This window comes from Artemia sp. Qi Xiang Cuo, chromosome 19, assembly GCF_049724085.1.
Source record: "Artemia sp. Qi Xiang Cuo chromosome 19, ASM4972408v1, whole genome shotgun sequence".
In the NCBI taxonomy this organism is placed as follows: domain Eukaryota; kingdom Metazoa; phylum Arthropoda; class Branchiopoda; order Anostraca; family Artemiidae; genus Artemia; species Artemia sp. Qi Xiang Cuo.
The window spans coordinates 12,069,628-12,141,716 of record NC_142812.1 but is presented as its reverse complement, the minus strand read 5'-3'; the positions used below and the strand labels follow the sequence as shown (position 1 = coordinate 12,141,716).

General features: G+C 34.8%; 2 protein-coding genes across 2 annotated transcripts in view; one reads left to right on the top strand and one right to left on the bottom strand.

Moving 5' to 3' along the window:
* Positions 1-22,001: 22,001 nt before the first annotated feature.
* LOC148940508 (uncharacterized) lies at positions 22,002-55,197 on the bottom strand. The gene is made up of 3 exons (XM_089105237.1): positions 55,106-55,197; positions 44,210-44,318; positions 22,002-22,706 (listed from the first exon to the last, which is right to left on the bottom strand). Exons 1-3 carry the CDS (start codon positions 55,112-55,114, stop codon positions 22,093-22,095), a joined length of 732 nt encoding a protein of 243 aa, XP_088961363.1. The 5' UTR covers positions 55,115-55,197; the 3' UTR covers positions 22,002-22,092.
* A 14,022-nt stretch (positions 55,198-69,219) lies between these two features.
* The window catches only part of LOC148940506 (E3 ubiquitin-protein ligase NRDP1-like), a 79,629-nt gene continuing 76,759 nt past the window's right edge, over positions 69,220-72,089 (top strand). Inside the window, exon 1 of the mRNA XM_089105006.1 lies at positions 69,220-69,420. Coding sequence (XP_088961132.1) covers positions 69,331-69,420 — 90 coding nt within the window. The 5' untranslated portion in view covers positions 69,220-69,330. The remainder of the gene's footprint in view (positions 69,421-72,089) is intronic.

Genomic DNA, 72,089 nt, shown 5'->3' with positions numbered 1-72,089 from the left:
TTCAGGGGGAGTGGAGGGGGGCTAGAAGCTCCCAATTTTTTCGGTTACTCAAAAAGGGCACTTGAACTCCTAATTTCCATTAGAATGAGTCCTCTTCCGATCTTCTACGACTATCGGTTTGATATGATCACCCCTTAGGAAAACAAAAACAAACCAATAAACACGCATCCGTGATCCACAAAATACAAAATTCCACATTTTTATATATAGAAGCTTGAATACATTATAATAGAGTTGTCTGGTACGCTGAAATTTATTATGTAATTTTCGTTAAGTTCTTTTGACTTTTACGGGACGTCTCTCCCCTTTTTACAAATTAAGGCAAATTTTCTCTAGCTCGAATGTTTGGATGGGTAGCAGTAAACTTAATAATCTTATTAGGTATAACTTAATAAACTTTAAACCTAATTTGGAATAAGAATAACAAGCTGATTATTTTGGTGCATCTAGTGGTATCAAAATTCCGTTTTTAGAGCTTTGGTTACTATTGAGCCGAGTCGCTCCTTAATACAGTTCATTACCAAGAACTATTTGATTAATTAAAATCTATGGTGATGCTAACACCCATCTGAACTTTCTGGTATGGGCAAAGAGAAAAAAACGGGTTGGCTACCCTATGCTTCCACGTTGAAAGGTGTGCTTCAATTTAATTGGTTTCTTTTTATGGCGTTAGTAGAGGGGCGATCCGTACTTTAACCGCAGCCCACCCCCTTCGAATCTCGATCCGAACACTTTTTTTAACTTTTTGGGATGTAGGTGTTACACCATTCCCTGGGAGCCAGCAGGTGTTTACATTCTGATGCTATGTAATATGGATGACGGAATCTTGCTTCAGTATTAGAAAAGAGGAAAGTAAGAGATGTAGTTGTTACAGAATGTTTATATTCGGTTGCTATGTAATAGAGGATGACGCAATCGTGCGGGACTCAACATGTCTTATATCACAGGGGGTGTTTAATAATCGTAATTGGAACTCATTTGTGACTTAGTGGATTTATCGGAAATTACTTATTGGTGGCGCACATCTTACGTAATGACAGCGCACATGTTACATAATGACAGCAACAGACAGAGTAATTTTATTGAGACATTTCAAGACATTTCTTAAGACATTTTTCGTCGATACTTTCAATACATACTTTCAGGCTTTTGTTCCAAGGCGTTTTTTTCAAGGCATTTTCTCCTTATGTGTTGGAATGTTTTTGGATGATACATTCCCACGTGAGCCGTTTCTTCAAACTCTATGAGAGAATCCCCTGCCTTTAAATTAGGAGTACACATACGCGGGATGTTATATAATACTTTTTTTCTTTCAGTGCATTTTTTCTCGAAAGATAATTATATTCTAATGATTTTTTCCTCGTTTGGACTCGAAAGATCAATTTCCATCCAATAGAAAAACGTGCCCAGACGCCAGGACCAGCAGGCTATTTCCAGTATTCTGTTCTGGCTAATAATTTATAAGAATAGCCTATTGCAAGCAAGGAGAATTCCCATGCCTCGCTTGCTAGAATGACGATTTTGTGCTTCCTACACCTGCGATAATTGAGGTAAAGAGAGGAAATCTATTTCTAGAAATTATTGTTTCCAAGGCAAATGTGTAATTAGAAAAATTCTGAAAAGTTCTATGTATGCGAAGTAATCGTCAAACTATGTTTTTGCATTTTTTAGAAGCGTCTTAATTATTTTAAGTTACTGCTTGCAAGGCAAATGTGTAATTAGAGAAATTCTGAAAATACATCGTTTTTGAGATAAGACTATGCAAATGGGAAAAACAAAACCTGAAAAAACCTGACATAGGATAAAATATAAACAAAATATGCATAAATTAAACAAAGGTATGACTCCTAGCAGGCAATTCAAGAGGAGGAGGGGTATTATCAGGGGTAGATTTGTAGGCACTATTGAGGTATTTACGAGGGCCCTTAACGCAAATAGAGCGTTTTTGAGACAAGACTATGCAAACGTAGAATAAAAACATGAAAAAACGAAAATACGTTCTATGTATGCGAAGTAATCGGCAAACTGTGTATTTGCATTCTTTTTATTTCTTTTACATGCGTTAGTTATTTCAAGTTACTGCTTGCAAGGGGAATGTGTAAATAGAGAAATTCTGAAAATACAGCGTTTTTAGGACAAGACTATACAAATGGGAAAAACAAAACGTGAAAAAACCTGACTTAGGATAAAATATAAATTAAAAACATGCGTTCATTAAAGAGAGATGGGGGTCCTAGCAGACAATATTAGGGGGGTGATATTAGAGCAAAATTGTTAGGTTCTATTGAGGTATTTCGGAGAGTCTTTGACGAAATGCAGCGTTTTTGAGACAGGCCTATGCAAATGAAAAAAAACATAAGATGAAAAGGCTTATAAAAGGATAAAAAATAAACAAAAACATGCGTAAATTAAAGAAAGATGGACGGCCCTAGCAGGCAATTCCAGAGAAAGCGGAGGATGTTATCAGAGGTAAATTTTTAGGCACTATTGAGGTATTTTCGAGATCCCTTAGCGAAAATACAGCGTTTTTGAGACAAGACTATGCAAACGTAAAATCTAAACATAAAAAACGAAAATAAATTTTTTGTATGCGAAAGAATCGTTTAACTATGTGTTTGCATTCTTTTTATTTTTTAAAGCGTTTAAATTATTTTAAGTTACTGGTTGCAAGGTAAATGTGTAATTAGAGAAATTCTGAAAATAAATTGATTTACGACAATACTATGCAAATGGGAAAAACAAAACGTGAAAAAATCAAATGGAAATAACAGAAGATGAAAAGGATTATAAAAGGATGAAATATAAACAAAATATGCGAAAATTAAAGGAAGATGGGGGGAGGCTTAGCAGGCAATTTCATAGGAGAGGGGAAAGGTTGTTATCAGAGGTAAACTTCTAGGCGCTACTGGGGTATTTCCGAGAGCCTTTGACGAAATATAGCGTTTTTGAGACAGGACTATGCAAATGGAAAAAAAACGTGAAAACGCTTATAAAAGGATGGAATATTAAAACAACATGCATGAATTAAAGAAAAATATGGCTCCTAGCAGACAATTCCTGAAGATAGGGGGTTGTTATCAGAGGTAAATTTTAGGCACTATTGAGGTATTTTCGAGAGACCTTAATGAAAATACAGCGGTTTTCAAGAAATGTCTACACAAACGTAAAATCAAAACATGAAAAAACTAAAATAAGTTCTCTGTATGCGAAGTAGTCTTCAAACTATGTATTCGCATTCTTTTTATTTTTTTTGAATTGTTATAATTATTTTACGTTACTGCTTGCAAGGCAAATATTTAATTATAGGAATTCTGAAAATACAACGTTTATAAGACAAGACTATGCAAATGGTGAAAACAAAACGTTAAAAAAAACCTGACTTAGGATAAAATATAAACAAAAACATGAGTGAATTAAAGAAAAGTAAGGCTCCTAAAAAGTAATTCCAACGGAACCCAAACATCCAATTCAAATGGGCCCCTAGTGAGCAATTCCAACGGGGGGAGGCTCCTAACCATCAGAGGACCCTAACAAGCAATTCAACTGGGACCCAAGAATCCAATTGAACTTGGTTCTCCTAGCGAGCCATTCCAACGGAGGGCCTTAACTTAACCATCGGAGGACCCTAGCAAGGAATTCATGGAACTTAGTTGCATGCCGATTTGTGATCGTGATACTTGTTACCTGTTGATTTTTCTCTTCTTGAAACTTATTTTCTTCAAGGAACTTATTGCGTTCTGATTTTTTGTTCATGAAACTTGTTACATGTTGATTTTTCTCTTCATGAAACCTATACCTTGATTTCCACATGAAATTGCTTGTGTTAAAAGAACTTGTTGCGTGCTGATTTTTGTTAACGAAACTTGTTAAAAGTTTTTTTCCTCTTCCTGAAACACGTACATTTATTTTTCTCCTTGCGAAAACTGAATTTGTTCATGGAACATACGTATTACGTGCTGATTTTTGTTCGTGGAACTTTTTGCATGCTGATTTCGTCCGTAGAACTTGTTAAGTGCTGACTTTTGTTCGTGGAACCTGTTGCATGCTGATGTTAGTCCGTGAAACCTGTTGCATATTGATTTTTTCTCTTCTTGAAATTTGTACAATTATTTTTCTCCCTATGAAATTAATTTTATTAATGGAACTTCATGCGTGCTAATTTTTGTTTATGGAACTTAATGCGTGCTGATTTTTTTGTTCGTGAAACTTGTTGCATGTTGTTTTTTACTCTTTGTGAAACTCGAACATTGATTTTTCTCCTCATGAAACTGATTTCGTTCACAGAACTTGTTAAGTGCTGATTTTGTTCGTGTAACTTGTTGCATGCTGATGTTTGTCCATGAAACTTGTTGCATATTGATTTTTCTCTTCGTGAAACTTGTACGTTGATTTTTCTCCTCATGAAACTGATTTCGTTCATGGAACTTGTTGCGTGATTTTTTTGTTCGTGGAACGTGTTGATTGCTGTTTTTTGTTCGTGAAACCTGTTAAATGGTGATTTTTTCTTTGTGAAACTTGTACATTGATTTTTCTCCTCGTGAAACTGATTTTCTTCATGGATTTTGCTGCCTGCTGTTTTTTTTCCGTGGAAATTGTTGCACACTTATTTTTTGTTCGTGAAGCTTGTTGCATGTTGTTTTTTTCTGCTTGAAACATGTTGATGCATGTTGATTTTTCTCTTCAATAAAATTGTACATTGATTTTTCTCCTCGTGAAAATGCTTTTATTCAAAGAACTTGTTGCGTGTGTATTTTTTGTTCGTGGAACTTTTTGCATGTTTATTTTTGTCCGTGGAACTTGTTGTATGCTGATTTTTCTCTTCGTGATACTTGTACATTGATTTATCTTATCATAAGACTTATTTTGTTCGTGCAAATTGTCACGTGCTAATTTTTATTCGTAGAACTTGTTGTGTGCTGAGTTTTGTTCTTGAAACTTAATATATCATGATAGGCTAGTAGGTTAACCTAACCTACATAGGCTAGGTTAGAGTAAGGTAGGTTAGATGAAGCGTCACCTAACCTAACTTAACCTAACCTAGCCTGTGTAGGCTAGGTTAACCTAACTTACATAGGCTAGGTTGGATTAAGGTAGGTTAGATGAAACTTCACCTAACCTAACTTAACCTTCCCTAGCCTGTTTAGGTTAAGTTAACCTACTAGCATATCATGATAAATTAAGTTTCACGAACAAAATCAGTACGCAACAACTTACATGAAGAAAATCAGTTTCGTGAGGAGAAAAATTAATGCATAAGGCTCACACATGCAACAAGTCTCGCGACCAAAAAGAAGCATGCTACAAGTTCCAAGAACAAAATCCGCATGTAACAAGTTTCACTTACAAAAATCATCATACAGAAAGTTTCAGAAACAAAAATCAGCACACAAAAAGTCCCATAATCGAAATCAGATTCACGAGGGAAAAATCAATGTACAAGTTTCATGAAGAGAAAAATAAACATACAACAAGTTTCATGAACAAAAATCAGCACGCACTATGTTCAATCAACAAAAATCAGCACGCTATAAGTTCCATGAACAAAATCAATGTACAAGCTTAATGAAGAGAAAAAACAAAATGCAACAAGTTTCATGAACAAAAAATCAGCACGCAACATGTTTCATGAACAAAGTCAGTTTCACGGGGAGAAAAATTAATGAACAAGTTTTGCGAACAGAAAAACCCACATGCATGAAATTTCAAGAACAAAAGTCAGCACGCAATAAGTTCCACGAATAAACATCAGCATTTGACAAGTTGCACGAGGAAAATAAGTTTCACGATGAGATAAATAAATGTAGAAGTTTCAGGAAGAAAAAATCAATTTGCAACAAGTTTCACAGACAAAAATCACCATGCAACAAGTTCCACGAAAAAAAAGTCAGCACATAACAAGTTCCACAAACAAGAATAAGCACACAACAAGCTCCGTGAACAAAATCAGTTTTAGGAGGAGAAAAAATCAATGTACATGCTGCACGAAAAGAAAAATCAGCATGCAAAAAGTTTCACGAGCAAAAATAAGTCTACAACAAGTTCCACGAACAAAAAATCAGCATGATCAAGTTCTATGAAGAAAAGCATTCTCACGAAGAGCAAAATCAATGTACAAGTTTCACGCATAGAAATGTCTACATGCAACAAGTTCTGCGAAATAAAACATAAGAATGCAATAAGTTCCATGAATAAAATCAGTTTCGCGACGAGAATAAAAAATCAATGTACATATTTTACGAAGAGAGAAAAATCTTACTTCGTTTTGTCACGAGGGGAAAAATCAATGTAGAAGTTTCTTAAGGATAAAAATCAACATGTAACAAGTTTCACAAAAAAAATCAGCACTCAAAAAATGCCACGAACAAGAAACAGCAAGCAACAAGTTCCATGAACGAAATCAGTTTCATGAGGAGAAAAATCAATGTAAAAGTTTCACGAAGAGAAAATATCAACATGCAACAGGTTTCAGGGACAAACATCACCACGCAACAAGTTCCACGAACAAAAATCAGCACTTAACAAGTTCCGTGAACGAAATCAGTTTCATGAAGAGAAAAATCAATGTACAAGTTTCACGAAGAGTAAAAAACAACATTCAACAAGTTTCACGAACAAAAATCAGCCCTCAATACCTTCCATAACAAAAATCAGCACGCATCAAATTCCATTAACAAAATTAGTTTCATGAGGAGAAAAATTCTTGTACAAGTTTCACAAAGAGAAAAAATCAACATGCAACAAGTTTCACGGACAAACATCAGCACGCAACAAGTTCCATGAACAAAAATCAGCACCAGGAACAAAAAAAAATCAGAAAGCAAAAAGTTTCTTGAAGAAAATCAGTTTCACGAGGAGAAAAATCAATATAGAAGTTTCACGAAGAGAATAAACAACATGTAACAAGTTTCACGATCAAAAATTGGCATGCAATAAGTTCCACAAACAAAAATCAGCACGCAGCAAGTTTCTTGAACAATGCTTGGGCCTCCGGTTGAATTTTTTTCTAGAGTCCTCCGATGGTTAGGTTAGGGCCCTCCGTTGAAATTGCTTGCTAGTGGATCCCAGTTGAATTTGAGGCTTGAGTCCCGGTTGAATCGCTTGTTAGGGTCCTCCAATTGTTAGGTTAGGAGCCCCCGCCCGTTGGAATTGCTCGTTAGGGGCCCGGTTGAATTGGATGCTTGGGTCCTGGTTGAATTGGTTGCTAGGGTTCTCCTGTGGTTAGGTTAGGGGGGTCCCGTTGGAATTCCTTGATAAGAGCCAAACCTTTCTTTAATTTACGCATGTTTTTTTTATATTTTATCCTATGTCTTTTTTTTCACGTTTTGCTTTTCCCATTTGCATATTCTTATCGGTATTTTCAGAATGTCTCTAATTACACATTTGCCTTGCAAGCAGTACGTTAAAATAATTATAACGCTTCTAAAAAAAATAAAAAGAATGCGAATACATAGTTTGACAATTACTTCGCATGCATGGAACTTATTTTCGTGTTTTAATGTTTTGATTTTACGTTTGCATAGTCTTGTCTCAAAAACACTGTATTTTCGTTAAGGGCTCTCGGAAATACCTCAATAGTACCTAAAAATTTACCTCCGATAACACCCCCGCCCTCTGGAATTTCCTGCTAGGAGCTATACCTTTGTTTAATTTACGCATGTTTTTGTTTATATTTCATCCTTTTATAAGCTTTTTCATGTTTTTTTTTCCATTTGCCTAGTCCTGTCTCAAAAACGCTGTATTTCCTTAAAAACTCTCGGAAATACCTCAATAGTGCCAAAAAATTTACCTTTGATAGCACCCCCTCCTCTGGAATCGCCTGCTAGGGACCCCATATCTTTCTTTAATTTTCTTTAATCCTTTTGTAAGCCTTTTCATCTTTGTTTTTTTTTTCCATTGGCATAGTCCTGTCTTAAAAACACTTTATTTCGTTAAAGGCTCTCGGAAATACCTCAATAAGACGTAAAAATTTATCTCTAATATCAACCCCTCCTGGAAGTGTCTACTAGGACCACCATCATTCTTTAATTTACGCATGGTTTTTGTTTATATTTTATCCTATGTCAGGTTTTTTCAGGTTTTGTTTTTCCCATTTGCATAGTCTTATCTAAAAACGATGTATTTTCAGAATTTCTCTAATTACACATTTGCCTTGCAAGCAGTAACTTAAATTAATTATAACGCTTCTAAAAAAATTAGAAACAATGTAAAAACATAGTTTGACGATTACTTCGCATACATAGAACTTATATTCGTATTTTCATGTTTGGATTTTATGTTTTTATAGTTTTGTCTTAAAAAACGATGTATTTTCGTTAAGGGCTCTCAGAAATACCTCAATAGTGCCTAAAATTTACCTCTGATAACACCCCCCACCCTCCTCTAGAATTGCCTGCTAGAAGCCATACCTTTCTTTAATTTAGGCATGTTTTTTTGTATAAATTTTATCCTATATATTTTATTTTATATTTTATCCTATATTTATCCAGGTTTTTTCACGTTTTTTTTTCCATTAGTCTTGTCTCAAAATCGATGTATCTTCAGGATTTCTCTAATTACACATTTGCTTTGTAAGCCGTAACGTAAAATAGTTATAACGCTTCTACAAAAATAAAAATAATGCAAATACATAGTTTGACAATTACTTCGCATACTTAGAACTTATTCTTCGAATTTTCCTAATTACACATTTGCCTTGGAAAAATAATTTCTAGAAATAGATTTTCACATTTGTACCTCAATCATCACAGGTAAAGGAAACACATAATCTTCATTCTAGTAATCGAAGAATGGGAATTCTCCTTGCTTGCAATAGGCTATTGCCTGCTATGGCCCCCATCTTTCTTTGATTTACTCATATTTTTGTTTATATTTTATCCTTTTATAAGTCTTTTCATCTTGTGTTTTCCCATTTGCATAGTCCTATCGCAAAAACGCTGATATAGAATGTATTAGCCAGAACAGAATATTGGAAATAGCCTGCTTGTCCTGGCGTCTGGGGGCGTTGTTCTAATGGATAGAAATAGATATTTTGAGTCCTAACGAGGACAAAAATCCTTAGAATATATTGACCCTTTAAGAAAAAATGCACTGAAAGAAAAAAAAAATTATGCAACATCCCGCGTTTGTGTCCTCCTCAATTAAAAGCAGGGAATTCCCCAATGAGTCTGAAGAAATGGTTCGCGTAGGAGTTCAGCATCAATAAACATTCCACCTTACATAAGAATTAAAAAAAGGTCTTGAAAGAAAAAAAAACGCCTTGAAAAAAAAACGCATTGAAAGAAAAAACGCCTTGAACGTCTCGACAAAATAGGTCTTAAGAAACGTCTTGAAATGTCTTAATAAAATTCTTCTCTCTGGTACTGTCATTATATAACATGTGCACTGTCATTACGTAAGATGTGCGCTGCCATTAAGTTATTTCCGATAAATCCTTTAAGTCTCACATGAGTTCCAACTCCAATTACGAAACACGCCCTATGATGTAACACTTATTGAGTCACGCACGATTGCGTCATCCTCTATTGCATAGCAACCCAATGTAAACATTCCCTAACACCTACATCTCTTACTTTCCTCATTTCTAATACTGAAGCAAGATTGCTTCATCCATATTACATAGCAACCAAATGTAAACACCTGCTGGCTCCTATGGATTGGCGTATCACCTACATCTTGAAGAAGTTTTAAAAAAAAGTGTCTGGATCAGGATTCAAAGGGAGTGGGCTGTGGTAAAAGTTATTATGGCCCCACTACTGGCGTATTTTCGTTAGGCAATCTAATTATTGCTTGTTTCTGTGGAGAATAAAGGCCATTTCTATTATTTGAAAAGCCATACTATTTAAAGGCACCATTTAAAGACCATTTTAAAAGCCCTTTTTTATTTCCCATGTCGGATATTATCTTGAACCAGTAAAAGAACACAAAATCTTATGGGGAACAAATAAATGTTCAAAAGGGAATAATTTTATTTATTATAGAGATGGCTAGGACACGTTCTGCAGATGAAAAATGACAGAGTACCAAAGATTGTCCTTTTCGGCCAACCGTCTAGGACTAAACGAAAGGCAGGGCGTCCTCGGCTGGGGTGGGAGGATGTCGTAAGGGAAACTTTAAAGGAAATGGGAACTTCCTGGGAGGGTGTAAAGAGGGTGGCTTTGAATAGATTGGGATGGATGAACGTGCGTAGCTGTGTTGACCTCAGCCGGCTTGGTACTGTGGTGAGTTGTTAGTAGTAGTATTAGAGAGTGAAAACTGATACAAAAGTCTAGATATTTTGTATCTGACTTCACTGTCTAATAAATGTGCTTATCCCCATTTGAACGTTTATTTATTTGTCATAAAAAGGCAGTGTGGTCTTGGGGAAAAAATACCTAATTTAAGGTATTAAGTCGAAAATAGGTCTTATGGAATTTTTTGTTTGAATCACTAAGGCATGGGTCGACAACCCGCGGCCCGTGAGGCGTCTTGGTATGGCTCGCAAGATCCTCGCCAAACCGCACCTGACGGACCACATTGCACACCATACCATACATAGCGGGGTGAAAGGGGGCGCTATCTAGCATTCTCGAAAAAATCCGTAAGCACCATCTAGCATAGTTAGTTTGATGATCAACCACCCAGAGTAATTATATTTGTATGTTACAATATTTTTTTGAGTAAACCTACCTCAAAGTTTTGGAAATACCCCCCCCCCCCAAAAAAAAAGTTACCTGGTCATGTTATGTTGCCATCTTGTGGCAAAATATTCAGAAAAAAAAAAAATAAAGCTGGATTTTGTAGATGGGTGTCATCTGGTATATGGTAGAACAGGAAAAAATTCTACACACTGGGACGTATCCTAGTATATACCAGATGACAACCATCTACAAAATCGAGGGTAATTTTTTTCTTCTAAGGGTAATTTTCATCAAAAGGGCTTAATTACATCCAGGTTGTCCAGGTACATCCAGGTGTCAATGGAGCATAAATACGAAGTCTCAGGAACAGAATAAGATATTAAGTTTCAACTTTCAAGGAAACTAGAGGGGGAGTAAAGCTAAATCAAAAGGAACAATAAATCCAGGTTGTGAAAAGGGTTTATGTGCAGTATCTCAGGAAAAAAAGGGGGTACGCTGGAATTTTTAGAGCATATTATTGGGGATGTTAAACTAAATCAAAACGCACTATGTCCATCCAATTTTGTCATAATTACAACACCTTAGGAACAGATAAAGATATTAAATTGAAACTTTATGATCTGTTGAAGGGGATTTATAATTAAATATGGATGTTAAAATGGCCTATGTGCAATATATTTGTAATGGCTAAAGGCAATAAGGTGAAATTATTAGGGGAGATTGCAGTGCATATTGAACAAAATGAAAATACACTTAATGCATGAAGGTTGTCAAAAGGGCATATGAACAATATCTGAGGGACAGCTGAAAGCAATAAATTGAGCCTTTGAGGCCTACTACAACTACTACTTATGCAATTAGTACTACTGCTATTATGACTTTTTCAAGTTGTGACTGCTTTTATCTATTTGAATTTGTGACTACTTGCAACTGCAAATACTTCTGACTGTGACTGGTTGCGACTGAAACTCCAACTACTTGTAACTTCAATTGCCACTGCATGTCACTTTGACTGCATCAACTACTTTGCTATAGCGAACAACAGGACAAGACGGATTTTTAATGAAGCATTGACATTTTTAATGAAGCATTTTTTTATTGAAGTTAAAGAAAAATTTTGTGTTTAATCTGTCAAAATAGCATTTCCGTAGTAAAGGAATAAAACCTGAAATGTCATTATGATACTGAGCACAGAACTAAATTTGACTGTCTTGAATGTGAATCTCGAAAAAATAATATCATCAACCTGAAATCATCACTCAAAAATCAGCAGCTTTTGTCTGTGTTGTGGCAGACAAAAGCAAATCAGCTGTACGTGCCAGCTACAATGTGACAGAAATAATAGCAACGCATGGTCACCCATTTACCAACAGTGAACTTGTCAAAGAGTGTCTTAGCTTATTGCGGAGGAAGTATGCCCGAAACAGAAAAATATTTGAAAATATTAATCTCTCTGCTAGAAACTGCACCCGCTGCACCGAAGAATTGGATGCTAGCTTTTGTGAACAAATTAAGGATAAAGCGATTCTTTAACGTACTTCTCTCTTATGATGGACGAAAGTACGGACGTATGGGATTCGGCACAATTCCTTATATTTGTATGAGGGATTGATGAAAACTTTCATGTATATGAGGAGTTATTTAAAATACGTGGTCTGAATGGAACTACAAAGTGGGATGATTTGTTTGACCACATGGAACAAGCTCTATGTTCTTGTGGCTTGAGCTGGGATAAATTAATCAGCCTCACCACAGACGGCAGAAAAAAATATAAGCGGTCATAATAAAGGTGTTGTTGGAAGAGTCATCAGCAAACTTCTAGAGTCTGGATCTGAACTTCCATATACATTTCACTGTATTGTCCATCAAGAAGCATTGTGCTGCAAGGTTTTGTCGTGGAGAGAAATAATGGATACCGTTATACCTGCGTTTAATCTTATAAGAAACAATGGGCTTACTCACCGCCAGCTTAAAAAGTTTTCTGAAGATGTGGAAGCTGAACATGATGACGTGATGTATAACTGTGAAGTAAGCTGGCCAAGCCGAAGGTCAGTACTTCAACGATTTTTATATTTAAAGAAATAAATTTGTAACTTCATGGAGATGAAAGGGAAGGTAATACCCGAGCTTTACAACAACCAGTGGGTTTTAGATCTTGGGTGTTAACTGATTTGATTACAGAACTGAATCTACTCGATACACGCTTAAAAGCAAAAACTAAATTTAAATGCTGGATGTATTCAGATGTTAAGGCATTTGAAATAAAACTAACATTATTTATCAAGCATATGGATGAAAGAATGCTCGATCATTTTCCAAATTGCAAACTAACAGTAAAAGAAGCTGATATAAATTTTTTTGGCAAAATTCTTATATGAAAAGTGCATTAATAAAACTTCAATCTGATTTTGAAAAGTGGTTTGCTGGTTTCAAAAAAATATGACGTAAGACTTTCGAAAATCCTTTCAATCAATCAATCAATCAATCAATCAACCTTTTATTTTTAAATAAGTGAACAAACGAAACAACTAACAAGAACATTTCGACTCAAAGCAATGCTAGTGCGAGTCACACCTGATATTGTTAAATATATATCACACTATGAAATGAAAAGAGGAGAGCTGATAACACAAGAGATGGATAAAGAATTAGAAAGAAAAGAATTAAGAATAGATGGAGTCAAAGAAGGAGAGTGAGAGGATAAGATACAAAAGAAAAATTAAGACATTAACTCATGCGATGTCAAATACTGTTTAAGAGAGGTATCGTTTTTGGAGTGTGCCAAATGATTTTATGGATTTAATAGATTCGTTAATTGAGTTCCATACAGAAATACTTCTATAAACTGGATAATGTTGAGACCTTGTAAGCCTTCTTCTCGTTAGCACAAAATTGTACTGGTTGCAGCGGAGAGCTCTTCCTCGATGGATTGTGCTACAAAGTTCGAAGTACCCGGAAATACCTTGAGGAATTCTATTCGATATTGCCGAGTGTGCTAAACGCAGATTTTTACCGTTGATTATCTCTGTTATATCTATTGTTCCAGTGTCTCTGTATAGGTCTGTTGAGGGGTATAGCCTGGGGAGGCAATATTTGGCCTTGACTGCACGGTTTTGTGATCTCTAATGATTTTAGATGAGATTTGAATGTAGTGCCCCATACAGAACAGCAGTAGTTCAAATAGGGGAAGACAAAAGCATTATAAAGCATTTCCATCTTGTCAGCACTTAGAAGCAGGCTAGCTCTATGTAACATTGATGTTTGCCGTGAGACTGTTGAAGACAGCTGGGATATGTGATATTTGAACGAAAGAGAGGAATCTACAAATACGCCAAGGTTTGTGTCTTTTGCAATAATGCAAATATGTACCAAGCAAATATGTACTATGATGCAAATATGTACTAATATGATGCAAATATGACAAAAGCAAATATGTACTAATGATGTCAATAATGTACCAAGTGAATTGCAAATCAACACGATAGATTTGCAAAGTGATACCACACTTAAAATAGCTTTTAAGGGAAAAAAAGCTTGGTAGATTTCTATGGAAGTTTGCCCTTTGAAAACTACAAGCATTTGAAAAGCTTTGCTCAGCAAATAATTACTATGTTTGGTAGTACGTATATTTGCTATAAAACTTTACATTAAGCGTTTAAAGCTTAATATACATTAAGCGTTTATTTTAAACCTAAAATATTTTACCTACAATACTACATTAAAATGTAATGACATGTGACCTAATTGCGGCCCACGTAATAATCCCAAGTAAAATGTTGGCCCTTTTGCAACCAAAGGTTGCCGACCCATTCAATAAGGGATTAAAACGTAAATTTTTTATTTACACATTTTGTACCGGCAAAATATCTTCTCTGGTGAAATAATCAATCCATTTCTTGAAACTGAGAGAAAAAACGATACATTTTTCTTTGTAAAAATTGGATTCAGCAGCATACAATCATCCAACATCCCTTACATCTAGGTACGTACGTAGATTTGTTTTTCGAGAGGGGGTCCAGTAATTAAAAACAAGTGGCTTTTAACTGTCTGAATAAGAACTGAAGAAAAATTCAGGGAAATCTAGGATTTAGGGAGGGACGGCTAAGCCTCCCTGCCTGCGTATGTACCTGCTTACTCGTCAATCACCTTTTAAGTGGGCCAATTACGGTATCAAAATTCCCCCAAAAAAACTCTAAAGAAACAAAAATGAATTATTTCTTGATAAAAAAAAAAAATCAGTTGTGTTTGCACATTGCCGTTTTTAGTTTGGTAAAAGATCAACCGTTTTCTTTTCTTAGGTGGACCAGCTAACCCAAGGTTGGATACCCCTTCAGCAAACAAATATCGGTACGTAGAAAACAAGAAAAGTTTCACACCTTTTAGTATTTCAGAAAGGAAGGCCATCAGAGGACCAGGCGAATGACCTTCTATGTTTCTTCTAAGTTTTCTTCTAATGATTCTTCTAAGTTTTCAAAAGATATTAGTTATTCGCTAAAAAACTGGCCACTAAGTATCAAATGAAACAATTCCAAGCCTGGGTAACCAATTCGGTCCATTTTAAATGTAGGCTACTTGCTGAGTTTCTACATTTTGGCTAGATCAAACAGTTCGTGGTAATGAACTGAAAGTAAGGAGCAACGCGGCTCAATAATAACCAAACCCAAAAAACGGCAACCAAATAGACATCTCAAAAGATCTGGCTTCTTATGCAGATTCCAAATATATAAGTTTAATTAAGTTTATTGTTACCCATCAAAGGCAACGAGCCTGAGACAATTTGCCTGATTTTTGAAAAAGAGTTTTTTTTAAACCTCCCTAAAAGTAAAAAAAAATCTTAATGAAAGTCAAACCACTAGATTCAGCATATCAGAGACCCCTAATCATGAGGTTTCAAGCTCCTATCTGCAAAAATGTTGAATTTTGTATTTTTTGCAATTAGAAACATCACAGATACGTGTTTTTTTTGTTTTTTTTTCCCAGGGGTGATCGTATCAATGTGGTCCTAGAATATCAGTAGAGGGCCTATTTTAATGGAAATTAAAACCTCTAGTGAACATTTTAAGAGACCAAAAAGATTGGAGGGCAACTAGGCAACTAAATTTTGAAATGCCCATTTTGTTCAGGGTAGTTGAAAGGCCCAATAACTATGCCATGATCCGATCTGACATGACATGATCCCCAAAGCCCCTGGGGAAATGTCTTTAAGTTATTAAGGTTTTCCCATTGTTTAAGTATAGTATTTTTCATTGGGAAGTATGTGATTGCACACATTTTTCGGTTAGGGGGACGAATTTTCTGCTGGGGGGATTTCCACGGGGAGAATTTTTGATGGGGGGGGGGGATTTCCGGTGGATCAACTTTTCAGGAGAAATTTTAAGCTGCGGGAATTTCACAGAATCCCTATACGAAATTCTTTTTATGTCTTTCTTTCTCTTTGCCGACTCAATTTTATGCGTGTATATGTTAAGGGTCATTGTCCGGGGTAAATTTTCACCAAAATTGAAGTGTCTAGAGGATATTTCTGTGGGAAGGGGGAATTTTTTAGAGTTGGAGCCGGATTTCCTGGATTAGAAATTGAATTAAAAAAACAAGTTTTTACAATTGACAGTAAGGAGCAGCGTTAAAGCTTAAAACGAACAGAAATTATTACGTATATAAAGGGGATTGCCTCTCGTCAACACCTCGCTCTTCACGTTAAAGTTTGAATTTTGTCCTAATTCCTTAAGAACGAACCCTGAAACACAAGGGTTGTTTAATTAGAACAATTAGCAGCTTTCTAAAAGTACCTAAAAAAAACTTTAACTTGTCATGATTCATTGCTCAACCGGTTAAGACCGTATTGCTTGCTATCGCCCACTCTATGAATCACGTAATGAAATGAATGACGATGGATTATTGCTAAATTATCTGCATGCTGTGATATAATGAAAACTTTGTACAATCTGATAAAAGACAATCTGAAAATACAAGCCTTTCCCTAAATAAAACTCAACAACGGAAATGATTAGCTGTTATTCCTCCAAAGTGATTTAAGGCTCAAATTATTCGTGATATGAGATTAAAGGAATAGTACAGTGGGGAAAAAGGACTGATTTAGGACTGGTGGCTTCTTCTTTTGCCAGTAAGTCAGTTTTAGTTACTACAAAGATAAGATGGGCAAGAAAAAAAAGAAGAGAAGTCGTCCAGATATTGATTCCAGCGAGGATATTGCCACAAGTACCCCAAATACGTCAGGAAATCCGGATATTCGGAAGCCAGTGACAACTCAGGTTTCGTTAATGACCCTATCAGAGGAATTTGCAAAGATGATGAACATTATGCGTAAAACTCATAGCTCAGTCCAATCAATTGAACAGCGATTCATTGTAGTAGAAAATAGAATAAAAGCAATTGAATCAGAGCAATTAGCCTTAAGGTCTGAATTCTCCGGGATTAAGTCTTGTACAAATGATGTAGAAAATGACATTTATTTGTTGAAAAACGATAATTTTAACCTGCAGTCAGAAGTTAAATATTTTAAAGAAAAGACCCTATGTATGGCTGATAGGCTTATGGCTGCAGAGTATCAGCGTAACGAAAATAATTTGGTTTTATGGAATGCAGTCTGTGAGGATGAAGATCAAGCCAAACATATGTTTACCGAGATATGTACGGATAGACTAAATTTACCAGTGATACCCCATTTTTCAGTTGTTTCAATAAAAAAGGATAAGAAATATTTTAAGGTTAATGTAAAAACCTGTTGAAATAATATTGAAATCCTTAAAAATGGGATGAACCTTGAAGGAAGAACGATATCTAACCAGGGAATCATTTATGTGAGTGATGATGCCCCATTTTCTGTGAGAGAGGCAAGAAAAAAGCTATATTAAAAAAAATTGTGTCTTAAAACGATGGGTATCATTTCATGGCTATCAAACACAGTTCAACCATATCTTCAGTTTGAACGTCCGGGTGGTACGAAAGTGAAGTTTACGTGTGATGAATGGATTGAGGAACTAGCACATAAGCCTCCTCCCTCCACAGCTTCCAGAGGTGCTAAAAAATGAGTTTTTTATTGAATGTGTTTAGTTTACTTATTGGTTAATTATCTTTTCTTTTTCGCTTGGTTTAATCAATTAGATATGGAAAAATTGATAGTGATGAATTTGAAATGTTTGGGTTAATGATAATTTTTTATTTTTGAGTAAATAATTTAAAATGTTTGTTAATGTGAAATTATTTTGAGTGGGTGGTAGCGGGCTGATGTCTTTTTGAATGGTTTTGCTTTGTGCCATGAAGCTTGCAATAATGTGCTTTTTTAAATTGTATGTCCGCTTTGCCGGAATATATTTTGTTATTTTTTTTTGTATTTATCTAGGTCTAGATATATGTTTAGTAGATAAAGATTTTTTCCGTCACCGCCACCCTCTACCGTCACATACATCAACTTTTATTGATGATGGTTGGAGATATCATTTTTCCTCCTGGGAACAGTAATGTCCTGCAACTTGAAAGTCGAGGGGTTGATTTTTCCAGCCAGTTTAATGAAAGGATAAATAGAAATTTAGATATTAATGCCACTGAGATTTTCACAAATGAACCATCAAGGTATATTTTTAAAGAAGTAGCACTACCCTTGTATTGTGATAGGGGCCATTTTGGCCTTAACATTTTTCATTTGAATTGTCAGGGATTGAATTCTGCGTATAATTTTTTATCGGAATTAATAAATACTAATGTCTTTCAGGTGATCGCTTTAACTGAAACGTGGTTAAATGATAATAACTCGCAATTACTACATATCCCTGGTTATAATTTATATGTAAGGAATCGCGAGTATTACCAACATGGAGGCCTAGCAGCTTACATTCAGGCTGATTATAAGGTTTCAATAAGGGAAGATCTTACAATATATAGAGAGAAAGTTTGCGAGTGTTTCGTTTTATATATAACTAGAGAGAATTTGAATTTTTGTATTGTTGTAGTATATAGACCTCCACAGAGCCTGCTCCAAGACTTTATGGACCTGTTTGAAGAACAATTAATGAAACTTCCGATTAACTCTATGCCATGTTTTATTATGGGGGATTTTAATATTGACCTTATTGATCAGTCTTCTGCTAGCACTGAATTTATTAATAGAAGTTTATCCAATGGGTTTCATCCTTGTATAAATATCCCTACAAGAATTACGGGAACATCAGCTAAGCTTCTGGATAACATCCTTTCTAATGTACCCTTGAGTCTTCCCAGGGTCCTTATCAACGATGTATCTGACCACTTTGGAGCTTCAGCTAGCTTTAGAACTGTCACGAAGGTGGTTAAAGGCAAAAAATCAAGGATTCCAGTGATCAGTAAAAGTGCGATGGTAAAACTTAAAAATGATATAGAAAAGGTGGATTGGTATGATGTTCTAGGTGAAGTTCAGGACGGAAATTCAAAGTTTGTTTTATTTTATGAAAAGTTGCAGAGTTTGATAAGTCAAATAGTCATATTGAAACCGTTTAATAGAAAGCACTCAAGTAAAAAACCTTGGATTGGTCTTGTGATTTTGAAGCAAATAAATGTAAGAGATAAATTGTTTAGAGCTCAAATAATTAACCCGAAACAAAAAAATAAGCAACTATATAAAATTTATCGAAATAGTTTGAATATAATTTTAAGAAATGAAAAAAAGAAATATTTTGAGAAAAAGTTTAAGGAGGTCGAAGGATGCCCTAAGAAAACCGGGGGACTAATAAAAGAAGTGATTGTATTAAAAATAAATAGTGTACCTGATGAATTAGTTAGTGTAATGGGAAAGACTTTGAATTCTGAAAAGGACATATGCAATGAATTTCAGAGTTATTTTTCGAATATTGGTCTGAATTTAGCTATGTCAGTTGTCCCTGATAGTGGTGACCCAACGTCCGAGTCCTTACTGAGGGACCCCATTGATGTGTCTCTTCACCTTAGACTTCTAACAGTTGATGAAATTAAAAAAAGTATTTATGGGTTACGTAGTAATTCATCTGGTAGCGATCATATTACTCTAAAAACACTTAAATGTATTTTTCCTGTTATAGCTGAAGTTTTATGTGGGTTAATTAATGAGTGTTTTCGTTAAGGAAAATTCCCAGACTGTTTTAAAGTTGCCCGTATAACCCCAATTCATAAGGGTGGTATTCAAAATGACCCAGGAAACTATAGACCGATATCTGTTTTACCCATTATTTCCCGTGTTTTAGAGAAGTGTTTTAGTATTAGAATGATGAGTTTTTTGAAGGATCATAAGTTACTGGTAGAGACACAATTTGGGTTCCGTAGAAAAAGAACAATAGAACAGGCGATGATTTATTTGACAAATATTATTAATGATGTATTAGATAAAGGTTTCAAAATAGATGCTATATTTTTAGATCTGATGAAAGCTTTCTATACTGTGGATCATGAACTTCTACTTAAGAAGTGTGAGGTGTATGGTTTGATGGGTAAATCATTAAATTTTTTAAGAAGTTTTTTAAGTAATCGTTATCAGTATGTCCAACTAAATGATACTTCTTCCGAAAAAAAGTGTATTGAAATAGGTGTTCCGCAAGGATCAGTTCTCGGTCCTATATTATTCTTGATATTTATTAATGATTTACCAAATTATCTAAATAATTTTTGCTATAGAATAAATGAAATAACGGGAAATCCGACTAATGAAACAGTTTCACTTTTTGCTGATGACACAACAGCCATTAGCAGAGCTAAGACAGCGGAGCTGCTGCAGATTTCCATGAAGGAATCAGTTAATAGAATTACAGCATGGCTGAGGGTAAATAATTTAAGGATTAACATGGCTAAGTCTAACTTTATTATTTTCTCGCGATCATCAAACTTTTACCCATGGATCAAGGAATTAGATATGCCCAATGGCGTTATAAAACGGACTGCGTCTTTTAAATACCTTGGGATTGTAATATTATGAAACTCTATCTTTTAAGGAACATGTTACTTTAACTAGCAAAATTCTGGCAAGAAATCTCGGTATAATGAAGAAACTCCAACATTGTTTCCCCAAGTCTGTCCTTCGCCATCTTTATTTTTCTTTAATACACCCGTATATACTTTATTGTTCAAGTATTTGGCTCTCTACTTTTTCTTCTACCCTAAAACCAATCAGACTTCTACAAAATCATGCAGTAAGAATTTTAGCCGGTATATTTCCAGGTATGTCTGTTCGAGAAATTTACCCAACTTTAAAAATTTTGCCGGCTGCAGGCCTTCGTGAGTTCTATGTATTGTGGTTTATTTTTGGACTGCAGCAGGATGTTCAGCCTCGTTGTTTTGGTGATTTATTGTCCATTAGGTCTACTGTTCATTCTCATGATACAAGGGGTAGCGCGGATTTCTGTGTACCTAGAGGTATATCTTCCCGTTCATGTTTTTCTGTTTTTTATAGAGGTACGTGGAAATGGAATAGTTTGAGTAGTGATATTAAGACTATTGGTGACCCCAATATTTTTAGAAAAATCATTAAGGAACTGCTCTTTGCTGAATATGAGTTTTGCCTGATAAATTGATTTATTTATTGTGGAGGTTTTGTTGATATGATGTTCCCAGAGGATGTATAATATATGAAATTATTTTGTATTTATTGTTTAGTGTGATGGTATTAGTGGTGTCGGTGGCCAAGTATTCTTTGTTTTATGGATTTTGTTTTCTCTACCTCCCCCACGGACAAGCTTTGCTTTTTAGGGGAGGCAGCAATAATTTTTTGTTGATATGTTTTTTTTTCAATAAATCCTTCTTCTTCTTCTTGAAGAGCGAGGTGTTGAGGAAAGGGCAACCACCCTCATATACGTAATAATTTCCGTTCGTTTTAAGTTTTAATGTTGCTCCTTACTTTCTGTTGAAAACTTATTTCTTATAACATATATAAACGAAGCCTCAACAGGTTAATCCTCAAACCGTGAAAAAAATACTAAGATTTTAAGCAACTAAAGAATACTATTCATTAGCTCAAACAGTTGCAAGCCATGGTGTTCAATTTTGCCCTTTTTGAATTGGGTCTCTCTCTCTACTGTTTCTAATATTATTAAGCTAAATTTCAAATATTAATGGCATTCCAACAGGTAAAAAAACGAACAACACAAAAAATATATACTAAAAAGGAAATAAAACAATTGCAATCCTTGCCACATATTTAACCCTCAAATTTGGGTAAAAACAGGAAATGCCCCAGCAGGCAAAACCAAGTTGCAAGGAATGAACAGTTTCAAATTTAAAAAAAAATGTTAACACAACCGTGAGAAATTGTTGATGATACTTCAGGTAAAGCAGCCCAAGAACTGCTTTATCAGGGGGTTAGGTGAATACCCCTCCTTTGCGTACATAACCGACCTACATCAAGATAAAGACGCCAAGACACTATTTGCAAAACTTATAAATGTAGTTTTATTTTCGTTAAAAAGAAATGTAGAAACAACAATCCATTCACCCCCATAATATTTGCACATTATTAACTTCTTTATTTCGTAACTGCGTAGCAACTCCTTGATCCAGTCAAGATGTTGAGAAGACATACAGAATTGCCACCATGAGGCTTGTATTCAACCGCACCAGTACCGACCTGTTCGTAGGTTGGGTATTTCCCCGCATATGGGACAAAAGGAAAAAATTTGTGTGAATTTTGATTTGGATCAAATCCTGAAAAACTTTCAGGGTAATAATTTGGGTAGCCATACACCCTTGCAAAGGCTGATTGATCAAGAACAAAGATAGGCTGAGCCCTGTAGCTCGGGGTTTGGTAGCTTGGGGTTTTATAGCTTGGAGTTTGATAATACTCAGGAATCACATAGACTGTTGGTTTTGTCTGAGCTGGTAAGGCTGATCGATAAAATGGATAGGGAATGAGGTTGGGGGTTTGTTGGTACTGTTGAGCAAATTGTTGGAACTGCTGCTGGCTTACTGGCTGAAACTGTTGCTTGGGTGCCGCTGGAATTCTACCCTCAGAAGATTCAGGTTTTCGCTGCTGGACCAATATTGCTTCGATTTTTTTAAGTTCATCCTCTGTTAGGGGTTCTTCTTTTAACAAACGTCCTTTTGAGTCGATCGTAATTATGCTGTATGTCCCTTCGTTGCCTAAAAAGAAAGAGCGCTATTAATAATTATGCAGGTTTGGGCTCTGTTGATCAAAAGGCATCATGAGACATTTTCTTTTTAATGATATTTATTTGTAACGAACTTTTTCAAACCAAACAACTTGTATCAATTAGCTTGACGTATTTTCTTTTATATTATTTGGCTTTTAAGATATTTATAAGTTCTTATTTTCCTAAATGCTTTATATCTTCTTTACTCACTGCCATAACAATTTTTGTAATGAAGCTGAGCCACTGCCAGTTTTAGCACATTTTACGTTTATACTTAAACAATATTTCTTGTCAAAACAGCTGGTCGTTGATTATCATTAAAAAAAAAAGGTACTGTTCTAATATCTGTACAACACGCGAGAGGTGAAGTTTGGTTTATGCTAATGAACTAAAACAAAATAGGATGAAAATATAATAGCTTATGAGCAAAATCAGGCAATATATTTGCACATTAGGGGGGTGGAGGTAAAGCTTAGCATATATTAAATACGTATCCTAACCTAACCTAAGCCCCCCTAAACCCTAAAAAACTAAAGTTTAAATATAAAAATAAGAAGTTTAAATATCCTAGAGTGAGAAACCCCTGAATACTTGTTTAAACAGCATTAGATAGGGTCAGATCTTTGCTTTTGTCGAGTGGATGCCTCTCGTGTTAAGGGTCACCAACTTTTTGGTCCATGAATATGTCCCCTGAGCATTCAAAAAATATGTCATTATTACCCGAAATTTGTCGGTATTTCGTCTAAAATATGTTTATAATGTGTCCATCTTGAAATCTAATAAGCTAGAGGTTATTTTTCTTATCACTTGGGATATTGACCAAAAGACGGTTCGGAAACCTCTTTCAAAGTGGCCAGTTAACGTCAAATATAATGAAAAAGAATCATTCAATACGAGCATAAAACTCATAAAAACGTGCAAACACTAAGAAATAACTTTTAGGTGCTTAAGGCTAATCTTCTAACAATAATTCCTCTTGAAAGGTATGGTCACCACGAGAGTCAGCATTCTCTCTTCCTTTGCTAGCTTTCCGTCAATAGGAGTATTTCTTGCGCATTTCAAAATGTATAATCCAGGATTCCAGCAACGTTCCAGAACGCCAAATTATTTGCTTCACGTGCATTAAACAACTATTCGTTTGCATTAGAAGACCATTTCGTAATTTGTTCTTGATCATAGTTGCAGCGGTAGCTGCATCCTAGTAAAGAACTAACCACAGCCCATAGTGACCAAAAGTTAAAAATGCGTTTTCCAAAAAAATGCCAAGGGAACAAAATTGCCATCTGAGACTGACTCAGGAATTTGACTCAGGCGATTTACAAAAAAAGCCTGAAACCCCTCGAAAATGGTGTCAGATCAAAACAAAAGGTTTACCATTGGAATCAGCATGGCCGAAAACCTCATACAGGGAGACTGCAGTCCCCCACCTTGAACAACAAGGACAATCACTTTTTTGCATCAGTAGCAATGATCTGTCTCCCGTTGTTTTTTTTTTCAACAGACCTAGCGGGCTACCAAAACATTATAGAGAGATGCCTAATGACTCATTCAAAACCTATTTCTCATATCTGCATGCTTTTTATAAATTCTGCCATCTGAAAGTAGCATCTGGCGCTAAAATGGCACTTTTTGTTCCATTTCGCAAGGGGCGGCACTAGTAAGCTACTAAAACATCGTAGACAGATCTTTTATAGCTCGTATAATAGAAATTGCTCCCATCTACGTCTTTCACATAAATTCCACCATCAGCAAGTTCCAAATGGCACTAAAAACAGCACATTTGGTGCCGTGTCTCAAGTGGAAAATCTGGGGCTATTGTGCTAACAGAACTTATATAAGTGATGTTTAATGGTTCATTTGAGAGCTATTGCTCATACATACGTGCTTTTTTATATCAATTTTATCAATCGTAAGTGCGATATAGCACTGAAAACAACAATGTTAGTTCCACTTCTTCAGTGGAAAAGCTCTGAAGTACAAAACAGGCACTATTGTAATAGTTATGTTCTGGAACCCTTAACTGGAGGTTTACAAGAACCCCTCACGTACACTCCCCCTCCCAGTCCCCTTAGTAAGTTTCATAATTCGTCTGCTCATCAGTAAGCCACTGAAACATTAGCAAGCTACTACACCATCGTAGATAGATGTTTAATGGCTCAATCAAAAGCTATTGCTTGTATTTACCACGTTTTTAAAAAGTTCTACCATCTATGAGATTTCACAGATTTTAATGTTAACTAGTTTCTGGGGAGACTTTGCAATTAACTCTTTGTTATGTTTGAAGCATTAGCTGTAACCTAGTAAAGAGCGAACCACAGCCCATAGTAACTAAAAGTTAAACATTTTTAATATGGTATATTTTCTTCTTTTTCCCCGGCCTAGTGGGTTACTAGAGTATCATAGAGAGATGCTTAAGAGCTTATTCAAAAGCTATTTCGCATATGTGCATGGTTTATATAAATTCCTCCATCTGCAAGTGCCATATGGCACGAAAAAAGACACTTTTTATGCCGTTTCTCAAGGGGTGGGGCTAGCGGGCTACCAGAATATCTTATTAGATTTTTGATAGATCATATAAAAATTATTGCTCATATCTACGTTCTTCCTATAAATACCACCATCTGCAAGTTCCAAATAGCACTAAAAATGACACTTTTGGTGCTATGTCTAAAGTGGAAAAGCTGAGGCTAGTGGGCAACCAGAACTTTTAGAGTGATGATAAATGGCTCTTTTGAAAACTTTTGCTCATATCTAAGTACTTTTTATCAATTTAACCATTCGCAAGTGAGATATAGCACTAAAAAAAGCACTTTTGGTGCCACTTCTTTAGTGGAAAATGTCGGAAGCATAAAACGGTATTATTGTAATAATTATGGTCCAAAACCCTTAACTAGAGGTTTGCAAGAACACCTTCCGCAAATTTCGCCTCCAGCCCCCTTAATAAGCTGCAAAATTGAAGTCCTGCAATCACCAATATATTAAATTACATTATTAGAGGCGTGGCTCTGTTAGTACAGCACTGGACTTCAAATTAAATTATCATGCGTTCGATTTCAGCTTGGATTTTTTTTTTCCAGCTTGGATTTGAAGGTTCATTTTAAACATATTACTCATATTTACGTGCTTTTTTTTATCAATTTTATGATCCAAAAGTGCCATATAGCACTAAAACGACACTTTTGGTACCACCTCTTAAGTGGAAGAGTTCGGAAGCACAAAATGGTACCATTGCATTAATTATGGTCCAAAGCCCTTAACTGGAGGTTTATAAGAACCCCTCACATATACTCCCCCAAGACCCTCGTAGTAATTTTCATAAATCGCCTACTCATCTTACAAGAAAAAATTGAGAAAATAAATTAACTAAAACTAAAAACTTTTCAACTAAAAATTTACCAAAAATTAAGCTTGAATGATCACCAGTTTCGTATTGAACCTTCAAACTTCACTCTGCGATGAAACCTGTGTGCTAGTTCTAATGAAGGTAATTGAAGGGAAGGGACGTCTTTGCCCCCTTAGTTTTTTGCTCCTGTCTAGGTTTTGAAAAACACCTTTTTTTGGTCATTTCATTAGAAAAGGCACTTTTTTCATTTAAAAAAAAGGGGGAAACAACCGAAAGTGCACTTTTTGGGAATGTGTTATCAAGTCAAATTTATAAAAAGCAATTAGGTTTGAATATAAGCTTTTAAATGAGCCTTTAGACAGCTCTCTTTTGTTATAGTAGCCTTCTAGTTTGTGCTAGTCAGTAGGTGATTTATAAACCCCTGTCTTCATTATGGCATTTTTAGGCGAAGTCAGCCGAGCAAAAAAAGCTTTTTGCTCATCGAAAAAGAAACATTTCTGAAAAACATATATTGTTTTGTGAAGTATGAGTAATGAACTTTATGTTATAGATTGAAAATTTTTCCTAGCTGTCAAGGTTGTTTCCAGTATTTTCTAGAGGTGTCTTGTCTCCCTTAGGTAGGTGATAAATAGAAATAAAATTAAAAATAAGTTTTCAACTGAGACTAAGGAGTGACATTAAAACTTAAAACGAACATACATTATTCCATATAAATAAAAAGGTCATGACAGCGTTGTTTCTACATTAAATTTTAGTAAAAAACGAGCAAAGATTAATTTAAAAACAAAGTTTTTCCGAGGGAAGTAAAGAGCGAAGTTGAAAATTAAAACGGACAAAAATTATTGATTCATAGGCTCTCTAATATATATCAATAAAACTAGCACAAATAAACCAACTAATTATGTTTCCCTATGCTTTTATGATTACACAAAACTAGCGCTTTACTGAAAACACAAAATAATATAGGAGTTTAGGTGCAGTAAAAGCAAACCAATTAAGGACACTTTTTATAGAATCAAAATATTATCAAAACCTTTTAGGATCAATCCCTTTTAAAATAAAGCAACAATCCTTTTTAAAACTGCCTTTATTTTTTTACGTTTAATTTGGTATCACCTCTGCACAATGGATCAGTTCAATGACTGGCTCTCGTTTTGGTTCTTAAAAGGACATGTCATGATTAGTTTGTACACAAGTTTGAATTAAGGCCATCTTGATAGTATTATGACTCTAGACTAGCTTTAGAATTTGTACCATAGCTTGAAATTCACTCTTGTATAGAGAGAAATAATACGATTGCCAGAGTCCATATTATGTCTTATTTGATCTTCATTTCAAGCAATGCTAAAGCATATTTCTTACAATTTATGACTGTATATTAGTCACTATTGGTATTATAGCTGGTGAGACAAAAATGCTATCTGATAAACTAATCCTATATTTCTGTATGCTGGTCAGTTACTTCGCAATTATTAAAAAATACTTAAATTTACGCTTATGTTTTTAAGATTATTTTAATTGTATAGCCTACTGAAAGTTACTGATACCACAACTGATATAATACTATGAAAAGCTTTATATATTTGTTTATTGTTTTCAGGCTACATACTCACTTTTGACTCCCAAATCAATATTCCTGTTTTTTATACTTGACTTTTGGGTTTTCAGTAAAGCGCTAGTTTTCTATAATCGTAAAAGCGCAAGAAAACATAATTAGTTGGTTTGTTTTTACTAGTTTTACTGATATATATTAGATAGGCTATGAGGTAATTATTTTTGTCCGTTTTAAGTTTCAACTTCGTTCTTTACTTCCCTCGGAAAAACTTTTTTTTTTTTAAATTAATAATACCAAGTATCGTAAATCATCTTTCAGCAGCTGCCGAAGACTGGACAGGCCACATAAAATCACAAAGTTCCTTGTATTTTCCTTGCCCCTCGGCACCTTACTTTTTCTTAAGGCAGATCAGAAAACTGACGGATTCGCTTCTGCAGTGGTTACACGAATAACATGTCTTTTTTCGCCAAAACTGGAGTTCCAAAGTTCGTCAAGATCACTTCGGGCCTTCTCTTGTTGAAATTCGGTTTCTTCGAGCAAGTGGGAAAACTGACCGGGAAGACACAATGCTGTAGTGCTTTCCCCCAAGGACAATTTCAGGATCCAAAAGCGACAATACTTTCAAGGTTTCGTCTTTGTGGTCAATTCTACTCCTGATTTGGTTCTACCATGTACGCTAAACAGTACTCCCTAAATTGTTCCATATTATAAAAGTAGGAACAATTTTTTTTAACTGGAAACTTTCCTCCCCATAAAATTTTCTAAACTTGAAACTTCTCACTTATCTGGAAACTTCCCTGCCCATGGCAAATTCTTCCCTTTGAAATTCCCCCAGCAGAAAACTCTCCCTCCCCCCACCACCCGCAAAATAAATTCATACTTCCAAATAACAAATAAAAAACGTAAGCAATGGGCAAATTCTATAACTTAAACCTTTCTTCAGGCCCCGTGGGGGAGGGGGGGTCGTGTTATATCTAAATGCATAGTTATTAGGCCTTTCGGCTACGCTGAGCAGAGTAGCTATCTCAAAATTTTGATCGGACGATTTTGAGAAAAAACGGGCCTGGGAGAAGACATAGTTGCCACATAATATTTTTGGTAACTTAAAAAGGGCACTAGAACTTTTAATTCCCCTTTGAATGAGCCGTGATCTTTCTTTTGGCCAAAAATACAAAATTCCACAATTTTTCAGATAGTAGCTTGAAACCTCTACAGTAGGGTTTTTTGATACGCTGAATCTAATAGAGTGATTTTCATTAAGATTCTATGACTTTTAGGGGTGTTGTACCCTTTTTTAGAAAATCAGGCAAATCTTTTCAGGTTCGTAGGCTTTGATGGGTATAACTAAACTTAATGACACTTTAATATTTGGAATCAGCAAAATACGTTAATTCTTTTGATATAGCCTGTCTATTAGTATCAAAATTTAGTTTTCTAGAGTTTCGGTTCTTATTGAGGAATCAAAACTTACAGTTTGCTACCACGAACTGTTTGATATTTTGGCTTTTGTTTTGATTCCAGACCATCAAGAATCCAAAGTTTTCATTTTGTTTCTTCTCGTTTTCAACTGATAGGTCATAATACCTGATACATGTAGGTCGATGTTTTAGTCTGGCTCTCGGAAGCCAGAAGTCAGTGTATACGAAGAAGGCACCAACTTGTATACTATCTTGACTGTGGCGAGTAAAATTAGGGTGAATAAAATCATTTACAGATGAAGTATTTTTAAGACATGTTCATAAAGTTTAATTCAGGAAAGAGCAAGCAACCCTGGAATATAGAACGTAAAAATACGTAAATTATAGTCTTAGAACTCATTCGGTGATGAGTGACATTCTTTTTACGAAAGTATTTTGTTTTATGTAATAAATTTGGAAAATGTGTCCACTTTTTATCCCAAATTTCTAAAATGTGTCCCTTTTTGCCCTATTATGTCATTATATCCCACCACTTTGTCGGATCCTTTCTGGAACCTCAACGTAAAACAAAGAATAATTGTATTTAAAAAAACGTTTTTGATTTTTACTTGATTAAAATTTCAAACATGTAAACCAATCAAATAGAATTTAGCTTTCGTTCTTTTTATTGGCTTGAAAAGTTTACACATAATATTAATAGAACCTAAACGGTTTTAAAAGGGCAGGGTTATATATATAAATACTTATATATGAATATATATATATATATATATATATATATATATATATATATATATATATATATATATATATATATATATATATATATATATATATATATATATATATATATATATATATATATATATATATATATATATATATATATATATATATATATATATATATATATATATATATATATATATATATATATATATATATATATATATATATATATATATATATATATAAGTAGTATCCCCATTTTGGACCCGAGCACAGCTCACCGCCTTCGGAACCCGGTCCGGACACCTTTAAAAAAAAATCCTCCATATTCTCTTAATACGTTTCACTACACAGATATCCTGCAGCACTATTGAAGTCTCTAGCCCCTTATATCCCCTTAATACGTTTCACGACACACATATCCCATCCTTAAGATGACACAAATATCCCAAAATTTCAACAATACAAATATCCCATCATTCCGACGAAACACATATCCAATCATTCCGACGACACACATATCCCATCATTCCGACGACACACATATCCTATCATTCCGAGCGCAGACATATCCTATCATTACGAGTGCCACGTGTCCCAATGTGCCATTAGAGTTGCTAGTCCCTCGTATCCACAAGTTATTTGCATAATCAATTTCTCAATTGGATTTTTGGTAAAAGTTATCAGTGATTTGTTTTCGAGCACCTTCTTAGCGTCATTCCGAGAATATGCATACCTTGGTGATTTGAGATGCTTGCTGGACAGACATATTCTTTTGATGGTTAATGAGACTTGTTTTGATCTCCAAAAAATTGTAATGACTACAACCGAGTAGGTATCCTTTTTGTAATGCAATTGTTCTGAGCACATCGGTTTTTCCATTACCGTGGCTTGCAAATGAGTTTGGGTCACAAGACTCCCATCCAGGATCCCAAGTCTCCCTCCAGGGCCCAATTCCCCCTCCCGAGTTTTTGCCCACCTAAATTTTTATTGAACTTTTCCAAAAGAATTTTCAACTTTTTTTACATGTCTTAAAATGACATAAAATGTACTTAAAAACAAAAGATATTCACTTGTGATATTTTCGAAACGAAGAAATGAAGATGATATAGATGTTACCCATGCTTTTTCTTATGAGAAAAATAATGTTTGTAGTAATATTTTTTTCTTATTTTGACAGAATTTTTTGGACAGAATTTTTTGGGACTTAGGATTTTTAAAAATGTTGCTTATTATTGCGGTATGCATAAAGTCAAAATTAATAAAGTCCTATATATTTTAAGCGATGGTACGACAGCTCTAAAAGGGAAATGATGCAATAAAGCCTTTTGAAAGTATTGCTTGGTATTGGGATATGCATAAAGCCGAAATCAATAAAGTCTTATACAGTTTAAGCTATGATAAAACAGCCCTATTCGGGAAATGATGCAATAAATTATTTTGAAATGTATCGTTTAGTATAGGGGTATGCATGAAGTCGAAATTAATAAAGGCGTATATATTTTAAGCGATGATACAACAGCCCATCGAGGGAAATGATCCTATGGTAAAAGAATGGCACGTTACTTAACTGAGCCAACATGTCATTGCTGAAATTCTGTTCTTAGAAATAAATTGTTTCTGGGACACTGGCCAACTGGTGTTAAGTGCCACTACATCGTAACAAGACCTTTGTGCAATCGATTTCTCATTTGGATAGTAAGTGCAGTCAGTTATTTGTTTCCGGGCGCCTTTTTTGGTATCATCCCAAGAATATGCATAACACGATGATTTGAGCTGCTTTCAGGACAGAAATAATGTTTTGATGGTTAATTAAACTTATTTCGGTCTCTAAAAACTGTAATGACTACAACCGGGCAGGTATCATTTTTGTAATTTAATGGTTCCGAGCACTGATTACTGAATATCGATATTGATTATTGATAATTGATTACTGGTTATATAATATCAGTTATTGATTATCGATTAATGAATATGGATTATTGATTATTTATTATGGATAATACTTTTTTTTGTCTTTTTTGGAACCTAGAATTTATTTGGACTTCGAATTATTTTGGGAATTCAAATTTTTGAACTTGAATTTTTTAGAACTTAGAATTATTTTGGGACTAGAGCCTTTAAACTTAGACGATGAAGCTTTTTGAGCTAGAGAAAATCTTGAATCAAGAATTGTACTATAACCGGGCATGTATTATTTTTGTAATATCATGGTTCTGAACACTGATTATTGATTATTGCTATTGATTATTAATAATTGATTAGTGGTTATTGATTTTCGATTATTGATTATGGATAACGGTTTTTTGTTTTTGTAGGAACCTAGAATTTTTTGCACTTAGATATTTTTTGGAACTTAGAATTATTTTGGGACTAGAATTTTTTGAACTTAGATGATGTTACATGCTAGAAAAAAACTTGAATCATGGATTATACCCTGAGTATCTGTAAAAAGTATCTGTATGCATAAGTAAAAAAGCACTTATGCACAGAACAAACTCAGCTAGTTGATAAATTCCAATTCTTTTAATTGGTGACTGAGTATCAAACATTAATAAATAAGTACTTTTGCATTGAAAAACTCGCCTACTTGGTAAATTCAAAGTCTTTTAATTGGTGACTGAGCATCACAAATTATTAAAAAAAGAACTTTTGTATAGAACTAACGCAGCTACTTGGTAAATTCAATGTCTTTTAATTGGTGACTGAGCATAAAGAATTAATAAAAAAGTACTGTTGCATAGAATAAACTCAGCTAGTTGGTATATTTCAAGTCTTTTAATTTTGTAACTAAGAATAAGAAATTAATAAAAAAAAGTAAATATGCATAGAACAAACTCAGCTACTTGGTAAATTCAAGGTCTTTTAATTCGTGACTGAGTATCAAAAATTTAAAAAATAAAAGCACTTTAGCATAGAACAAACACAGCTACTTGGTAAATTCCAAGTCTTTTAATTGGTGACTGAGTATCAAAAATTGATAAAAAAAAGGGCTTTTGCACAGAACAAATTCAGCTACTTGGTAAATTCTGAATCTTTTAATCTATGACTGAGTATGAAGAATTAATAAAAAACTTCTTTTACATAGAACAAACTCAGCTACCTGGTAAATTCCAAATTTTTTGTTTGGTGACTGAGTATCAAAAATTAATAAAAAAAAGTACTTTTGCACAGAACAAACTCATCTACTTGGTAAAATCCAAGTGTTTTAATTGGTGACTGAGTATCAAGATTAATAAAAAAGCACTTTTACATAGATAAAACTCAGTTACTTTGTAAATCCAAGTCTTTTAATAGGTAAGTTGAGCATCAAAAATTAATAAAAAATCACTTTTGCTTAGAACAAACTCAGCTACTTAGTAAATTCCAAGTGTTTTAATTGATGACTGAGTATTAAAATTAATAAAAAATTACTTTTTCATAGAACAATCACAGCTACCCAAATCTTTTAGTTGTTGACTCAGCATCAAAAATTAACAATAAAAAAAAACTTTTGCTTAGAACAACCGAGAATGTTTTTTTTTGAACTTAGATGATGTTAGATGCTAGAAAGAAGCCTGAATCAAGGAACGTACGCTGAGCATCAAAATATAATAAAAAATACCTTTGCATACAACAAACTCAGCTACAAGGTAAATTCCAATTCTTTTAATTGGCGAGAGTATCAAAAATGATAAAAAAAGCACTTTTGCATATAATAAATTACTTTTGCATAGAACAAACTCAGCTACTTGGTAAATTCCCAGTCTTTTATTTGGTGCCTGAGTATCGAAAATTAATAAAAAATACTTTTGCATAGAAAAACTCAACTACTTGGTAAACTCTAAGTCATTTTCATTGGTGACTGAGTATACAAAATTAAAAAAATTAAGCAATTTTGAATAAAGCAAACTCAGTTACTTGGTAAATTCCCAGTCATTTAATTGGTGAATGAGCATCAAAAATTAATAAAAAAGCACTTTTGCATAAAACAAACTCAGCTGCTTGGTAAATTCCAAGTCATTTAATTGGTGACTAAGTATAAAAAATTAATGAAAAAGTACTTTTGCATAGAACAAACTCAGCTGCTTGGTAAGTTTTAGGTCTTTTAATTGATGACGGAATATAAAAATTAATAAAAAATACTTTTGCATAGAACAAATTCAGCTACTTGGTAAATTACAGGTCTTTTAATTGATAACTAAGTGTAGAAAATTAATTAAAAAGTACTATTGCACAGAAGAAACTCAGCTAGTTGGTAAATCCCAAGTCTTTTAATTGGTGACTGAGTATCAAAAAACAAAAAAAAACACTTTTGCATAGAAGAAACTCACCTACTTGGTAAATCCCAAGTAGTTTAATTGGTGACTGAGCATCAAAAATTAACAAAAAAATACTTTTGCATTGAAAATAAACTCATCTACTTGGTAAACTCCAAGTCATTTTAATTGGTGACTGAGTATAATAAAAAAAAGAATAAAAATCACTTTTGCAAGAACAAACTCAGCTACATGGTAAATCCCAAGTCTTTTAATTGGTGACTGAGTATCAAAATTAATAAAACAAGCACTTTTACTTAAAACAAACTCAGTAAATTCAAGCAATCTCAAACTTAGTAAATTATAAGCCTTTTAATTGGTGTATGAGTATCAAAATTAATAAGAAAGAACTTTTGCATAGAACAATATCATCTAATTGGTAAAGTCCTTGGTAAAGATTTGGAATTTACCTAGTAGCTGAGTTTGTCCTATGCGAAGTAAATTTGTTATATGCAAAAGTGCTTTTTTATTAATTTTTGATACTCACGATACATTTCTTGATTCAAGCTTCTTTCTAGCATATAACATCATTTAAGTTCAAAAAATAATTCTAGTATAATAATAAAAAAAAAAAAAGTCAGTCAGTATTTAAATGATTTGGGTAGCTGAGTTTGTTCTTTGCACAGGTACTTTTTATTTAATTTTTGATACTCAGACACAAATTAAAAGATATGGAATTTACCATGTAGCTGAGTTTGTTCTATGCAAAAGTGATTTTCATTCTTTTTTTATACTCAGTCGCTAATTAAAATGATTTGGAGTTTACCAAGCAGTTGAGCTTATTTTCAATGCAAAAGTATTTTTTTTATTAATTTTTGATACTCAGTCACCAATTAAAATACTTGAGATTTACCAAATAGGTGAGTTTCTTCTATGCAAAAGTGTTATTTTCTTTTTTGATACTCAGTCACCAATTTGAAAGACTTGGGATTTACCAACTAGCTGAGTTTGTTCTGTACAAAAGTACTTTTTAATTAATTTTTTGTACTTAGTCATCAATTAAAAGACCTGTAATTTACCAATTAGCTAAATTTGTTCTAAGTAAAAGTATTTTTTATTAATTTTTATATTTCGTCATCAATTAAAAGACCTAAAACTTACCAAGTAGCTGAATTTGTCCTATGCAAAAGTGCTTTTTTTATTAATTTTTATACTCAGTCACCAATTAAAAGATTTGGAATTTACCAAGTAGCCAGAACTAATCGTTGAAGTTTCCAAAATCTTTGCCACTTCAAAAGAAGTAGAAAAGTCGTATAAATACGTAGTTTATGGTGTTGACACCGGTATACCAATATAGGAACTTACAGCTGAACTAATTGATTCTTCGGGTCATCCCGTCCAACCAACAACAGCCACAAGACTCAGCTTGAAAAATGATGGTAATCTTATACCCAGTCGCTCAGGGCTCATTGTATTGAAAAACAAGTTACTAAGAGAAGTTTTTTGTATGGTATGGCCCTTCGCCGTAAGTCCTATAAAAACCAAAGCCCTTACAATGCACAATTTGCCTTTCTCGTGGTCATAGCAAAAATAATTGTAAACAGTCACCCCAATCATGTCGAAAATGTGGTTAACCTAGCCACGTTACAGAAAATTGCACCGAGAAAGACACCTACTGTGAAAATTGTAATAATAAGGGGCACACAGCAATTGAGAAGCAGCTTTGTCCGGCCTATAACAAGAGAGCCGAGATCCTCCAAACACCTGTGAGATTGAACTTGCCCTACTCCGTCGTAGCCTAGACAACCAACTCCAAGTCGACCCATAAATAGCCAAACTGAAGTTTCAAAGAACCAGAGGGAACAGGTCCCACCCCCAAGAGATAAAGGCTTCTCATTTACCCAATGCTCCACTCAATTTCCTCTACTTGACGCCAAATCGCAGCCTTCTTCTTCCCAACTTCCAGTTTTATTGCATCCACACGTTATTCATCATTATAATCAAGAATGGCAAAGGTTAGCCAATTACCTCGCAGTTTCCAATCTTATCGAGGTTGGCAGTAAACCAGTTGAACTGAACTATATCCTTAAAAAAAGGCCATTACTACGCTCCTAGGAGAGGAAATCTGGCAAAAAGCTAAAGGCATGGAATACCATTCTATTAAATATTTTCTAAGATTCCAACTACTTCCAAATCCCCCAGAAATTTGCAAGAATCACAAGCACCTGAAACGATGGTAGAAGCCCCAAGCCATAGAAAAAAAAAAGAAAAAAGAAAAAGCCGACCAACACAGTAACACAGAAATTAACGACCCCTCACGAAGTCTCTTCGGGCGAGGATGATGTTCAAACCAAAATCCAAGCGAGAAGATACCCAACAAGAATGCCTGATGACTAATTAATGTTTGACTTTTCGTTTTTAACTAATTTATCCCTTTCTAATAACATTGCTTTTAATTATTCCGATATAGAAAGTAACCAGCATGCCAACTCTTTAAGCAGTCCCGATGGTACCTTAACTCTTGCTAGTTGTAAATACTTTGATATTCTCAATTTTGCTACCAATGTGAAGCCAAAACTAGTCAATAATAATTCCCTTAATGTTCTTTGTTTTAACATCAGAAGCATCCGGGATAAGTGGCTCAAATTTAAAGATTTAATTTCATTCCATGGTGGTGTCTGCCCTTTTGACGTAATAGGACTAACAGAGACATGGCTTTCCGATAATGATGACATCAGTGATTTTTTACTCCCTGGTTAGCAAATAATCCATATGCCCAGGAGATTGACAAAGTGTTCTGGGGGTATCTCACTTTACATCCGTTCGAACATAAATTTTACCAGGCTACCAGAATGCGAATCTGTTTTCTCTACACAAATAAATCTCAGATGTATTTATTCGATAATTGTTAACATAGTTATGGGCCAAAATTCCTATATAATATCCTTGCTTTATAAACCTCCCCCATTTCCGACCTTCTGTTTTTGTAATCTGTTTGATGATTTCTCTAATTTCATTAATCTACCCCAGAAAAGGGCAATAGTGTAACCTACTCAATGTTGGTAAAAATATTAAATCTGATACTTTTTTTGAATCAGTAACCGCGAGTGGTCTTCTATCCACAATTTTTTCCCCAGTAGAGTTGACCCTGTGAGATCAACTTCAACATTAATTGATTTCATTGTTGTATCCACTTCCCCGGGAAATGACCTGTCCTAAAATATAATATTTTCGGAGCTGTCAGACCATTTTCCTATTTACTTGTCCCTACCTTCGCAAACACTACCTCTACGCTCTAGAATTAATATCCCAACACCTACTAGAAATTACAGCTCTGAAAATATAACCAATTTTATCGATTGCCTAAGAACCACTGACTGGTCCGATGTTTTAAATTGTCAAGAGGTAAATTCTGCCACAAATGGTTTTGCACAAAGGCTAAGTGAGATTATCCATCCAACTTTCCCTATTTGTAAACCAAACAGGAAAACTATCCTTACATGCCCCTGGATGTCATATAGACTCATTGTCTCCTTATGTCGTAAAAACAAATTATATAAGTCAGCCTGTAAGACCAGTAGTGATATTGACCTATCAAATTCTAAAAACTATACAAAATTATACACTAAACTCATCCGTGAAGCGAAGAAAATTATTAATATACAAAAACTCTCAATTGCAAAGGAAACCTGAAAAAAAGATTTGGTTCACCATTAATGACATTAAATAAAAAAAACAAGTGATTTTTAACTGAAAGTAAGGAGCGACTTTAAAACTTAAAACGAACAGAAATTATTCCGTATATGAAAGGGGCTGTCCCCTGCTCAACGCCGCGCTCTTTACGCTAAAGTTTTTCATTGTTTAAAAAAATAGAGTTGTGAGAAAGTCAAACTTTAGCGTAATTAGCGAGGCGTTGAGGAGGGGACAGCCCCTTTCATATACGCAATAATTTCTGTTCGTTTTATGTTTTAACGTCGTTCCTTACTTTCAGTTTAAAAACCTTATTTTTTTTATTTAATTTTTGAACGTTTTTGAATTAATGCAGGTTTTCATTTTGGCTCACCGTACATGAATAATTAAAACAAATTTGCATATTAATTTTACTTTTATTTGGTTAAATGGCTTTCTCAAAACTTGTTTGATTTTATTTACGAACGTTTTTATTAGTAATAAATATACGTAACTTATGAATTAACTTACGTAACGAACTCCTGTATTCATATATTAATAATCCGTATATTAGGGGGTTCGCCCCCTAGTCAATACCATGCTCTTTAAGCTAAAGTTCGAATTTTGTTCCTATTCTTTAAAAATTACCGCTTAATCACAATGGCCGTTAATTAGAATAAATAACTCTTATGAAAGTACTAAAAAATCTTTGGCTTAAAGAGCAAGGTATTGCCTAGGGGGTGAACCCAATCATATATGTAATATTTTCCGTTCGTTTTAAGTTTTGATGTTGCTGTTTACTTTCAGTTGAAAAACTTGTTTTTTTATATTTAATTTCTGATCTTTTTTTAAATAATACTGGGAAATCCGGCGTCCCCTTCATAGTAATGTCCCTTCCCCCATGAAAACTTCCTTCATGGAAAAATCCTCCCACATAAGTCCCGACCCCCCCCCCCCACTACCAGAAAAAATCCCCCTGAAAACGTCTGTATACTTCCCAACAACCAATACTACATGTTAACATTGGGTAAAGTTCACAACTTTCAGCCCTCCCCCTGGGTACTTCGGGGGATTAAATCATCCTAAAAGACATACTTATCATATTTTCGAAGATGCTGAACAAAATGGCTATCTCAAAATTTTGATCGGGTGACTTTGGGAAAAAATGAGCGTGGGAGGGGGCCTAGTTTACCTCCATTTTTTTTGGTCGCTTATAAAGGGCACTAGAAATTTTAATTTCCGTTCAAATGAGCCCTCCCACGATATTCTAGGACCACTGGGTCGATACGATCACCCCTGGGAAAAAACAAATAAACACGCATCCGTGATCTTTCTTCTGGCATAAAATACAAAATTCCACATTTTTGTAGATAGGAGCTTGAAACCTCTACAGCAGGGTTCTCTGATACGCTCAATCTGATGATGCGATTTTCATTAAGGTTCTATAGCTTTTAGGGGGTTTTTCCCCCTTTTTTCCAAAATCAGCCAAATTTTCTCAGTTGCTTAACTTTTGATGGGTAGGACTAAACTTGATGAAACTTGTATATTTGAAATCAGCATTAAAATCTGATTCTTTTGATGTATATATTGGTATCAAAATACCGTTTTCTAGAGTTTCGGTTACTATTGAGCCAGGTCGCTCCTTACTTACAGTTCGTCACCACGAACTGTTTGTTACTCTCAAAAAATAGAAAATCAAAGTCTATACCTATTCACCTTAAATACACAAATGGCAGATTAATTGACCCTTTACATGCACCTGACGCATTTAATAATTTTTTTTCTAATGCTCCTCATACTGGCTCCCGCTCCTCCTTACAGGCTGTACTCCCTTGCTTCAATTCTAGATCCATATTTTTCTGCCCAACTGATAGCAATGAAGTACTCCATATCACCGGTTCTCTCCCTAATAGTTTTACACCTGACTGTCTTGGATTAAGTAATAAGCTCCTGAAGACCATGTCTCGTTTTGTTTACGAGCCCATCAAGCACATTGCCAACCTGTCTTTAACCCGCGGAGTTTTCCCTGATTTACTAAAGTCAGCCATTGTTATTCCAGTTCTTAAAAAGGGCGATCCAACTGAGATAGGTAATTATCGTCCAATCTCAATTCTTCCTGTTATATCCAAAGTACTCGAGAGAATCATCTTCAGACGTGTATCCCTCTCTGTTTGGCAGTCTGCACTCCGTTTCCTTGATTTCTCCTTACCAATATGACTTTCGGCCGATATTTTCAACTTCTCATGCTCTAATTGACGCCACACAGTTCATGCGCTCACAACTCAACCTTAAAAAAAACTGTATTTGGCTTATTTTTGGATTTCTCTAAGGCCTTTGACACGGTCGATCATAGTATTTTAATAAGTAAACTAAATAGTTACGGTATTCGTGGTATTCCCCTCTCTTGGTTTTATTCTTATCTATCTGGAAAGGTACAGAGTGTGAGCTTAGGTGGAGTATCCTTTCAGCCCTTACCTGTTCGGAGGGGTGTCCCGCAAGGCTCTGTTTTAGGCCCGATTTTATTTCTCCTATACATCAATGATCTTGTTATGGACCTAGGCCCTTCAGTGTATCCTGTACTATTTGGTGATGCAGCAACTTCTTCATCACTGGCACCAATTTAACATCGGCAATAACCTCTGCCCATGTCCTTCTGAACAGAGTCCAGGCGTGGTGCCTTAGGAATAGCATGACCATTAATAGCAAAAAAAGTCAAGTAGTATTATTCAGAACCCTCCTAAAACAAAGACGTAATCCAACCTGCTCTTGGTCTCAAGAACTCCTACGACATCCTCCCGCAAGTGGAGGCTGCCAAGTTTCTTGGTGTATTTGTTGACTCATGCTTGTCATTCTCTAATCATATTTCTTACATCACAGCAATAATTTTGAGAAAAGTAGCTGTGATTAACCGTGTGAATTATTTTCTTCCTCCTGACATCCTAGTAACCCTCTATTATTCTTTTATTTTCCCTTACTTTTCTTATTGCGGATTAGTTTGGGGAAATACAAACCGGTCCTTCATTAAAAAACACAAATGTGCCCAAAACCCTGCCATTAAAGCCGTTTTTCGGCTTCCTCGTCTGTATACAACCCGTGATTTGTACTCAGATTTGGGTAAGCCCCACTAGATCAAATCTTACAAAAACGAAACTTATCGCTTGCTTACTCTGGTTTCCACAATAATCTTCCTCCTCAACTACTTACCTATTATAATATTAATAATTCAGAAGCCCACTGTCTCCGTTCATCCATTAGAGCCTTTATAATTCCTAAATACTTTTCTAGTGCTGCCCAGCAATCTCCCATTTACAAATCTATTGTTCAATAGAACAAAATACCCTCAAGTATTGAGCTAGCCACAAGTTTCTGCACGCCGTAAAACAATATGACATAACCTGATAATATAATTTAATCTTTCAACTTTTAACCAATTTGCTTTAATTACCCATGTTTTATTCTTCTATCTTTTTTTTCAGTGTTATTTTATTTTTTTTTTTTTTTTTTGGTGCTTAACCAGTTCTCTTCTAGGATCTTTATTGTTATTGATGTTTGTTTTATGTTTTTATTCCAATAATAAACTGAATTGAAGTTGAATTCCTTTTCAGTGAAGCGCCAATGACGGAGTAGGCTTTTGGTTTTTATTTACAGTTAAGGAAGGGGGCAGTATCCAAACTCTTGTTTGTAGTGAAACTATATTCGTCTTGAACAGCTTTAGAAAGAACTAATAAATTAAACTGAATATTGGATGTATAAAGATATTAATTGCTGAAAGCTCATCAGTTCAACATTTTACGGTAATTTTAATGTTTATTTTCAATTTTTGAGTGCAAAAGAAAGTATTTGTTATAAAAATTGGTTTTCAGTAAAGCGCCAATGACGCAATAGGTTTTAGAATTTTACTGTGAGAGAAGGAGGCGATACCCAAACTCTTGTTTGTACTGATTTTTGTTCGTTTTAAGCTTGATTTTCATATTCAATTCAAGTTTCACTCGTTTTAAGATTTATTTATTCATTTACATTAATATCTATTAAATATTTGTTTGCGTTGATTGTTTATTTAATTTCTGTTTGTTTTAAGTTTCATTTATACTTCAATAGCAAAATATTTTTTTTTCGTTTTTAGCTTGATTTTCATATTCAATCTAAGCATTACTCGGTTCAAGATCTATTTATTCAATTATATTATTGCTTGTTTTATGTTTTTGCTATGATTGTTTATTTAATTCCTGCTCGTTTTGTGTTTCATTTATTCTTTAATAGTAATTTCTGGTCGTTTTGAGTTTGAATTTTAAAAGGTATTTGTATCTGCTGAGCTTAAATTTAAAATGGCCTTTACTTTGCTTTGAAAAACTTATTTTTTGGAAATTTTTTTTTTTGTTAATAAATAATAAAACATTGGAGCCGTATGGCCTTTACTATAAGCAACGCTATAGCGTTGCTTCTGATTCACTGAAAATATTTTGATGAATTTTCCTTTTTATTTTATATAGGTTGGATGTTCAACAGTATGACAGCACTACCTATGAGCAAAACATAAATTTTTGAGGCGTGACACAACATACTAATGGAATATTGACGCGACATATGTTTATATATTACACAGAATCTTGCCAGACAAAATAACATTTATTATGAAATTTTGATTAGCCTACTGAGAATATAACTCTTTATGATAAGCTTATGAAGAATAAACTATAAAATAATAGAAAGAAAATAAAGAAATAAAAACAGTATAATGCGTTTAGCTCTAACTGTTAACACGGATTGCAAACTTCGCATATGAAATTTATACAAACAAGCTTTTTATTGCACCATAAAGAAACTGGTTAGTGCTTTTTTTTTTTTTTTTGTTCTATGTGGTAAGGAGTTCATTGGCTTAAGGTTGCCATAACATGTTTCGTAACTGTCGGATGCATACCCAAATCTGAGATGCATACCCACCTGTCATTTTCTACACCAGTTTACTCTTAGAATACAAATAGCAATATCGTGATTGTTCATTTTCCTGCTAATTGAAGGAGCTATACACTACGTCGCATCCTGTACACTAAGCAACTACAAAAATTGTTCTGCATATCTGTTACAAAAAAAGAAAAAATCATTATTAATGAAAACCGTGATTCAAATGAAACTTAAGTGATCATTTTGGATACATGACCAACAAAAAGATTTTTTCGGCGGGGGGGGGGGGGGGGTACGCACAACTAACTAAGATAAAGCATAACAAATTGCTTATATTAAATTTTGTTATGTTTTTACGAATCGGACAAACACTTTGGAGTGGGGGTCAAACCCCCCAACCCCCCTCCACTGTATACGGCCTTGCACAAGGCTAATCAAGGTTTGCAAGTAAGAATGGGGAAAAAGAATAAAAGGTTAACACAAATAAACCAAGAAATATTAAGGGCAGAAATTTTAGATTGAAATTTGTGCTGTAAAAAACTAAGGCTCTTTTAATTTGGTTTTCAGTGACTTTGCTTTATTAAACTCTTCTATTCCGCTGAGGATGGCTATTGTTTATATAGACAGAATGCTTATGTCTTATGTAATCACTGTCTTTGGAAACAAGTCTTCCGCATAACTTTTCGTGTTTTATTCCTGTACACCTCAGGTTTAGAGGAATTAGAGGTTTAGAGGTTACAGTGACGGAAAATCACAGGCTGAAAGTCGAATTCACAAACTGCATACAGTACAAAAGCCTTTTTGCTTAACATATCTTTGTGATAAGCAAGGAAGTCTTGTTCAATTTGGGAAAACGTAAATTTCAAATTTTGACAAAAAAAGATGTTGTAGAGGATGCATTGTAAGTACTCTTTTAAGACCCGAGGTGGAATTGAACCGCATTTGGAAGGTTTGGAGACATAAGGTTGTGTATCTATAAAACATAGCAAAAGATAACATCTTTTGATAGAGGTTGTCAAGGGATGTCTTTTGAACAAGAAATTGCTCTGAAATTTACCAGATCGATTAAAGCTGACCATTCCTTGAATGGTCAGCTTTGGTCAGCCTTGAAAGGAATGACCATTCCTTGACAAAAGGATGTAAAATGGCCAATGACTGTTCAGTTGACAAGAATCTACGAGTCAGAAAAAAGTTTATAGTTTTAAAGGCCTTTGGGATAGGCCTAAATAAACTATGTGAAACAGGCATTAGTGGTGGCTTTAATGCTTTAACTTTGGCCTTACCTCAGGTTCAAGCGTTAAAAATTGGAAACTGGTCCAACTTAATGGATTCCCTTAAATTATGGAAAACAATGTTTTCTTTGTCGGGGGAAATGGAGCCATGAACTTTAGTAACGCTTTTTTTTCTTGGAAATAGTTTTGAAAGAAGGTTTCAATTTTATATGGTAATTTTGAGCCAATGTCTGGGGGGTAAATATCCCTTCCATTAGCTTCGCCTCCTAGGTTCTGTCTTGTCTCTTGCTTAATTGTTGAAGTCACTAGTTCTCATGCGATCATTTAGTATCTTTTTAACTAACGGTGTTTTAAATATAATCAGAAGACTTTAATCATTTTATTAAGAGAATAGAAATTCACCAACCTTCGGTTAACTTTTCTGGAGAAGCAAAAACAGGGGTGTCTAAGTTAAAACGATATTCGGGGTTCTCAAAAGCCAAGGAAATGCCGACAATAGAGGCTACCACCAAAATCTATAAAAGAAAGAAGACATTAGATATTTCGATATTTATATGTGCTAAAGAAGATAAAACAAGTGGATACAAGTGGCGAAGTTACGGCAAGATGGCTACTACAATCTATTGGGACTGTTCTGACAAAAAATTAAAATTCTGAGATTTGACAGAGCTGAGTAGTATAGTCTGTTAAAGCAAAGGATGCAATGTTCTCGACAGCCAGAGAAATGAAACCAACCTGAAGAATTGGACGGTACATTTTAAGCTTTAAAACAGAAATACTTTTTGAGGAAGAGGAGTATTGTTATGGAAAATATGTCAGGGAAAATATGCCAAATTTGTTAAAATGACAAAAATAGGGGCATGGTTTAAACAGTAAAACTCAAACGGTAAAACGGCACTGTTTAAACGGTAAAGTTCAACGGTAAAACGGTACTGTTCAAACGGTAAAACTCAACGATAAAACGGGAAAACGGTAAAATTCATGAAAATTTACAATGGTTCTGGCCCCCTAAGTCATTTACGAGTGTGCCTGAACTTGAGGTTTCAGTTACTAAGAGATGATAATTTTACTTCAATAAGCTATAGGCCTATACCATTTTCACTAGTACAAAAGTCATTTTCATTACTAGCTAACCTTCTCCGCAAAAAAAAAAAATTTACTTTTAGGAAGTGTTAACTCAGCAGTTTTGTCCTTTGTTCTGATACTAGATGTGGAACTATAAACATAACTAGCTGAATAAGCAGAGGGGCCATTTCAGCTACGGAGCTAACAGCCTGAGGCACTAAAACTTACCTATGCAATACAGATGATACACCCTTGTTTGGGCACTACTAAATTAGAGCAATGAATTCAGGTCGTACTATTTAATATAGCGAGCGCAAAGAGTTTAGAACAGTGGTTCAATAACGCAAATAAAGTAAAAAAAAACAGTAATTTTTCTAACAATGAGTGGCAGTGTAAGAAAAAGATAACAAAATATCCTCTGATCCCATCAGTTGAAATTCAATGGTCAATTGAGTCAAACACTCGATTTTGTCACTTTATTACTCAAAAACGTCAAATATGATATTTAATTATAAGGGAGATGATTATATATAAAATAAAACATTGTCATAGTGATTATTATCATACAAAAAAAACGTTAAAATTGCTTACAAATCTAAAGTAGAAAAAACAATATATATATATATATATATATATATATATATATATATATATATATATATATATATATATATATATATATATATATATATATATATATATATATATATATATATATATATATATATATATATATATATATATATATATATATATATATATATATATATATATATATGTGTGTGTGTGTGTTGGTACTTGTCTTATATAAAAAACACTCAAGAAGTGGTTTGATTAATGCTGATGAAAAAAAGAATATGATGAAAATAGAATACTTTAGCCATTTGTCAATTATTAAATTGGGAGCTTTGGCGTCGGCTTACTGTCTAAAAGACAAAGAAAATTTCATTTGAAACTGAACTCAAAATTTCATCTGAAATCTGATTCAGTATTGAATCAGAGTTCATGGTGTGAAGACCTCTTTTTATATTTTGACCAAAGGATTATATTTTGTTTAAACGGATTATTTTGCTGAGTGAGAACTCCCTTGGGAACTGTGGATACTTTGGATTTTCATAGTAATATTTTTATGATTAGTGACCTATATTGGAGAATAATAGAATCAGAATAATATCACTTGCCCTCGGTGCAGGTTTGAAATGTCTGAAAAGCTAGTTTGGAATGCGATCGTGAACTTTATGATAAGAGCAATAAAGGCAGGAAATCAGAGTGTTGAAATTGCTAAAAAGACAATTCAATTTTTCAAAGAAGACGATATTAGTGAGGCAAAAAATATTAATCTTCCTACATTTGTCCTCATTTCCCTCAGCAGGTAGAACCCGCTGAGGTCCCCTATGTTCATGGCAAAGTGTCCACAGTTATTACTAGACAAATGACCCAGATCTACAACAAGTTAGATGCGTTTATGAATCCTGAAAATTCAGGTATGCCCTACCTGGCCCCTACTATTGGATCTACCTGAAAAGCCATCGTATGCAGTTATAGTAAAAAATCCCCCTCGTGACCGAGACAAGCCTGGTTTCAGAAAAAAATTTCTTGGAAAGGTATGTGGGAATACTTGTGATAAAATTGTTGAGCTAAAGCCGAATAATGAAAACTGGCGTGTCGTCACTGCCTCAAAAGCAGATGCAGAAGCTGTGCTACAGGCTCTTGTGAGCGGTAGCCCGTACGTCAAGGCCAAGATTAAAAGTAGTGCCTACTTCGGAATCATTAGAGGTATCTCGGTTGATTTTCTAGACGATTATATACGAACCCTATTTCTTAAATGCATTATTGCCAAGCAAATTGGTCACTTCCGTTCGTTCAAGTTACAGTTCAAGTCAAAAACTTATCTAATGAATGTGATAGCGAATCTGCAAGCTATTGGTCTTGAGAAAATTTGGGCTTCTGAATTTTTATTTCTTCCTCCAAGGTGCTACAAATGTCAAGCCTATGGGCATATTTCTGGCACGTGCAAGAACTCTTGTATTTGTTGAGTTTGCGGCGAAGAAGGACACTCTAGTTCCAAAAATGTTCTCTGTTCTAGACCGACTAAATGTGCGCTATGTAAGTCTACTAATCACCCCTGCTATAGCTACAAGTGACCCGTAGCTCAATCTCTGCTAAAACAGATTTCGAAATAATGCTGCGTTCAACTTCGATTCTATCATGGAATAAAAACGGAAGAGTTTCTGATAAAATTTCTATTTTGACCCAGTTGCTCAAGGAATATGATATTATCCCCCCCCCCCCAAGAAAATTTTATTGTCAGCAAACCAAAGGGAATTGATCAAAATCTCGTCGGATTGCACAGTGTTTTTCTCTCTGGCAAAAATAACGACAGCGTGTGGACGCCCCTCCGGCGGCCTCATGATTTTGACTCGCTGACCCTGTAAAATAATCGAAGCAGGGGATCATATTCTTGCCGTGTCATATCTGAACATGTCTAAAAGGAATTTTTACCTACCTACAAAGTATTGTAACGAGAAATCCGACGCGAAGTTTATGGAGGGCTGCAAGAAACTGTGTAAGCCGATCAAGAAAAACGCAGACGCAGTGACGCACTCGATATTAATAGATGACTTTAACTGTGATTGACTGATAAATGGCTCCCCAGAAGCCAGCTCCTTTGGAGCTCCATTCCCCCTTCGTATTCATTAGTTGACGAAAATGAATCCTATACCTATGTCGGCCCCAGCTCTTCAGCTTTTAACCTCGATCAAGTTGTTTCTTCCTTACCCATTAAACAAGCCTCTGTACTTCGTGAAGGCTACTACTCTGACCACTTACCTATTTGTGTGACAATTGAGTGCAATGTCGAAAGCAAACCCCTGCAAGAGGAAAAGTGGTTTTATGTTCAAGTCTGGAGTCATGCTGATCGTCGAGTGTGACATGTTACTTAACAAAATTAAGGTTCCTTTTCATCTACTTAGTTCAGAATGCAGGTCTTATATTAGTGAGTACGAGATCGAAATACAACTTACGAGTTATTTTGTAGAAATCAACCCCGCGCTTCGATATGCAGAAAAATGTGCAGTCCCATCTAGACGTGTTGGCAAAAAGACGGAAGTCGCCGACTGGTCTAAGAATCAAAGTCTTGTAACAGCTTGCGATTCTGCTAAATTGTGGCTCCAAATTTGGAATTAATCCAATAAACTATGTTCTGGTATAGTAAATGAACTGCGTCTGAAGACAAAAAGAAAGTTCACAAGAGCCCTTAAAGACCACAAAATAATGTTGATCAAAAAAAAATGTCTATAAGATAGCTAGTGATCCTTCACTTTTGTGAAAAAGTTTTAATTGCAGAGACCGGACTTCTGTCGGTAGTAGGCTATTCCAGAAAAAAGCTGGATTGATAAAAGTCAGTTTAATAAAAGTCAGTTCTCGTCGCCTGACCTTGTTGCAGAAATTAAATATGAAAAAGAGCTTGACCGTTTGCTTGCTAATTCTATTCGTTCTGCTTCATAGTGACACCGTTTAATATTGAGTTTACTCTATAAAAAATTAAGAAAAAATCTTCTGCCGGCATTGATTGAATATGTTGCAGCATCTTTCGTTACTTTTTTAAATGTCTTTTTCTTTAGGTATTGTATCTTAACAGTTTTGTATTGGCCTATACCCAACCCAAAAAGATTACACCTATACCCCAAAAAAGAGAAAACAGATCTCGATGATTGTCGATCGTATCGGCCTATAACCGTTTCTAGCACTTCTTTTAAAATATTTGAGTCTATTATTCTTAGAGATAATTCCCAGAAGTGTTCTCTGCCTGAGCATCAGTTCGGTTTTTGCAGATGTGGAAGGTTCCGGGGATTTTAATCTTCTATGAGCACTGGACATAGCCAGAGCATTTGATTCTTGTATTTTTGCCCTGATTTTGGTAGAAGCTCTAAAGAGAGGGGTTGACTCATCAGTTATAAAGTGTCTCCGATACATGTATAAACATCTTCGTGCCAAAATGAAGTGCGTGCGGTTCAGAGCTTTTTAATGTGCTAAACGGCGTTAGACAAGGAGGTCTCACTTCCCCCGCGCTTTTTAATAATTCAGTCATTCCAGCCCAAAGTTCTATTGAGTTTACCTGTATTTACGGGGGCTTAGACGTCTCTTTACTTACGTATGCTGATGATATCCTGAATCTGAGTCGCACTTTCTCTGGTTGTGAGACAACTTTCTTGAAGTCAAAACTAGAATATCAGCTGATTTGTTTAAGTTTTAGTGTGGACAAAACTGTAGCTGTCTGTTTCAACCTCAAAGGATACTCTGATAAATCCCTTCAACTTACTGAAACTTGTATCCCCCTCTATAAAAGCTTTATTTACCTGGGAATGCCCATTGGAAATTCAATTAAGGAAAGTATTAAGCTCGCCATCCAAAATCTTGGAAAAAAGTTAAGGATAGCTTATGCGTCACTTGTCTCTAACGTTACACACCGTTACATTCCTTTTACATATACCCCCTTGGACTAGTAACTCTTTTTCGTCCCAAAAATTTAAAATCATTTTTCCTTCCACAATTATTGATAAAAGAGTGAAAGATTTTAAATCTTCCGCCAGTAAACTTAATCATGATTGGTCCTCTTTATTTTTATGATTTTTATGACTGGTTTATGATTTTTTATGTATTTTGATTTATGTCTTGATTATCTCGTGATTATGATTTATGATTATGTCTATGATTATAATGATTGTAAAAACTACTTATTTTTGTTCAATGTATAAGTTTTCTTCTCTTTTCTCTTTTTTCCCCTTATGTACTCTGTCATTTAGGGGATCTGCGCCCTTTTTTGTTTTGACAGGTTATAAATAAATTGAATTGAATTATCAACGTGATTCTTGACTCCGTTCATTTTAGTTGATTATTAATGCGATTCGTGAGAACACCGGTTAGTTTGCTTTGACTAGTGATAGAATATAGATTCCCACCATGGATGTTCAAATTAAGATTTGGTATTTGGCAAGGACCGAAGAACAGGCAACTATATTTTTCCAGGATAAGGGGTTGTTGCTCAAAACAGTGCGTCAGTGGACACACCACGACTTTGTACTCTTACGAGAAGCATCCGTGGCTACACCATGACTTTGTACGAGAAGCAACATTTTTGGAAATGTAACATTAGCCCATGTTTGAAACTGTCAGTTCGTGTGTCAATGCATGGTTTTCTAAAAGTAAAATACCGTTTGTTACTGTAGTTCGTTTCATTTATTTCTGGGTTAACGAATTGTTGTCTGTGACCCATATCATATTGTTGGAGGGGGTACAACACAACTGTGGTGGAACAAGCGGGTTTCACTCATTTGAAAGTGAACCACAAAAATAATTTTATCGACCCAGAAACCAGCGCATCTACACGCATCTACCCAAAAAGTAGAGGGAATATGGGGTTCCGCAATGTGGAGGAACAAACGGCATTAAGGTACATCCCACCATCATTTACATTCATGCTTAGTAGAGTACATGTGAAGGGCTCAAGCCATAGTTCATTTTAATGCGATTCTTGAGGACAGTTCTGCGTTCTGGGCGCATGTTTCCATGTTGTAGTTTTGACAATTTTGCTAATAAAATATTATATTTTCATCGTATTTTGTTTTATTTCATTAGCATTAACCAAACTTCACTTCTTGGGTGTTTTTTATATAACAGACAAATATATATATATATATATATATATATATATATATATATATATATATATATATATATATATATATATATATATATATATATATATATATATATATATATATATATATATACTCAACTTCTTTCCAATATCCCTTAAGGAAATCTTTTTTTCTTTCAATATATAAAATATATATTTACACTTTCAAAGTTCACTCCTGAAAAAATGTCTCTCAATGTTCGGTAAACTGTCTCTCTTACAAAAACAACCCGTCTCACTTTAGATTAGAATTATGAATTTTAATATAATGGTTAACACAAAAGCTAGACATTCTTCGCTAAATGAATGCTTTTGATTTCGTCATGACTTTTTAGAAGGATCATTTTTATATGTGAATTCGACATATATCTCTTTGTATTCTAGGCTATGGAGCTATTGATTAGCCCAGATCAAAAGGAGTTATAGATTCTACCAGGGGCATATTGAGTTTGGGGTTAGGGATGTAAGTAGTAGGCTTTTGGGGGAAAAGAATAGAGCTAAATCAAAAGACAATATCTGTATACGTATTATCAAATACTATACCTCCAATGTCTCAGGGGTGGCAATTAATAGTGTTGAGATAAGATGAGGGGACAGATAGTACTAGTCATATTTTAAAATATTGTTTAACCTTGAGGTACCTTTTTTTATTGCGTTGTTGACGTTGTATCCGTGCCACATCATAGTCAGATCTATCGATAAAGAAAGCCAAATATCATTAATGACAAGGTAATTTTCTTGATTTTAGCGTCACACTTGTATTTAAAAAGTAAAAAATTAAAACCGCAAGAAATTAGTTTAAAGAGTTTGCACCAACAGTAATTCGTGTCCAACTGTTCTCTACTTATACTAAGTCTTCTTAACTTTTGTCAGAGTCTTCTCCCAGATAGAAAAACTGCCATCAACTGCCTCTAAGTGTCCATCTTTTTTAGCTTTAAAAATTATGCCTTAAACCTTGACTCTGATTGGTCAGTCTGGAAATTTATGATTGCAAGGTGAACAATGTTCAACTCGAGAAACTACGAACGGCAAACGTAATTGACGCTGTAGTCGTGCGTAATTATGACTTTATCGACAAGTGTGACTATAATGTGGCACGGGCATAAGGCCTCTAAGTCCATATAATATTTCTTTCGTAAAGGATGGGGGTATGCACTGGATACCTTCAACAAAAGAAACTTATTACCGACATTAATCCAAAGCAGAATAAACTCATATAGTTGATAAATTCTGTGTGTTTTAATTGCAGGCTCAGTACCAGAAATTTAATAAATGAACCAATCGTATCATCATGTTCATGGAAATTACATAGTCACATAAAATATAAAAAAATGAACTATTATTGTCATGTTTTATGTGACTATTTAATTTCTTTTTGGTCTGGGTTTCATTTATAATATGCGTATAACTCAAACCCCAGTCACTAAAGGATGAATGGAGGACTCCCCCATCAAAGATCCAAAAGCAGTTAGTCTAGTGTAACCTCTCAGTTATAATTTTTTCCTTATTTTCCACTTAAATAGCTTTCAACGACACAGAGGCACCGCTAAGGTCAAAGTGGGGCCCCCACCCCGATTTCTTCAGAATTCGTCTACATTCGTATCTGTTATTTGTATGTTTTACGCGACTTTGTAATTTCTTTTCGGTCTGGGTTTCATTTAAGGTACGCGTGTAACTAAAACCCCATTCAATTCAAACCCATTTAGCTCAATCTTAATTCAACTTAATCCCAATTCAGGCCAGATTCAATGTCCCCACAATCCAATAACTCGTTAGTGCTAGAGTAAAATACAAAGAAGACTTTTTATTAGAAAGTTTAGCTGGTTGCTCATTGTCTTGAGCTGAACTACGCCAAAATATCATATTACTCTGTATTACTAAAGTACATATTGGACATGCGGCCCTCCCCCTCTGCTCCTACTGCCAATTTAATTTCTTAGTAGAAATGTATGCATATTACATATTATTTGAATCAGGATGATGCAAAAAATTTTTGTATGTGTGACTGGAGTACTAAACTAAGCCCTTAGATTCTCTCCTTCACTCTATCATACATTTTTAGTAAGATGGTATGCTTATGACATCTTTTTGAACCAGATCATACACGGATTTTCAATTAGCGGTAATGGAGACACACACGGCCCGTGGACCAACGAAAATCTTCGCCTTTTCCAAACCCCTTTTTTGGCAGAAAGGCAGATAGCACCTTGTTTGAAGCGGAATCATGCAATAATTGTTAATCTAGTGTGAGCGATATATAGGAATTATCCTACAGTATTTTCTACAAGACAATACTAACATGATTATCCCACAAGAATTTTTGACCTAGTATGAGCAATGCAAATATTTATACCTGCAGTTTTATAGGGTGAAAAATTGTTCTGAGCTTATTGTCATTGAGACTTCGAACTTCTCGTCATTAGAATAAAAGTTTTCAATCTAAGAAGAAATGAAGCTAATTTAATATACTGTTTGAACTTCATTTGTAAAATAATTATAATCGAATTTCAATGCCACTCCCCCCCCTTACGATTTCATTCTTAAATTTTATCTCAGAAAAAATCATTGAATCGTTTCCGCCTCATTATTTTAACTTTACATCAGGAAGTTGTTGGAGAGAAGATAAATTATCCTAGGCCTGTATGCGTCATCCTATTTGATAGTGAAAGTAAAATTGTATTTAAACAGCATGATGAGGTTCGACAACGTTGATAAAAATTTAAAATTTATTTTAACCTCAAACATACTCCATAATTATCTAATTTACTCTTTGAGCCTTGTACCTTAGGTCCAGTTAATACTTTTCTTTATATTTGGCAGTTTTGGTACCAAGAACACGAAATTAAAGTTTTTTCCATCTCTTGGACCCATGTGTCTTAGATCCACTCGTACCCTAAAATTGATTTTTCTAAGATTTTTCTTTATATTTGGAAGTTTTGATACTATTGACTCTTCTTTTCTCTAGGTAGGAAAATATATTATGATGATATAACATACATAGCGAATATATTGAATTTATCAGTTGTATCTTTATCATGTGTATTCTTTTCTCTATGTTAAATCTCTGGTAGCCTATGTTTTAATTTTTTATTTCTCTGTATTTGTTCTTCTTTTCTCTAGGTAGAAAAGAAGGAGGATAAGTGATAGTGGATAAGTGATAAGTGATATGTAGGATAAGGTAGGATAAGTGATATGTGTAATTATCATATTGTCATGCGACGAATGGTGGCTACAAATGATCATGAAGAAGTGAAAAAAAATAAGGAGGATAAGGAGAATAATAATAAATGAAATATTACTATTACTATATATGTTTAATATAAAATGTTAAAATTCAACATTATATTGAATCTGTATTGCTCTTTTCAATGTATGATGATCATATATCTTGATATCTCCACTGGAGGGGGTGAAAAATTAGAGGAAAGCCATTGGGGCCCATGGATATGGTACATGGATGACTATAAGTTCCTCTATAAGAAGTGTTGATATAACCACTCATATACAGTTTTGTTTTCATTTTAAATAATTCCTTAGTGCAATATCTTTAATATCATTGCTAATTGCAATAATCCCATCAATACATTTATTTAAGCTTTCAAGTTTTACTATTGTATTTTTCTTTAAGTTACTCTTCGACGTTTTTCTTAAATATTGACGATTTTTTTTAAATATCATCTTGTAGGCTGAATTTTCATTCAGCCTACAAGATGATAGCCTACAAGCTTCCCAGACTTAAGGACAGCAATGCCATCAAGTGGGATATTCGTACCTAAGGAGACTCATAATCCCATATTTACTTTAAAGCTTCATCTTCTGAATTTGATAATTTATGTAAAGTGATATACAATTGCACAACAGGTCTCATAGAGTAAGGCACCTGGATCCCTGTATAGGCTGAATGTTGTGCGTGTCGGATGGCTCAAAAAGTGCATTTCTATACCCAAATGAAAATATTTCAGATAAAGAAAGAAAAAAGAGCAAAAATGGGGTTTTTATAGGCCACATGAAAATACCGAAAAAACAACAAAGCGAATATTTCGAGAGGACAAACGCCTCTCTTCTTCAGCGCGAAACGAAATAATGTATCCAAGGAAAGTATTTTTCTTTCCTATTTTCTTTCTTTCTTTTCTGTATTTTTCTGAAAAATATTTCAGAAAAATACAGAAGGGGAGGGGTAGAAATTGGTCTCACTTTTTCACTTCGCCCCGTTTTCACTATGAGATATTCGCATCTTGTTGGTATGAGCACTCATATGAAGTTTTCTTTTTATTTCAAATAATTCCTTAGTTCAATACTTACTTTAATATTATTTTAATATCATTGCTGATTGAAATAATCGCATCAATACATTTATTTAAGCTTTCAAGTTTCACTATTGGATTTTTCTATATCACTCTTCTACGTTTCGTTTAAATTTTTTTAATTTAAATTAAATTAAATTTTATGATTTTTTTTATTATCATCTTGTAGAAAGCAACCTAAATCCAGTTCTAGCTAGTACATTCCATGATGTAAAAAAAATTGAAGGTTACTAACCAATTTCATCTTCGTAACTTGTTAGACCCCTCCACTTAACTACAAAGACTATCAGTTTTCTTATAAGAATAGCTTATATACCACACAAATAACTAGCTTCTATCCCAAGGGTATATACCAGTATAGAATTGCGATGATTTCACAAAGAAGTCCCAAAAAACTGGCCAATACCCAGAATAAGGTGTCAGGTGCTTAGGAAGTGAGTATCTCCTTGTCTTGTTAGTCCTCGTTATGTGATATTTCATTTTTTCAATTGATTTAAATAACAAAAATAACATAAAGTTTAAGTAGAAAAGGGAAAGTCTTTGTATTTTAAAGCATAATATGCTAGGTTAATTAGGGGGAGATTGTATCAAAGAGAGGAGGCGAAGTCGTCAATTGGACTGCTCATCTTAGAGTTCAATAACATAGGTAGCAAAATAGCGCTGCCTAAGTAAAGAACGATGTTGGCGGCAAAATGTATTTATTTTTTTTTTCCTTTAGACCAGGGTACTTCGTATCGAAGCAGTTGTCGTAGAAACTTCGAAAAGGGCTCATTCGATTGGAAATTGGAATGACTAGTGCCCTTTATAATAGTCCTAAGTGATTGGAAGGTAACTAACATCCCTTCCACGCCCACCATTACCCCAAACACATCCAATCAAAATTTTGAGATAGCCATTTTGTTAAACGCAGTTGATAGTTCTGGAAATTATATCTTTGATCAGGGCACTCCCCCTACAGTCTTCAGGGTAAGAGTTAAAAGTCATATCCTGGGTTTATATAAAGCTTTTATTGAAAGCTTTGTAGTAAAAACTCGAAAAAGGGCAAAGGGCTCATTCGATTTGAAATTCAAAGGACTAGTGCCCTTTTTAATAGTCGTAAGTGTTTGGAGGGCAACAAACCTCCCTCTCACGCCCACCTTTTCCCCAAACACATCAAATCAACATTTTTAGATAGACATTTTGTTCAATGTAGTTGAAAGTTTTGTAAATTAGGTCTTTGATGACAAAAGCCCCCCAAAGCCGTCAGGGCAAGGGTTGTAAGTTATACCCGGGGATATATAAGGTTTTTATAGAAAGTGTTGTCGTAGAAACTTCAAAAAGGGGTCATTCGATTGGAAATTGAAATGGTTAGTGCCCTTTTTAATAGTCGGAAGTGATTGGAAGGCAACTAACATCTCTTCCATACCTACCATTTCCAGAAACACATCCAATCAAAATTTTGAGATAGCCATTATGTTCGACGCAGTTAAAAGTTCTGGACGTTATATATTTGAGCAGGACACTCCCCCCCACAGTCTTTAGGGCAAGGAAAGTTATTGGAAGGCAACTAACACCCCTTCCACGTCCACCATTTTCCCAAACACATCCAATCAAAATTTTGAGATAGCCATTTTGTTCAACGCAGTTGAAAGTTCTTGACATTATATCTTTGAAAAGAACACTCCTCCCACAGTCTTCAGGGCAAGGGTTATAAGTCATACCCTGGGGGCATAAAAAGCTATTATTGAATGTTTTTTAGTAGAAACTTGAAAAAGGGCTCATTCGATTGGAAATTCAAAGGGCTAGTGCCCTTTTTGATATTCAAAAGTGATTAGAGGGCAACTAACCCTCTTCTCACGCCCATCTTTTCTCGAAACACGTCAAATAAAAATTTTTAGGTAGCCAATTTATTCAACGTGATTAAAAGTTTTGGAAATTATGTCTTTGAGGATGACACATCCCCCCCCCTCACAGCTCTCAGGGCAAGGGTTGTAAGTTTTGCCCTGGGGCATATAAGGTTCTGATAGAAATAGTGTCCGTAGAAACTTCAAAAAACGCACATTTGATTGGAAATTGAAATGGCTAGTGCCCTTATTAATAGCTGAAAATGATTGGAGGGCAACTAATCTCTTCTCACGCCCACCATTTCCCCAAACACATCCAATCGAGAATTTTGAGATAGCCATTTTGTTCAACGTAATTGAAAGTTTTGGAAATTAGGTCTTTGAGGGTGACAAACCAACATCCCCCCCCCACAACCCTCAGGACAAAGGTTGTAAGTTATGCCCTGGGGCATATAAGGTTTTTATAGAAAGCGTTGTCGTAGTAACTTCAAAAAGGGCTCATTCGATTGGAATTTGAAATGGCTAGCGCCCTTTATAATAGTTGAAAATGATTGGAGGGCAACTAACCCCCCTCTCCCGCTCACCATTTCCCCAAACACATACAATCAAACTTTTGAGATAGCCATTTTGTTCAACGTAGTTTAAAGTTCTGGAAATTAGTTAGAAATTTAGTATTTAAGATTGACACCCCCCCCCAGAGCCCCCAGGGCAAAGGTTGTAAGTTATGCCCTGGGGGCATATAAGGTTTGTATAGATAGCGTTTTCGTAGAAACTTCAAACGGGGCTCATTCAATTGGGAATTGAGAGGGCTAGCGCACTTTTTCATAGTCGAAAGCGATTGGAGGGTGAATAACCAGAGCCCCTAGGTCAAAGGTTGTAAGCTATGTCCTGGGGGTAAATAAGGTTTGTATAGATAGCGTTGTCGTAGAAACTTCAAAAGGGGCTCATTCAATTGGGAATTGAGAGGGCTAGTGCACCTTTTAATAGTCGAAAGTGATTGGAGGGTAACTAACCCTCCTCTTGAGCCCACCATATCCCCAAACACATCCAATCAAAATTTTGAGATAGCCATCATGTTGATAGTAGTTGAAAGTTCTAGAAATTAGGTCTTTGAGGATGACAATTCCTCCACATCCCTCAGGGCTAATGTTGTAAGTTATGCCCTGGGGGCATATAATGTTTTTAATGTTTTTATAGAAAGCATTGTCGTAAAAATTAAAAAAAACTCATTCGATTGGAAATTCAAAGGGCTATTGCCCTTTTTAATAGTCGAAAGAATTCGGAAGGAGAATCCTCTCATGCCCATCATTTCCCCAAACATTTCCGATCAATATTTTGATACAGCCATTTTGTTGAACGTAGTTGAAAACTGTTGAAATTATGTCTTTGGGGATGACAATGCTCCCCCCCCCCCATAGCCCTCAGGACAAGGGTCGTAAGTTATTTTTGGGCATATAAGGTTTTTACAGGAAGTTTTATCGTAGAAGCTTCAAAAAGGGCTCATTTGATAAGAATTTGAGAAAACTAGTGCCTTTTTTATTAGTAGAAAGTGATCGAAGGGCAAATGTCCCCCCCCCATAATTTCCCCAAACACTTCCAAAGTTTTGATATAGCCATTTTGTTCAGCGTATCAGAACGATCTGGAAATTATGTTTTTGGGGATAACAAAACTCCCAGCCCTCAGGGTAAGGGTTGTAAGTTATGCCCTGGGGACATTATAAGGATTTTATAGAAAGCATGGTCATATAAGCTTTGGAGGGGGCTCATTGGATAGGTAATCAGACGCTCTAGTATTCTTTTTAAGAGTCAAAGGGATTGGAGGGCAGCCTCCCCCCCCCCCCCACTCACACACAAACACACGTCGTATTGTCCCGAAATGCATGTAATAAAATTTTGAGTGAGCTATTCTGTTCAAAATTGTCTAAATATCATATAACAAGGCCTTTGGTGTTGAAACAATTCTCAGAGATTAGGGATAAGGATTGTAAGCTATGTCCAGGGGATATTTAAGATTTTTATGTAAGGGATAGTTGTTTAACTTTAGAAGGGGCTCAGTCGTTCTCCCTGAAAAGACTATGTCAATATAAAACGAACAGAAATTTATTTAAAAAAAACTTTCTCAACAAAATAAGTTTTTTTTTAAGTAAAGAACTCCGTTAAACAAAAATGAACAAAAATAGAATCAAATAATCTACCAAGAATACAACTACCACAAATCAGTCATACTTACTTAAGAGTCATACTTACTCCCGCCATTTACCCGTGCCATTTAAACATTTGCCTCTCAATTGAATCCAATGAAACCCAAAACAAATAGAAATTAAAATAAATAAGATTCAAGCTCAAAACGAGCAGAAATTAATGTGAGTTGGGTTCTAAACGCCAAGCTTTCTAAAAGCCAAAATATAATTTGCACTTTACTGAAAAAAATTCTTTTAAATGTTTTCACTTTTCTAACTGTGAGAAATCAAAAATCAATTAACATTTTAAGGAATAAATATCGGCATATGTATATTAAACTGACAATGCAGATTTTCTTCAGTAAGTTCATTTAAATTTTTTCAGTAAGGTACAAATTATATTCTGGTCTGGCTTTTAGAAAGCTCTGGGTTTAGAGGCAAATGTTCAAATGGCACGGGTAAATGGCAGGAGTAAGCATGACTCTTAAGTAAGTACGAGTCATGCTTGCTCATAAGCTATAAAACTGCGGACCAAAGATGTTTGACAACTCAGGCACTTCTCACTTATTAGCCTATGAAAATTTGGTCGACACATCCTCTACCTTTTCTAAAAATTTTTAATCCTTTTAGTGCTGTCGCCAATTCTTTCTCACAAAACAAATCTTCCGTCACATCCAAGGTATCACAAACTTTTTCATTTTCCTCTATATCTTTTCCTGCAACTCTATTTCGGTGTAGCTAATTCTCAAAAGCTTCTGCCCATCTCTCTTTAACTCTTTCCTTATCGCTAATTGTGGCCCCGTTCCTATCTATAACTGAGCCAAGTCCGGATTGACTACTCCCTCTCAATTTGTTAACGTGCCAGTACAATATTTTACTATTATGCCGTCTAGCTGCATCTTCCTGATCCTCGGCAATCTTATCCATGGCCTCCACTTCACACCCCTTTAGTTCATATTTTAATGCTTTCTCCACTTTCTTTACATTCCTTTTGTTTTCATATGATCTGATATGATCTGATGTCACTCAGATAGTTCTTGTACAAGTCCTTTCTCCTTTCTATTAAACATAAAGCTTTTTCACTAATATTCTTGGCTGCAGTCTTAGCTTCTTCCCTAAGACACCTTCAGCAACTTCACAAATTATTTTTCTAAAATATTTCCAACCATCTTCCACATTATCAAGTTTTAAACTCTCAAGTATAGTGTTCAACTGTTCCTGGAAAGTTTCTCTCAAGTTCCCATCCTGGAGTCTACCAACATCATAACTACCCGGGAGGTAGACACCCTTCCGATATTTCAGCTTTAAATTAACCCTTGACACTACTAGATGGTGATCTTTACTTTTAACATCAATAAAGGCACTCCTATATACCCTAGTATCTTGTATTTATCCTGCCAGTCTTCGGTTTACTATAACAGAATTAATAAGGTTTGCTGTCTTACCATCACGTGAATACCATGTTAACTTATAAGCCATTTTAGGACCAAACACTGTATTGGTTATAACTAGATCGTTATACCTGCAAAATTGCAAAAGTCTGTATCCATTACTGTTTTCTTTTCTTACACCAAATTTATTTAGGCTATGATATCATCTATCCCTATTTCTACTGACCTGGGCGTTAAAATTTCCTAGTAAAAACATCATATTTCTACTTGGGACCCTGTCTATTTGCTACTGTAACTGCAAGTAAAATTCATCTGAGTCACTAGTATCTCCGTCAGTCGGTTTTATAGGGAAATACACTACTATAATTGATACCCTAAAATTTTTAGTCATAAAATGAACAATTACTATTCTATTATTAATACCTTCCCAGCCTAAACAGACTTAGCAGCTTCCTTATTCATCATGAACCCTACTCCCTGTCTATGTACCCCATCCTTCCTGCCTCAATAAACAAATTTTAAATCACCTAATTTAATGCTTCCTACCCCTGGGTTATGAGCTTCTGAAACTCCTAATAAGTCCAGTTCGAATCATCTGAATTCGTCAGTCAAAATGTCGATACGATGGTCATTTTTTAATGCCGTAACATTCCAAGTTCCAATTTTCATGTCCTTTAAATGTCCTTGAAATTACTTTATTAACCATTTTCATTAGTTTACAACAGATTGAGGCTTTCAATATATAAATAAATAAAAAACTATAAAGTAAAGTTTATTCAGGAAAAATTAAAAATTTATTGAGGCAAAAGTTAGGAAAATCAATCACATGAAAACAAAACAAAAATTACTAGTCTTTTGAAGGAGCCAAACGAGTGGCATTCTCGAGCCGAATGGGGAAGGGGGTTCCATGTCAAATGACACGCAACAAAAGGATTAAAATCGGGTCTTATTGTTGGTGTATGTAGAATTTGGATATTTAGAGAACTAGGGAGCTAATAATTTGACCGATCAGATACAAAAGAAGACATAAATCTAAGGACCTAGGAATATCTCTATGGAGCTTTTATTTTTATGACAGACAAATGTGCTCTTACCTTAAGAGGAATTCTCCAAGGTTGTCTAGTGCCTTCAAGTACAAAAGCCTTTTCTGGGCCAAGTATCTATATTTTGGACTATTTTACCTTTTTTTATTTCTGATAAATTTTATTACGTGCTGTTGTTTTTCGTCCTATACACAGTCTAAAAAGGGTATGAAAGTTTTATTTATTGTTGAAACTTTGGACATCTTGAAAATGATTTCAGACTGGGAGAACTTATCTTTGTTGTCATCAAAATTGTTTTCATCAAAAACTGGATTTGTGATTTTTTTACTTTATTTATCATAAAAGGTTGTAAATTATCGGAAATTATTCTTAAGAACCCAAATAGGGATTGTCCTGATCGGAGTTCTCGCTGTCCGTTTCTGAATCTCTTTTATCGTTTAATTCCGGTGTAGATTATAATCAAAATTAAAAGGGCATGTAATAATCATAATTAAATGGGCACGTATATCTTAAATAAGTGTATATTTGACACGTTTATTTTCAATGTATTTTCTGGCATAGTTATGTCATGGTTGTTATGTCGCAGGAACTGGGAATAATAGTTATCACTAATGTACGTGTATATCATATTTCCTTTTTTTATAAATTGCCTTTTTATTCACTGTAGATATATCTTATTTTATTTTTATTTTTGGGGAGAAAAATTTCATATTTTCATATATGGAATTATTTCCATATTTAATGTATATATTAAATATATTTCAATATATCTCCATGTTTCATATTTGAAAATATATTTTTTTTTTGCAAATGACCTTTTTTCACTGTGAATACATCTTACCTTATTATGTTTCTCTTTTTGGGGAGAAAAACATCATATTTCCATGTTTCCATATATGGAAATATTTCTATATTTAATATTAATATATATATATATATATATATATATATATATATATATATATATATATATATATATATATATATATATATATATATATATATATATATATATATATATATATATATATATATATATATATATATATATATATATATATATATATATATATATATATATATATATATAAGTAGAGTAGAATATTTTTATTTATAACACGTACATAAATAAATGTCACAAAACAGCGCACATGCCTGGTGTCATACTTTAGCGCTGAAAATATTGCCAACGAAAATACACAGCCATTTTCTAACTAAATTTTACAACAACGCAAAAGAAAATCATAATGAACAAAATGCTTAGCATGTCATAAGATATTTCTTCACCAGTCTTAGAAAATGTCGCTTGTTGCTGCATTCTCGAACTTATGCAGGAATTGAGTTCCAGATTTTAGGGCCAATGTGACGGATGCTGAATCCCGCTCTCGATGTCGGGCGAATTTCGCACGAAAAGTCTGAACGATGCGTAGTAGGATAATTATGAAATTGAGAATTAGTTGAGAAAATGCCGGAGAAATTTACAGGTAAATTACTATATTGATAATCATGACGAATAATAGAGATAGAAATTAAATGAAGTTGGTACAAAGAGAAAATTCCTGAAGTCCCATATAGGTGTCTAACTGAAGTACTGCAATCAACATTAATAAGAATCCTCATTGCTTTATTCTGAAGTATTTGAAGAGATTTGAAAACAGACGGAAAGGTAGATGCCCAAACCTAAATGCAATAGAGAAAATATGGGTGGACAAAAGAATAATAAATATATTTTAGAACAGCTTTAGGAAAAAAGTGACAAAGACGAGATAGCATGCCAATATTTCGGGAAATTTTTAACGACAGTGTTTTTACATAATTATGAAACGAAAAATTTTCATCTAAAATAATCCCAAGATATTTGAACTGATCAACCCGTCTTAATTCAAGACTATTCAAAAAAAGAGAGAAGGTATCTGACACTACTGATCCAGTTCGCGAAAATAACATACCCTGGTATTTTTTTTCATTAAGAGCTAGTAAATTCCTTGAATACCAATCAGATACAGTTTGTAACGTACTTTCGAGGTTCTGGAAAAGAACTGATAGGTCCTGGTGAGAAGCAAAAATTACTACATCATCAGCAAACATTATAATTTGACAGAGGCAAAACTTCTGGCAAGTCATTTATAAAAAGAATAAATAGAATAGGCCCAAGAACAGAGCCCTGAGGCACTCCGTAATTAATTGGAAAAGTTTCGGAACGGAGATCACGAGATTTATCAACACAATCTAGTCGTCTCCCAGAAAGGTCAGATGAAAAAAATTTAACAGCTTGTGTTGAAAACCCATAAGACTTTAGTTTAAAAAGAAGCAACGAATGATTTACGGTGTCAAACTCCTTTGCGACATCAAGAAAAATCGCCAACACTTGTTGACCATCATCTAGTGAATCATTAATATTTAGTAAAAGCTCATGAATTGCCAGTTCAGTTGACTTGCCAAAAAACCGGTTTTAGCGTATCTGTTGACTTGCCAGCTGATCTTGGGAAACGACGCAAATAACTTTTATCACTTGGTTATAAGCTAAGAAATTCAAAAGTAGCGAGTCAGAAAATAGCGGAAACGCGTCTGATCCAAAATGGGATCAAGCTTTGGTTAGAAACCAAGAAATCAAAGACGGCTCAGTGGATGAAGTTTCCAGACGAATGCTATGATCCGCTCAAGCTTCCCCGTGCTGGCTCGGACAATGCGAATGATTCTGATTTGGACGCTTAGAATTTTCTTTTTTTTGTTAATATTTCTTGAGGTTTGTGGGGCAGCTATAATACTGAAGTAATTAGGAGTGAATATTGGTAAAATTAGAGTAGTAATTAAATTTACTACTCTTTTACTACTTTTTAAATTTAAGTATTGATGAAAAAATTAAATTTAAAAAGTATTATAACTGCGCCATGAGAGAGTGTTTATGTGTAATTTGCCGCTTGCATATTCTTGATTTCTGTTTATCCAATGAGATGTTTTTCCTTTTCGTGTGTTCTTGTTTTGTTTTTCTTTTCCAGAGTTATAAGAAAAGTACGGGTTTACAAACTTCAGAGTGGTCTACTGTTCTTCTTAAAGGTACAGCCATTGTCTCTCTTCAGTATGTTGGCAAGTAATGAATTCCTGTTCTATTCCTCCCGGGGGTGCCTCCTCGTCAACAAGCCAAAGTAATGCTAGATTAGTAGAGCTGGAAGAAAATTTTTTGGATTTAGAAAATATTTTTGATTTAGAAATTAATAATGAATCAGATACCCCGTTATTTGATAAAAGTATATTTCCTAGAAGCCGTTATGAAGAAGTGTGTAATTTAAGTATGGGACGCTCTGACTCTCAGTTCACTGTTCTTCAACTGAACTGTCAAGGGTTATGCTGATCGGTCGCGGATATAACGAATCTTTGTCAACAGTTGCAGCCAGATGTAGTCGGACATTGCGAAACCTTTTTAACAAGACAAACAGATACCCTTCTGAAAATACCTGGATATACTTCCCGTTTATTGCACAGAACAGCATTGAAGAGAGGAGGTTTAGCTATTTACACACGGCAAGAGTACTCGGTATGCATTAACAAAGAATTAACCCGGAATATAGAAGGAATTTATGAATCACTTTTCCTGGAAATATGTTTACCTTCACAGAAGAAATTAACAGATGGAGAAGTATACTGCCCACCAGCATGATATGTTTCTTCATTCTTGGAAAACTCAAGCCAAATATTCGATCATCTAGAGAAACAAGGGAATGAAGCTATCTTAATGGGGGACTTCAGCATCAATCTCACTCTTCCTTTATCTTCCGGGGCAACATATCTGCTTAGTATGATGTTTGCTTCAAATATGTACCCCTCGACGACGATTCCAACTCGAGTAACTGCCACTTCCCACTCACCGATTTACAAAATTTTTTTTACTCTGCCTCCAACATCAGCCTCAGTTCTGCTATCCGACACTTCAGATCACTTCCCTCTGCTTACAAATTTCAAAATACAGCATAAATATCCAAAGCCTAATGCTTCAATTAAGCAGGGGTTCACTACCTGGAAACTGAATGACGAGAACTTGAAAACTCTTAATCAAAATCTGGAGAGCACATCCTGGGAAAGTGTTATGAATACAGATGATGTTAATTCAGGTTTGAGGAATTTCATAACATTTTCATGAGAATATATACAGATTACTGTTGTGAAAAGCGTTCAAGGAAGACGGGACGGAAAAATCAACCCATAAGCTCTTGGATTAGTCATAGACTGCTCCAGCGCAGTAACAGGAAAAATAAACTGTGGATGGATTACACATATGACCCATGCATTGCAACGCTGGAGAACTATTAAAAATATAAAAAATGTCTTCGATCAGTTTTACGTAAAGCTAAACGAGATTATTTTAGTGGGAAAATTATTTTAGCTGAAAGTGGCAAAATTCTCGGAAAATATGGAAGGTTGTTAACTCTATACTGCGTCCCTGTAGCCCCCCGCCTGAGCTTCCATCTAATTTATCTGTAAATGGGGAGACAGTAACAAGACCAGATAACGTTGCAAATGCACTGGGAACATTTTTTGCAGAAGTGGGCAGAAAAACAGCAGATTCTGTTGGGAATTCCGCGAAGAGTTTTAAAGATTACCTTGGCCCGGCATGCACTAAGTCCATGGCAATAGCACCTGTCTCTCCATCTGAAATTCTGCTAATTTTACTAAATCTAAGAGGTAATTTGGCTTCTGGGTTCAACCGAGTACATACAAAAGTGTTGAAAGCAGTTGCCCCTTCAATCATAGAGCCCCTTACTTACCTCATAAATTTGTCTCTGCACAAGGGTACTTTCCCAGAACTGCTAAAGAAAGCTAGAATAACTGCACTGCACAAAGGGGGTTCTCGAATTGACCCGGCTAATTACAGACCTATTTGTATCCTCTCATTTTTTTCAAAAGTTTTTGAAAAACCTATGCAACAGCAGCTACTCCAGTTTCTGGAGAAGAAAGGGTTTCCTAATAATCGCCAGTTTGGGTTCAGACCAGGGCACTAACGGCACTAACGGCTCTACACAGGATGCACTAACGGCGTTAGGTTTATGGATAAACAAAGCTTTGGATTCTGGTCTACTACCTGCAGCGGTTCTGCTTGACATCAGGAAAGCATTTGATAGCATGTACCATTCAATTCTCCTCGGGAAGCTGGAACATATTGAAATAAGAGGTGAAGCTCTGGATTGGTTCAGATCATATCTGAGGGACCGCAGGATTTATTTGGGAGAAGATCCTGGAAACGATGTGCTCGTTAACTGCGGTGTCCCCCAGGGCTCAACATTAGGACCATTACTTTTCCTGATCCATGTTAACGATCTGAGTCGAGTACTGAACCCGGCAGGAACAAATCTTCACTGCTGTAACTTGTGCCAGGATGAAAACTCCCTCCAGTCCAAAGGTGAAGATGATGAGCTCGTGGCCTTTGCCGATGACACCACGCTTGGTTGCTGTGAAACGGATAATACAACACTCATGTCTAAACTGAGGGAGGTTCTGGAGGGGACGTATCTCTGGATGGATGCTAACTGACTTGTTATTAATGTTGAGAAATCTTGCGTTCTATTTTTTTCCCGGGCTGGAAGTGTCCATCCGGAGTTATGTGGTATCCAGAGGTGTGATTAGTCGGCCAGAAAAGCATTTTTCAAAATACCTGGGAATCCTCCTCGATGAGAACCTATCATTCGTGCATCATATTCAAGCAGTAGAGTTCAAGCTATCTTGGAATTTTGGAATAATAAAAAAACTGAATAGCGCTTCGCCGCAGAAAACGCTGGTCCTCCTTTACAACGCTCTTATATAACCCCATTTACTGTATTGTGCAATGATCTGGCAATCAACTTTTAAATCCCAACTTTTAAAACTGAATTCGATTCATCAACGATGCCTGATATTAATTGGAAAAAATGAAGAGTACTTGTCATTAGGGTCCCTGCATCAATTATCATGCTTGACTTTTGTGTTCAAGTTTTTAGCTAGAGAGCTGCCATCTGTGTTTAAAAGATTATTTTGACCTATTTCAGACCAGCATAATTTGCATATTCGATCATCATCAAACCTGCAAATACCCCTCACCCCGACCGTGCGATCAGATTTCGCTCCTAACGTAGCTTGTGCACAAATATGGAACCTGATTCCAGAAGAGCTGAGAGGTAGGAGCTCCCTCGCATCATTTAAAAAAAGAGTAAAAAATCATTTAATAGCATTACAAAAGAATAGTTAATAAAAAAAAAAAAAAAAATAGAATTAAATGTAAGTAGTAAACTTAATATACAAATGTATGATTTTTAAATATGACGGGGTGGTTTCCCCTGAAGGTAAGGAACGGGGAGGTAATAGTTTTAGTTATTTTCAAAATGAGAGGTATGGTTTTGTCTGAGATTAGTAGCGGTGACCATTCTGCGTATTTTGTTAAATTGTAATGATTTTGGTTCTCGGCGTCCAGGAATGGACTGAGTATTTTGATTATGTGTGCTGGGCAGATGTCTCTGAGTATGAGGTCAGCCTCACTAGTGAGCGCATATGCAGCTAAGAAGTTGCCAAATGGAATTGAGATTTTTATTCGTGACGTAGTTGTATATGTGGCAAATAGCCCAAAAATGCAGGATGATTATTAATCTAACAAGATTTCTGTCATGTGGAAAACCATAAGCTTTTGCAGACTTCAAGTACGCGATGGCTCACCCTTGAAGCTTTTGTTGAAGTGGATCCTTGAGCAGTGGAATCTGCTGCTTTTATTCTTTACCAACCATGGAGAAGTTGACTGCGCTGGAGATAGAGGAGCCAAAGAAAAGGCTAATAAAATTCTTGCTTTTATGCGTGATCTGTGAAAGTTACTCAGTATTTTCTTTCACTTGCCTTACAAAATATTAATGCACTAAACAAAGAGTTTCAAGATGAGGGAACACGGATTCACAGGCTTTGAAAAGTTTGCGACAGACCTATCTGTTGCTCCTCAAGTGCTTTGTCAAAAAGGAAGAAATAGGGCGCGTACAAGACCCATTTAAAGTTCGGTTGAGCCCAGCTCATTTTTCTTGCCCTTGATAGCATAAAGTTGGGACCAAATGAACTGTGACTCATGAGAAGCCTGCAAAACACTGGCCTCTTGAGTGCTTAGCAGGTTCACTCATCCAGATAAGCTGTCTGATTTTTTTGGAATTGTACTCACAAATGAGCAAACGAATTGACTACAATGACCTAACGTTGGAAAATCTGAAATGATTAAGTCCAAATGTTGCCTCATCTGGAGATTTGGACACTCTTGTACCTCTTTTTCAACGGTTTCCAAATTTGTTGGGTGACACCGAGGCATAAAGTGATAAAATGCAAATAAAAATGCAGAAAAACACGCAATTTTGTTTGCTGTTTTGAAGGATGATAAATCCGTTTTGTTTCTGCTTCCATTTTTTTTTTCGCTGTGCTAGGGTACGGTACTTGACTTGACTACAGTGAAGTCAGCTATAGTTCACGACTAGTTACTTGGAGCTCTTATATTCCTTTTAAAACGTTTGGATAAAGTGGAGACGAAACTTTAACTAAACATTGGATGCAGTCAAATATAGTTCAGTCAATGACCCAGGCGATGAAAATAAATACCTGCAAATTTCAAGCAGATCATTAAATTTTAAGCTAAAAAAAATAATGATAATCCTTATCTAACTTATTATTTAGAGATTGATTTCCTAACTTTATTTTAAATACATTTGAATAATTTAAAGATAATATGTTTATCGATTGAAGGATAACTGGTAATTGTGTGTAAATGGCGTAAGAATGGTCAGACAGTGAAAGTGGTTTTTGAATTGCACACGCTTTTAACAACTTGCACTCTTTCTGGCCTTGATTTTCACTCTTTTTGACATTGGCAGTCGGCAACCCTGTTCGAAAGTGGAGAACACAAACTACAAACCTTGTTTAATTCCGTTAACAAAAGAAAGGAATAAAGGAAAGTGTTGTTCAGTTGTTGTGATTGATGTGAAGCTTTCAATTTAAATTTATCTGAATTGATCCGTACAAGGTAGCATTTGAAATGGGAATAGATACAGCAAGATTTTGTGGAGACATTGATGAAGGTCTCCTTCGGCCTATATGCTCATTTGTTTTAGAAGAACCTGTCCAGGTTTGTAGGTTATACACAACCAACTTAAAACAGCGTTCACAACAGTGTCTAGCTAGAATCCCATGTCTAGGCAACAGCCATTCACAAGTAAAATTCGGTACTTAGCTAAAACTACAAATTTAGTTTCAAATAGTAATTTCTTGCCAATCAAGAGAGCTTACACAGGCAAAACTTTCAAAATTGTAATCCCTATTTTTACTGTCACAAGATAATGCATGAGATAAGCAAAACAATTGCCTTAGTGTGCTTCAATATTTGGTAAATTTTTTGTTGTTCATATTATTGACTTATGAATTAGGGGAACATGCCACTCAATGCCTTTTTTTATGCTCTACAAATATAATAGGCTAATCATTTTTGTCAGAAATGGATTTTACCCCCACCCATATATATACCAATTCAGGGTATATATTTGCATGTTAGGGGTGGGGGGGAAGTTTAAACTTAACCTCTCATTCACATCAGAAATAAAATTTGGTAGGCTAGGCCTAAATATATACCAAATCATATTATTGAGTTAGGAATAAAATGAATACACCATTTGATGCCTTTTTTTATGCTGATTACAAATAGCCTATAAAAACCATTTCTATTGGAAATGATTTTCAGCCCCCCCCCCTCCTAACCTAACCCCCACCCCATATGTGCAAATATATATCCTGAATTGACATATATAGGGGGAGGGACTAAAATTCATTTCTGATAGAAATGGTTGTTATATTTGTAATCAGCATAAAAAAGGCATCAAATGGTATATTCACTTTATTTGAAACTCAACAATATGATTTGGTAGGCTGTATAATTATGCCTAGTGAATAAAGTAAACATACCACTCAATGCCTTTTTTCTGCTCTTTCCAAATATAATAATCAGTTTTGTCAGAAATGAATTTTGGTAAATTTCTACCAAGTCATATTATTGAGTTAGGAATAAAGTGAATACACCATTTGATACCTTTTTTTATGCTGATTACGAATATAATAATCATTTCTATCGGAAATGAATTTCAGCCCCCCCCCCTCTATATGTGCCAATTCAGGGTTAGGTTGTAGAAATATATACCCTGAATTGGCATATATAAGGGGGGGCTAAAATTAATTTCCAATAGAAATGATTGTTTTATTTGTAAGCAGCATAAAAAAAGGCATTGAATGGTATATTCACTTTATTTGAAACTCAATAATATGATTTGGTAAAAATTTACTGTATTAGGCTCCCATTTTATTTTTGATTTGGTAAAAAGGTACTGTTATATTAACCAGACTCTTTTATATAGCACTCTTTTATATTAGGTTAATGCTAATAAAATAGGATGAATATAAAATAGTTTAGAAACAAATATCATATATTAAATAAGTAACCTAACCTAGGTACCTTTATCTAAACCCCCCCCCCCCCCAAACCCAAAAAACAACAATTAAAATACAGTTATTGTCTTTGTTTATATCCCAGAAGGCATTGTAAACCTGTTTTCTTCATGCATCTCAGTCTATTTTGTGACTGGTATGCATTGTTGAAGATAAAAGAGTCCAGTTAATAGAACACACCATAGAACCTCTCCTATGGCGTGTCACTGGGCCCTAACACAGTGACAAATTTTTTGCCATCATTGACCCGGAGCACAACAGATCCAGTATGGACCTTAATTTGCTCTGAAGTGCAAATTAAGGTAACAGTACCAGTAAAAATTTACAATTATTGCCTATGATAAAGAGATATGTTAAGAAAACAATTCTTACTTTAAAATCTGTAAAATGATCCTTGTTAACAAATTATCCAAGGGAGAACCTTTATTGTCAAATCTTTCCTCTCTTATCCTTTTTTTCCAACTTAATGCAAGTCTACTTACTCCTGCCATTTATCTGTGCAGCCATTTAAACATTTGCCTCTCTATTAATTGGACTATCTGTCTTGGCTTTTTCTACAATTAGCCATGTCTTGATGCCTACTTCAAAATACTTGATTTTCAATTCACATTTTTTCATTTTCAAATAATCTGTATATATAATTGAACACCATCAGTGTCATCTAATAATTTCTTACAAAAAAACATATTAATAGACAAATACCGATAAATTAGGTTAGGTTTTGTTAGATTAGTTATATGACATTGGGTTTTTGTTTATAAACAATTATCAAGACTTAGAGGATAGACAAAAATATTTAGAAATGTTATAGAAAAACTGGAAATACAAGGAAAATAGTAAAGATATTGGTTCTCCCCCTTCAAAATATGTTAACTAGGATTGTTATTATTATTAATATCAAAATATGTCAAGTTGCCAAGTGCCATATCATTCACTTTGGCAAACAGAATCCATGCTGCTCTTATTTTTTTAGGCCACCCACTCTCTTCTGTAAATAATGAGCAAGATCTTGGTGTCAATATTGACAATGAATTAAATTCAGCACACATGCTAAGAGGTCTGTGGCTGGGGCTAGTTCAACCTTGGGTTTGATTAAGTGTACCATCTCCACTTGTTCTTCTAAAGTCATCAGTCTTCTTTATAAGGGACTTGTGTGTCCTAAGCTTGAATTTGGAATGTCACTTGCCTCTTCATATTTTAAAAAGGTTATAAAAGTTCTTGAAGTGATATCTGGCATACAAGAGCTTTCCTATCCTGTAAGACTATCAAAGTTGAACCTCCCTACACTTGTATACAGAAGAA

What these genes read in the sequence shown, in the direction of transcription:
- LOC148940508 (XM_089105237.1), bottom strand. An exon ending in TCCAGAAAAGTTAACCGAAG is followed by an intron (nt 22,707 to 44,209) that starts GTTGGTGAATTT and finishes CTTTCTTTTTAG; the next exon opens with GCAACGAAGGGACATACAGC.